This window comes from Alnus glutinosa, chromosome 7 (assembly GCF_958979055.1).
Source record: "Alnus glutinosa chromosome 7, dhAlnGlut1.1, whole genome shotgun sequence".
Taxonomy (NCBI): domain Eukaryota; kingdom Viridiplantae; phylum Streptophyta; class Magnoliopsida; order Fagales; family Betulaceae; genus Alnus; species Alnus glutinosa.
In genome coordinates this window covers 18,050,135-18,107,824 of record NC_084892.1, presented here as the reverse complement: position 1 = coordinate 18,107,824, position 57,690 = coordinate 18,050,135, and the positions used below count along the sequence as shown (strand labels likewise).

At 39.2% G+C, this 57,690-nt stretch overlaps 2 protein-coding genes across 4 annotated transcripts; both read right to left on the bottom strand.

The window, feature by feature from the left end:
• Window positions 1–14,900: 14,900 nt before the first annotated feature.
• On the bottom strand, window positions 14,901–16,565 carry LOC133873895 (uncharacterized). Its single transcript, XM_062311689.1, has 4 exons — window positions 16,427–16,565; window positions 16,074–16,314; window positions 15,904–15,959; window positions 14,901–15,143 (listed from the first exon to the last, which is right to left on the bottom strand). Exons 1-4 carry the CDS (start codon window positions 16,463–16,465, stop codon window positions 14,973–14,975), a joined length of 507 nt encoding a protein of 168 aa, XP_062167673.1. The 5' UTR covers window positions 16,466–16,565; the 3' UTR covers window positions 14,901–14,972.
• Window positions 16,566–33,101: 16,536 nt separating this feature from the next.
• LOC133874232 (replication factor C subunit 3) lies at window positions 33,102–56,267 on the bottom strand. Of its 3 annotated transcripts, none has more exons than XM_062312103.1 (11): window positions 56,080–56,266; window positions 55,854–55,964; window positions 55,463–55,495; window positions 55,054–55,222; window positions 52,081–52,262; window positions 51,279–51,415; window positions 51,034–51,132; window positions 48,598–48,667; window positions 48,432–48,506; window positions 48,183–48,228; window positions 33,102–33,425 (listed from the first exon to the last, which is right to left on the bottom strand). In XM_062312103.1, exons 1-11 carry the CDS (start codon window positions 56,161–56,163, stop codon window positions 33,367–33,369), a joined length of 1,065 nt encoding a protein of 354 aa, XP_062168087.1. In that variant the 5' UTR covers window positions 56,164–56,266; the 3' UTR covers window positions 33,102–33,366. The 3 variants fall into 3 exon arrangements, with proteins under 3 accessions (XP_062168087.1, XP_062168085.1, XP_062168088.1); XM_062312101.1 differs by lacking the exon at window positions 33,102–33,425 and adding an exon at window positions 47,168–47,453 and having other exon boundaries at window positions 56,080–56,267; XM_062312104.1 differs by lacking the exon at window positions 33,102–33,425 and adding an exon at window positions 47,457–47,544 and having other exon boundaries at window positions 56,080–56,267.
• Window positions 56,268–57,690: the final 1,423 nt, after the last annotated feature.

Genomic DNA, 57,690 nt, shown 5'->3' with positions numbered 1-57,690 from the left:
TAAACAGTATACTTAACTCATGCTATGCGTGTATGTGTGTGTGTCTGTGTGAAAGCTTTCTCAGTAAGGTATGATGTTTGCTGATATGATTTAAAACAACTGAATTTTTTAAACAAGAGAGAAAATCAATGTTAGATCACTCAAAAGTCAAACCCTATTTTACTAGGGCCTAGCCACCCTCATCTGATACACTCCTCCTAAGAAGAAGCACTTTTCTTTTACTTAGTCCTTTAGTGACCGTCTAATTCCGCAATGATTTGGTCACTGACTCTTTCTATAGGGACAAGTGCAAGAACAGATTTAACAGCACAATAAGCAGTGGATCTTTTTATTTATCCATATTTACTGAAATTTAAATGTTTTTTATCACTTGGTGCTGCAACCTAGAAGGAATGCCAGAATTTATGGGTTTTAGATTCAACTGGCGAGTTGGTCAATTTGACCATCTTTACAAAAACAAATCTCTCATCAGAATTTTCAGAAGTTAAATAACAGAGTTTAAAAAATGTACCTTAGGGGAGCTTTAGATACTGCACAATTTCATTGCATGAGAAAAGCAGACTATCTAGCATTAAGATGCAATAAGGAAACTTAGCAAATATCAAATATAAAATATAAAATTCTCAATCATATATAAGCAGATTTAATCAATGCATAATGAATTGAGATATCAGGCAAAAATACATGCAATATCTGAAAAGTTATCAAAAGAAAAAATAAAATTCTGCATATTCTCCCCAAATATATATATATTTTTTTTAATGTTGAAAAAAAATAAGATAGAAAAACAACAAAGACATGCTATGAAGAGACAATATCTAGTCCTAGCATGTGAGGTAAGATCAAACATGTCCTCAGGGAGAGAGGTTCAGAACTACCAAGAAAGAATAACATTAGTCCGACATGCTTTTTTTGTTATCCCCATAAAATATCTGTAGAAATTTTCTCAAGACAACAAAAGAAAATTTTGGGGATAAAACAAATATGGTTCCTAGAATGCAAGGCATATGTAAAAATATGATATGGAGAAACCAATGCAATGCAAGCAAACTTGATATGCTCTAGGATTAGGAACCAAAATCCTAGGCATGTGTAACCTCACCAACTAGATGAGTCCACTCCCCCTCAAGGGATGAATGACCTCATCCTTTCTGACCCATACCTGCCTTACCCGTGGTGGTTGTTGACAGGCCTTCAACTGGTTGTCCATCCATCTCAGCAAGCTCTGCATCAAAATAGGCAACCCCTCATAAAATTGATCGTTTTTAGGCTTTTGTGGCTTCTTCTTGTAGTGCCTTTATTTGTTCTTCTTAGGTTTGCCATTCTGATTGGCAGGAAATCGCTGCTAATGCTATGGGGCCTGATGCCCTGCCAGAGGTCTAGTGTCGGATGTAGCTTGTCTTGGCAGTTCCTTCTTGACCTTTGAGAAGAGAACACTTGGGTCGGATCTGACCACTTAAACCATAGTGGTGGCATATAGGAGGCCTTCTAATGGTAGGAGGCTTCTGAGTAGTCAGAACATCTCCCAAAATGAGAGCCTTTCCCTTATCCACACAAGTGGGTGGACGCTCGGGGACTGTGGGTTTGACAAACACAGTCTTGGAAGTAGAGGAGATATCAGAAGTAGATGCTACATACCTGAGTTCTGTCTTGTTTGTTAGGCTCTTCTGGATTGCTAGCATATGAGTAAGTTTCTCATCAGTAACTCTTTCCAACTGCAGCTATGTCTCCAACAACTTTTCTTCCAAATCTTGGATCTTGAGAAGTAAGGAACCCTTCTCAGTCTGCAAACTATTCAGTTCCTGCACATGTTGTTGGCGTGTCTCCCTTAGCTTTAAGAACTTCACATAAAGGACTTTGTTGGCCTCTTTTAGTTCTTTCTCGTCTTCATCACTTCTCTTTGAGTAGTAGGACTATGACCCCTCAAATTCTTCGTATGGTGCTACAAAGGCTAGAAACTTCTGATATTTGTTTGGGGTCTCCTCTTCTTCAGATTCATTGAGAGTAGCGTTGTAGGCCTTACCCTTGGCCTGCTTGAGATTCCCGCAATCAGCCCTCATGTGCCCAAAGCCGGAGCACTCAAAACACTGAGGAGTTCTTGGATCCTCAGTCTTTCAGAGAACTTCTTCTTAAATCTTGGATTTTTCATCAATCTTCCGAAGTTCTTTGTGAGCATAGCAATTTCATCCTCTTCTTCATTGTTGGAGTCTTCATCAGAGGAGACTCTGTTTTTCTTCCTAGATGCCTTGAGGGCAATTACCTTTGCCTTTACCTTTCTGACTGGGGGCAGGGAATACTCATAAGTTTGAAAAGATCCCACCAACTCTTCAATCTTCATCTCATCAAGATCCTTGCTTTCTTCAATGGTAGTCATTTATATTCTGAAACGCTCAGGCAAAGATCTTAGTATCTTTTTAATGAGTTTTACATCAGAGACGTTCTTCCCGAGACTCACCATCAAGTTTCTCAGGTCGCTAATCCTGGTGTAAAACTCATTGAATGTCTCATTTTCCAACATCTTAATTTCTTCAAATTTTGAAATCAACATTTAAAGCTTAGCGGATTTAACTATTTTTGTGCCGTCATATGTTGTTTCCAAAATTTTCCACGCTTCTGAGCGGATTCATAGTTTGAAATTCTTGCGAATTCAGACGGTGAAAGAGCTTGACATAGAGCATGGAAGGCTTTATCATTGGAAAGTCGTGCGTTTTTTTTGAACAACAGTTAGTTCGGCAGCTATAACCCCTGGTTTAGTCCGACCAGATTTTACAATCTACCAAACATCAATGAATTTTAAAAAGAGGCACATACGGGCTTTCCAATAGCTATAATTTGTGCCATCAAAGGCAGGAACGGAATTAAGAGTTTGAAACATGATCAAATAATTAGAAGTCAAAAATCACACTCAAGAAATTAATCTAAAAAGAGTGTACCAAGCTCTGATACCAATTGAAAAATATAATAGACTTCTAATTTATCATGTGTGTGTGATCAATTGTGTAACAAAATATCTAAATCCGGAATTTAAAGAAGGCAGATATTTTATTAACGAAGTAGAAACTCAATTTAGAAAAAAACCACTCCGCGGTAGCCAAACCCAGGATTTTCACTATTCAAAAGACAAGACTAGTAACAAAGCACTCGTTCTCATATTCCTGCTATGCAGTGGTCATGCAGTGCACTCTGACTATTCTGAAGACAAGACTAGTAACAAAGCACTCGCACTCACATACCTATTATGCGGTGGTCATACCGTGCACTCTGATGTGTACCTATACACGAACACCTCCCAACCAGGTCTCCTACCTGAAGGGGTCTTCAATGGAATCCTTTAACTTAGGGCTCCTCTCTAAGCTAGACTTCAAAGCTTGACCAAATCACACAAGAACCACCCTAAGAGAGCTGGCAAATATCTCTGATTCTGCCTAAACACCCTCTCTTAGTACAAATGAATTCAATATCGAATTCTTGAATGAAACAAGCCTAGAGATATCTATTTATAGGCTATATAAAACCTAATACAAGTCTGATTTGGAGTTCTTTAGGCAGCGTCCGGACTTAGATAATGAGCGTCCAGATGGCAAATAGCAACTGACTTCAAATTACGCGATTTCACGCGTTTCTTCATTAATCTTCAATCATCGAGTCCGGACGATATAGCCCTAGCGTCCATACGGTTACTTGCAATGTTCATTGTTCGCAGTCTTCAGTTTGCCGTTCGGACACCTGTGCAAATAGGTGCTCTCGGGAGTTGCTGTCCGCTAGGCTGTCCGGACATTTGTGCGAACATAAGTTCCCTGTGGTTGGTGTCTGCTGAGGTGTTCAAACACTTCTTCGAACACTGATGGGCGTTCGAATGCTTCCTCTGGGCCGTTCGGATGTTAAGTAGGAAACCGACTTTGCTGAGCTATAAACTGCGTAGAATCTTCCTGACACCCAGAAATTACCTTTTTTAAGCTGATGACACTAATACTTGTCATATTAAGGCTTTCCATGTTAAGGGAATTAACTCCTAAATATTATGAAGACTCTGATAAATACGATATCCCTGTTAAGGCAACCAACTTACATAATAGTGATTTTGTCAACAAAATGCAACCAATTAAAAACTAACATACGGCACAATTCGACGGAAGGGGGTGCATTGAAAATTTCTTGAACTTTATGAGCTGCAATTGACGAAATTGAAACATTGGTGGGTGAATTGCAAATTGCTATCAACTTCAAGGGGTAAAGTGTAATTTCCCCTTTTACATTTGTCCCACACTATGGTTTCACTTGACCATCCTTCACTATAGGCCATCCTTTATACCATGTGATAAAGCTTTTGTTTGAAGAAGACCAGCATCTCAATGTAACACTCGGGGAATTTAAGTATCTTAAAACTCATTATAGAACTTGATGATAATGTTGAGAAGACATTATGGTTAAGCTTTTATAATTATTTTACAAATTAAGAAACTTTTTGATTAACTTTTTAAGGTGTTTAAAAGATAAAGTGACTTTTGACCTTAAAATTTCAATCGGGTGAAAATTGAGTCAAATGAACTCAAAATGGGTAAAGAAAAAAAAAATTCCCATAATTCTTGTCTCGATACCTTCTATTAAGTGGTAGAATTTCAAAGAAATTTGTTTTTGACCAAAAAAAATAAATAAATAATTCAGTTTTTTATCGTGAGTTACTATTCATCTGCCATGTGGCGACTTTAACGGTTCCTTTATTTTCTAAATTTTGGGATTTGCATAGATGTTTTTGTCTTATATGGATCATATTTAGTACATAAATGACTACAATTTTAGTTAGACAAAGTCAGTAGTCAATTAGGGGAGTTTCAGATATTTAACAAATGAGATATGTTTGTTGCACTTCAATTGTACATCAGTTGTACACCAAATCTAACGTGGACCAATATTTTTTATTGTTTATTTTTTATTTTAAAAAAATCACTAAATCGCTGGAAGGGGGGAAATGGTTATGAAAACCATTTCCCCCCTTCCAGCGTACGTTTGACGCTCTCTCTCTCTCTCTCTCTCTCTCTCTCTCTCTCTCTCTCTCTCCGGCCGGCCGTTATTCACCGGCACCGACCAACCCCTCTCCCTTTCTCCGGCGATTTCTGCTCCCCCTTCAATCTCTCTCTCTCTCTCTCCCCTACATCTGGCTTTTTTCCCCATTTTTCGGCGTGCTCTCCCTTTCTCTGGCAATTCTTCTCGTTTTCCGGCGTGCTAGCTTTTCTCCGGCAAGCGGGATCCCAAGCAACCAACGCTTGAGAAAAAGAACGAACATAGGAAAGAGAAATCGGTAGCCGAATCTGCTTGGAGACGACCCCAAGGGGCCAGCGCTTGCTCTTCACCCCACCGTACTAGCAGTCCGCACGCTTGGCGGCCACACACATCGGTGCAACCCAAGTGGAAGCCGACCTTGGGTCGCCCGCACGCACCGTACGCCCCCGAGCCCCGAGCATTGTCCTCTCTCGGGACCCCTGCTGGGCCCCCAGGCGGGCACAGCGAGTTCACATGGTACGTCCAGATCGGGCGGGTTCACATGGTACGTCCAGATCGGTGAGTCTGAGCCCCACGGGCTTCGAGTTTGGGTTGTCTCTGAGTTCTTTGCTTGAATCGGTGAGTTCCATTATCTGAGTCTCCGCTCCGAGTTTTTCTGGATTTTGAATGTCATGTACATCCCCTTTTGAAGTTTGAACAAATAAATTACTAAGAATTTGATTTGCTTCAGTCAATTTTTAAATCTGTGTTTTTTTTTTTTTTTTTTCTAATGAAACCTGCCTGGCTGCCTTTGTGCTTTGGAAGGCAGGTTATGCTTTGGAAGACTGCTTTGTGGCTTTTTGTTGTTGAGTGTGATGCAGAAGAACATGTTGCAGCAGCTGAGAATTACGCAGGTCAAGATTAAATGCCTTATGAATTGGAATTGAAAATACAAATATAATGGAATCTTTGGAATATAATTGAATGTAGATGATGTACTTGAATTTGTAACTTGTAATTTCTATTTTGAACTCTTTACTTTGTTCCATAGTTTACAATTGTTTTTTTTTTTTTTTTTGAACAAGCATTTCAAACTTAGATTCATTCGCTGATGTTTATGTTGAGGAATGGTTGGACTGGTTGAATGGTACTTGGCTACTTGGTTTTTGGAGAAATAGATGGAATGGTTGAATGTTTAGGTTCTACTACTTGTTGCTTTGTTCCTCTTTTTTGTTCTAGCTGCTTGTTTTGTTTTGGGCAATTTGAAGAGGGTTTTGGTTTTTGTATCGGTTGGTTACTATGTTTTGTTCTAAAGTAGGGGATGTTGTTGCTGGGTTTCCAGTACAGATTTTGCTTGTGTTGTTTTCAGGTTGCTACTAGAGTGTATTTTTCTCTTTATTTTGGCCTAATATAAAATCTTTCATAAAAAAAAGAAGAGAAAAGAAACTGATGTGTTACTGACTATTATATTGGACAGATAAACCGATTGTGTTGTTCATGTTGTTCGTTTTGGGTATCAAATTTTCTGGGTTTGGAGAACTAAAATTATATAAAGCAGGGTAGAAACATTTGAAGTTTGCTGTGGCATTAACTTGGATTGTAACTTTTTTGGACCTCTTTAAGGATCTGGATCTCTTCACTTATAGCATTCTTTAAGAGAAATTGTGTATCTTTCGGCTTGCCGTTACACTACAAGTCTCTAAATAAACATAGCAAAGCACTCAATTTTTAGATATCCAAATAAACACTGCAAGTATCCAAATAAACATGTATGGATATGCTTTTCGAAACCTTGACACAAGATTGACTTTTTGTTTTATTTTTTTTACTTTTTATTTCAATAAGCTTCACAGCAGTAAAAATGTCCACACCATTCATGCATGTATAAGAATTTGAAGAAAATTTTGCCACAATACAATATACACCTAAAGACCCAAAATCATTTCAATCAGCCTACCAAAATTAACCACAAGAAATAAACTCCAATTTCATCCTTCCCTTCTCATTTTACGGTAACCCAAACAACAAAAACCCGATAATTTTGATTGACATTCCAACAATCCAGTTAAGAGAAGCTAGCAACCACCGAAAAATCACATAACCTTGTTTTTCCTCCCAATCGGCTACAAATGTTTTCTCCTAAAAATGGACGGACAAATTAATCAACACATATAGGGAGAAAACTCCATGAAACCCACAATTAAGACCCACCAAAATCCACAAAGAAAACCCAAGCTTCAATAAATTTCAAACTCAACAAAACCCAACAAATTTACTTCCAAAACTGAAAATCAACTCGAACGAAATATCCCAAAATTGTTCAACCTTCAATTTTGTCCAAAAACTAAGCAACTATTAAGTCTCAACATTCAATTTTGTCCAAAAGCTACGCAACTAATGCTTAAGGTAAAAACATAATTAAGAAAATAGATTGCCCAGAAAAAGATCTGCCATCCATCTTTAGGGGGCCCATGCAATCCCTACTCATATGACCCAGCTGTTGGCAATTCCTGCATACAATATCGCAGTAACCACTGCTGCGAACACCGCCACCACCACCTCATTCAAGACAAAACATTTCACTTTCATGGCTGCATTTGAGAGGAGAGAAGTCCTTAAAAATCAAACATACCAACACTTTCATGAGATAATGAACACAAGTCCCTAAAAATCAAACATACCATACGAGCACAAATCTGCTCCTCTCCCATTCCGGACATCACAGTCACAACCAGGTCCTTGCCATTACCAAAATTTGAACACACCCATAAGTGATGTTATAGTTATAATAAGTTATACAGATAACATAAGAGAAAGTAGATGCAACATAGTAGAATCATAAACAAATGTTCATCTTCCAGAGGCAATTTAATGCACATGAAATATGGTAGTTCCCCCATCGCTACTAATGAAAAGAAAAGATGGGAATATAAAGCAACAAAGCCAAAGAGAGCAAAGACTTATGACAAAGCAAAACTAGTGAAAACCATGCAACTCAACCTATCAACCCTCATCAACCATACCCAAAGAGAGCAAAGACTTCAAAAATACCATTAACTACTACATTCCTAACGTCGAACTAATGACTTGAATCAGAAGACAGATATTTGAGGCTCAGCAACGGTAATTTTGGGTAGGATAATTTGATGGTTGACCATATCATATACTTCATTGAAGATGGGCCGCACATGTAATGCAATCGTCGGGTCACTTGGGATTATGGCATTAGCAACGTTTGTCATCCAAGCAACAATTTGGGCTGAGTTGTAATTAATACAATAGGATAATTGCCGCAGCAGGTGGAGTAATACTACTTGGCTTAAAGGAAGAGGATCCACAGTCAAGACCCACCGTAAATCAACCTGAAAACATTAACCTTAATAAACATAGTTCTAAAAAAAAAAATGAATTTCAGTAACTAAGACAATATAGTCATGTCATTCTAAAAATTGTTAGATTAGACGACTTTACTTGGGAGCATAGCAAGTTCACAATTGAGACGTCACATCTTTGTAGGCTTGTAGTGAAAGCCTCTTCGTATTTGTGTTGGTGAACCAATATGGATAACCCATGTCTTAGATCAACCGGTAAATTCACCTAATGCACACATAAGAAAGGTTCCATGAAATTTCAACGTAGAAATCACATAAATGGAATGGAATGCCAACATAATGAAATAAAAAATACACGTAAACTATACTTGAGAAACAATAGAATCATGGTGACCACCCAATGTTTGAGGCACTGTCGATGCTGAAGCGATAGAAGCCTGCATACACACACGCTAAATAAGTACGAAAAATATCAAATAATTATCAACTATCAACTATCACCTATCACCTGAGTATGAATTATATGGTCGTGAGCTATAGAAGGCAGTGAAGTTTGACATGTATTGTCTTCATCTTCCGTTGCTTTGGAGGCCTACATGAGTAAAATGGTTGTCTATGAGAGGAAGTGCACATGTTTTTAAGAGAAAGGAAAAAAAAATGTAACAACATGATTCCTTTGTCTCTTCTGTTTGGCATTGTTGTTTGTTGGTGGCTTTGTTACTACTTTGGATTTCTTGGCTACTTTTTCTAGAACGGACACCTTTCTCCTTGTTTGTGGCTTCCCTTTATGTTTAACCTTAATAGGACTAAGCACCTGATTATTTTGCAACGCTACATCATCATTACTTTTAACGACTTCATTACAGCTAGAAGATGCAACAGCAACTGAAATGCGATGGGAAGAGTGACTTGGCGCAAGGTTTAATTCACGAAATTTCTCCTTTAACATTTCAATATTTTTCATCACATCCATGCAACGTTCCACTTTTCTTGCTGTGAGCGATAGTAATTCCTCCAAATTATTTCTAATTTTGTCATGCAGTTGAGCAATAGGATTATCACCAATAGCATCAAAACTACTCTTAATCATAGAATACTCTCGCTTTATATCCTTCCTCCATCTGTCAAGAACATATCTTGATGGCAACGCTGTCACTTTCTTTGTCATTAACACAGAAATAGAATGAGTGCATAAGATGCCTCTTAATTCGAACAATGCACATATGCACTTCAAATCCAATTCATCTTCATTCAAGTAAACAAGAAATGTTTTTTCTATCGTGCAGCTTCCAACAATGACACCGTAGTCAATAACTTCATAGGTAGAAATCGTACCTTCACATTTGAGATGAGAGTTATTACAAGTCATAACTTTCCCAAACTGCTCATGAACTTCTTTGAACTTTGCATTTGTGTAAACATCTTGAAACTGCTTCTCCAAAAGGAGTGGGCTTATACATGGGATCGTGTGATTAAAAGAATCGAAATCAGCACGTTTCTCATTCTCGACCATTCTTCTTAAAGCAATATCAAATTGATCAACAAATTCTTTCAATGTGGTTTGTGAGTGCACGTAACCATCAAAAAATGTATTTATACTTTCACTTCGCTGTGTGGTATTCATTCCCGCCCAAAATGTATCTTTCATGTATGCCGGCACCCAAAATGTTCTCTCACTATATAACCCACATAGCCATGCATTATCGTGAAGATCATAGCTCTCCAATAGATTTTTCCAATTTTTCTCATATTCTTCAATTGTTTGAGAATCATACAAACAAGATTGCAGGGCACTCTTAATGCCATCAAAATTAGCATGTGCTCCAAACTTTTCATGGAGTTTTCTCATAATGTGCCATAAACAATATCTATGTCGAGTTTCAGGGGAAACTATTGCGATTGCATTTTTCATAGCCCTATCCTAATCTGTTATAATTGCTCTTGGGGCTCGGCCGTTCATGCACCCCAACCAAGATTTAAACAACCACACAAATGTGTCTGTATCCTTGCTTGAGATTAGTCCTGCCCCTAAAAGTATCGACTGACCATGATGATTCACTCCTACAAAAGGAGCAAATGGCATGTCATATCTATTGGTCAAGTACATCGTGTCAAACATAATAACATCACCGAAGAATTCATACGCTGACCTACTCCGTGCATCGGCCCAAAAAACATTTCGCAACCTAAAATCATCATCCATCTCCATCGTATAAAAGAAGCCACTATTTTGCTTTTGCATTCTACTGAAATAATCACAAAGTGCTTGCCCATCTCCTTTACCAAGTCGAAGCTCTCTTGCCTTGTTAATATAATTTCAGCAATCTCTCTCTCCAAAGGGAAGGCTCTCAAACCCTCCACTTTCAACAACCAATGATTCAAAATTCTTACTTGTACGTATTCCTGCTCTATCATTTAGCTCAAGCCTTCTTTTCGCAACATCATTTATTTTCTTATTGCATTTAAAAAATCTTGCTTTGCCCGGGCTTAACGAATGATTATGCTTCAACTCAACTTTACTCAAAAACCACGTTCCATCATCACATAAAGTCGCACAAATCTTGGCACTACACCCTGTTCTTTTAGTTGCTGGAGTTGGCTTTGCAACATCACTTTTTCTAGTTCGTTCTGGGGCTCCACGAGTACATATAAGGATTGCATATGATTTTTTACCAGCCTTTTTTCTCAAGCTTCGTTGTATCACACCAAAACCAGCTAGCTTAGCATACGTCCTATAATATGAGCAAACTTCTTCTATTGAACTAAATGTCATTAATTCCTTCGGTTCTTCAACTTTTTCATCATCCCTTAACATCGTGTGTAGTACTACATTTTCTTCCTCATCATTCAACTCTTCATCCGAAATAAACATCACGGAGTCCTTCGGTTCTTCAACATTTTCATCATCCTTTAACATCGTGTGTAGTACTATATTTTCTTCTTCATTACTCAACTCTTCATCCGAAATAAATGTCGTTGAGTCCTTCGGTTCTTCAATTTTTTCACGATCATCTATGCAAAAAAGGATACAAAGTAACAAAATAAAAAAGTGAAAAGTTGCAATCTTAAGAGAGCCATCTTGTATCAATACCTTATTGTAACATCTTAGGCAAACTATATTGCGTACATCAATATTCTTATAACAATTAAAGAATTTAGATTTAAGATGCCGACATCTATTAACAGAAAAAAATGCATCAAATTTTCATGTTTTAGTCAAAATTTGATCAAATTAGGCATAATTTGGTTTTTCTTTTTCCATTTCTTGGTCCATTTTTTAGTCCACCAGCTACGGTAGACTGAAACTCAGAAAATACTACTTAGACATACCTGACAGAGTTGGCTTTTAAAATATCAATATGATCAATTAAACATCCATTTCCCTAAAATCTCAAGATAAGAAAGGAACAACATTGAAGTTTTTAATTTTCAATCTACTGCATGACATCAAAGATTCTAATAGTTGCACTTCCATTGGTTGAGCAATCTCTCACTCTCTCTAGTGGGTTCGTTGGGAATTTGTTTTGCTTGCTTTTTTCTTTTTTTTTTTGTTCCCCAGATTTTTCAATTTGTTGTGAAATCTTGGGTGCTTTTGATGCCAGCTCTTGATACATGTAATTTGTCTTTGATCATTGTGATTTGGGTTTTGTTTGGCTGGTAGGAAAATTGGGAAAGGGGAAAATAAAATTCCTAAAAATTTATGTCTTTTTTCGGTCACTATACTGTTCACGCTACTGTTTCGTGCAGATGTTTTGGTTGCATTTCATATACTGGTTTTATACCTTGTTTTGTACTTTATAGATTCCAGAACAACATAAACAAACCCAATAGCATTTAAACAACGGCATTTGTCTTGTTTTGTCCAGCTTTATTTATTTATTTATTGGTTGTTTTCTTCACATAGCGTACCTTGAGAATAAGAACTCATAGTTGAGAGAAGAGAGAGCACGCCAGAGAAGAGCTTGTACGCCGGGGAAGAGCTCGCACGCCGGAAAATGAGAAGAATCGCCAAAGAAAGGGAGAGGGGTTGGTCGGCGCCGGTGAATGACGGCCGGCCGAAGAGAGAGAGAGAGAGCGTCAAACGTACGCTGGAAGGGGGGAAATGAGTTTTCATTTCCCCCTTCCAGCGATTTATTGATTTTTTTTAAAAATAAAGAATAAACAATAAAAAATATGATAAATGATTAAAACACTCACACTATACAACAATGACACAACACCAAGGCACAATGGAGTGGGGCCCACACATGGACCCCACTCCATTGTGCCTTGGTGTTGTGCCATTGTTGTGTAGTGTGAGTGTAAGGATCACTCCCCAAAAAATATTGGTCCACGTCAGATTTGGTGTACAACTATGTACACTTGAAGTGCAACAAACATATCTCTTACTTAAAAGTAGGTGTCTTGAACTATTCAACTAATTGCAAAGAGTGTAAGTGTAAACTCGCTCTGTTTTCTGAGCTCCCCCTATCATTCCTACTTGGTTTGATCCTTCCATATTAGTATATACTAGTCTCCCCTTTCCTTCCTCCTGCCTGTCATATTTGCCATCTTCCTTAGCTTTCCTCTATGGACACTTCTCAACTTGATCTACTAGCCCTCATCGAAGAAATTGAAGCACCTGGCGGGGACTTTCCAGAACAACTAGAAGTGGTCGAAGAAGCTCCACCAAACCAGGAAAGCTTTGCTCTCATTGGCAAACTTCTCACCCTCAGGTCACTCCATTCACAGCTGGTTCGGGATACCATGGCGTCATCATGGAACTTTGCCTCTCCGTTGGCTGTTGAAACACTAGCTCCAAACAAGTTTCTATTTGCTAATCCACTTCAGAGCCATGTCGACCGCATTCTTCAACAAGGGCCTTGGAATATCCGGGGTTCACTCCTCCTTCTTCAACCCTGGTCACCTGACCTAGCTCTTGAGGAAGTAGAGCTACATCTCTGCCCTTTTTGGATCCAACTGCATGGTCTTCCTATGCCGAATATGACTCTTCGTAATGCCATATGAATTGGGAAAGCTCTTGGAAAACTTCTAGAGGCGGAGAACCCCGATGTCTCTGGTCTGATATGTCGTCTACATCTTCGCCTCCGGGTGGAACTGAATACATCACTTCCATTGAACCCTGGCTTCCATATTCCTCGCTCTAGTAAGGAACCCCTTTGGATAAGCTTCAAATATGAGCAGCTAGCTAATTATTGCAATTTGTGTGGCCAAAAAAAGTTCAGCTGCCATATTGCATCTTCTCCACTTTCGCTAGCAAACTTCAGAATTTCTCTGAAGCTTCTACCCATAGAGCTATGTCCGACGGGTCCTCTCCGGCTAGTCCTGCTACCTCCAATCCTAGCTACAGTGGCGGACTATCCAACCAGTTTGTTAGCTCGTCCTTTGCTCACCACGTGGCAACACCCAATCCAAGGATCTCTATTCCAACATGCTCCTGTCACCACGTTGCACTGATGCAACCTTCTCTTAATCTCGACAGCTCTCAGATAGACATGTCTGGACCCTCATGATTCCCTTCCACACTGAATCCGACACTGCCCTTATCTTGTGACAAAGGTAAGTCTCCTCTTTTACCCACGCAACCCACTATCCCAGCTAAGCCTTATCCTCTTATTAATGTAGTAGATTTTCGCTATCGGATTTTTGACACACCCAAATCGGCCATAACCCACTTCCAAGACGTTCCCGAACCTCTTGAAATCACCCCACCCAGTCCATTTCCAGGACTCCCTCTCTCAGTGGGCGTCAATTCTCCAAAGCCCAACTCCTATTATCTCCATATAAACCCAACTATGTCCAAATTGACAAGCCTCCCACTATGCTAATCTCACCCTTTCAACTAAGCTTAGCCCATCCTCAATCCTCTGCGCATCTGAAAACTACCCCGTAACTCCCCAACACTCTCCCGCTTCCATCCTTACTTCCCCAAACTTGTTTCACCTTTCTGCATTACATCAATAATTTTACATTTGTCCCACACTATGGTTTCACATGACCATCCTTCACCATAGGTGGTCCTTTATACCATGTGATAAAACATTTGTTTGAAGAAGACCAGAAATCACAATGTAACACTCGGAGAATTTAAGTATCTTAAAACTCTTTGTAGAACTTGATGATAATGTGGAGAAGACATTATGATTAAGCTTTTATAATTGTTTTAGAAATTAAGAAACTTTTTTATTAACTTTTTAAGGTGTTTAAAAGATAAAGTGACTTTTTACCTTAAAATTTCAATCAGATAAGAATTGAGTCAAACGAACTCAAAATGGGTCAAACAAAAGCCCTTAATGCTTGCCTCAAGACCTTCTACCAAGTTGTAGAGTATCAAAGAAATCTGTTTTTGACAAGAAAAAAAAAATCAAATTTTATCGTGAGTTACTATTCATCTACCATGTGGCGACTTTAACTCACTTTATTTTCTAAATTTAGGAAAGCGTTCTCACAATGTTAATTGCGATCACCCATCGCACTGATTATGTTGACTATCATTTTGATATCGCCCATAAATACATCAAAGTAATCTATACTTAACATTTGAGTACACAATCCTCTCAATATTTAAAATCAATATCATAAGGAATATTATTGGCATGGTGCAAAGAAGTGTACATTGGCAATATATTATTCCATATGTTCAAGAAATAACAACAGATATCACATGGCTGACTTAATATACAATATCAATCTGGGGAGATTCTCAAGAGCCAATGTGAATATTGCACCAAGCACAAAAATCAAAATGAAAGCTATTATTATTCTTCCAATGTACAAAAAACTGATTTCTGGTTTTGACACCCTCTTAGCAGGACGTGAGCCACCAGTGCTCTACAAAGAGTCAACAAATGAGAAGTATATCAGCTAAAATTGCGAAACATTCCAATCCCAATTGAAGGAGACACAATCTTAGACGAAACAATCAAGTTATAAAGCAAATTATGCAAAAGACTGTCAGATTTGGTCATAAATGGAAGTCTATAAAGAATGGAAAGAGATGTCTGGAATACATTCTTCTTCCCAGCCATTTCTGCAAGCACACATGAATGCCAATGAAGACGAAATGATAATCAGATAATTGGTAGCTTTTAGGTTATAGTGATCGAACAGAAGTGGCTATTGGAATATTAAAAGAAATGCAGTCAACCAAAAGAGCCAATCTTGAATGCATACTCATCATCTTATATCACCACATAAGCATCATCTTATAAACGAGAGAATTCATAACATCATCATTATGCTATGTCCACATGAAGTCATATACTCCAACCAACGACAAACAATTCTTCTCTATTCATCTCAATATCACAAATTAGTGAATAAGATCAGAAAGAGTCAAGAAAGGAGTACGACTTATTGCAGAAGTATTTTCAGGCACATGTGCACTTCCCGCACAAGGAAGCAAGGATAAAAGATCAGGGAGATGTTTTTTTTTATATATGAGTAAAAGATAACAGAGATGTGATGGAAGTAAGTTCATAAAAGTGTCTAACCAAATGCACAGTTGAAATCTCCTCATCACACAGCTCCATGGCTAAAATAGAAATCTCCTTAACCCAAACAGATAATGAAAAAAAAAAAAAACAGTTACCGTTACTGTAGAAACTCGGGTCGTCACTGGCCGGAACCCTTCCCCTTTTGGAACCCCTAAAAACAGTGTCAAATACATTTGACATCACCAAAAACAAAATGAATCCTCATTTCCAAACACATAATAGAAAAACAAATAAAATTATGTGAAACCCACAAAAACCCAATTACCAGCGTAATCAAAATCGAGTTCCATGACGGTCTGCAGCTTCCAACCATGGCCGTAGTCGACGAGAGCGGAATTGGGCCCAAAAGCAATGGGTTCCTCTCCTTCTTTGAAAGCTTCGATATGCAAAGCAAGGGGTTTGTCCGTTTCCAATCTTCGATTTATTAGTGATAAAGCAAATCCCGCGTCTGTACCAATGGCAAAGCGCCTTGTCTTGCCTGAACTTTTGCATTTAACCTCCAAAAACTGTTTCATAGAATTAAACAAAATAAAAGGAATATAAATTAAAAAAAAAAAAATTACCAGAGTTATGTATGTATAAAGCCCAAATTAACAAAAATAAAGAGTGACAGATTACAGTGGGAGGAGGATGTGGAGCAGATTCTGCTTCAGCCATTGTAGAGACGCAGAGAGAGAGAGAGAGAGAGAGAGAGAGAGAGAGAAGAGAAATTCAGTGTTGACTCTTTTCTTTGGTTTTTATATTGTTTTTGGTTTCTTCTAACAGTTATGAAGTTTTGTGTCAAGGCTAGGTTTGGTGATTTGAAGTATTTTTTTGGTTACGATTGAAAAAGAACTTTTTTGTAAACTTCATGGTAAATATTATCTTCAAAAAATGATATAACATTATTTTTTTAAAAACTTTTAATTACAACTTTTGGCTCCACTCAAATCAAATGCTAATGTGTGTCAAAAATTATAAAAGAATTGTATGCGTAGCATGAGCATTACTCTTGTCTTAATTGTGTTGATTATGAAAATTGAAATAGGATTTTTTTCTTGGATAAAAATTTCATCTAAACTAGGTTGGAGGAACCCAACCTCTCATTTTGTCGTATGTCCCTTACCATATGAGAAGAACATAATTTTTTAATAGAACTTAGAATGAAGCCATGTAGTCCCATGTTAACTTAATTTTCATTGGCCTACACAAGTAGTCTAAGGGAATAGAAAACTACTGGAATGGAGGCCTGCAGCCTCATTCCAATTGGCCAGTACACCACTGACCTAGGTTAGGCTCTCAAGGCCTCCAAGAAGGGGCCCCTCCGAGCCCAAGCCCATTAGCAAACTAGCCATTCAGCTAACTCCAGTGTGAGCAACAAATCAGCCCATTCAGTAAGATCCAGCATGAGGCACACGCATGCATCTCCAAAAATAAAACCCCTCACAAAGCAATAAATCCCGTAGGTTAATGGCATGGTAAGTCTATGCCCTTAGAAAAGGAAAGTCATCTCACCAAAGAAAACCACCCAAAAGAAAAAGGTCTGCTTAGAAGGAAAGGATGTGTTGGGTTCCAATGAATTCAAAAGTCAACCAGAATCCCAAAGGCGGCACAATCAAGGGCCATGTCAACGGCTAATTGGCTACATATGCCTAGGGGTGTGCAAAACCCGCACGATCCGACCTGCCCCGCAATCAAGAGAAAACCGCATATGAAATTTGGATCCCTTTTTTTATTATTAAACTGCACAATGCGGTGCGATTTGCAAGGTGGGATGTTGAAAAAAAATCGGGGACCCGACCCGCGCCGATCCACACCACATGATTAAAAGAAAAAAAAGGGAAAAAAAAAAAAAAAAAAAAAAAAAAAAAAAAAAAGAAAGAAAAGAAAAGAGAAGAAACCCCTCTTATTACCCTAGTGCCACACAAAACCCCCATCTGCCCTCTTATTTTTTCTTCTTTTCTTGCCGTTCTAGAGACTTCGCCGCCCAGCATCCCCTTCGGCCTTCTCTTCATTTTTCTCCTCTCTTCACACTGATCTTCGCCTCTTCATCTTCTTCAATCTTCTGGCTTCACCAAAGTCCAAAACCCTAACTCAGTAACACTGATCTTCGCCTCCTAAGTCCCTTCTTTCTTCATTTTGGTAATTTCTACGGTTTAGACTTTAGACTCTTCAATATTCGTTTTATTTTTTGGTGGTTTATTGTTTTGCTGGTGGTTCATTGTGTTTATTGTTTGGATTTGAAGGTATTTTCGGAGAATCAAAGGCAAAGCTTCATGGAATCACGTTCACAAGTCTCGTTCTAACTTCTAAGGTGCTGAAATCATCGGTTTGCAAATATTGTCTACATTTCATTGCTCTTTGTCTTCCTATTTCATGTTCGTTGGCTTTGATTTTCCTCTTCTTTTTTTATTATTAGTATTTTGTTTCTGGTTCAATGTGGGTGATTTTGGCGTTGGGACGAAACCTTTTAGGGTTGTGGTTTGAATTTTGTTTCATTTCAGATCTAGATGCTTTGTTTTTTGCATTTTAGATACCATGTACAAAATTTATGATGTTTTTTAGTTTGATGGCCTTTGAAATGTGCATAGTAGGAGAAAATTCTTTATGACGATTTGAATATGTTTGTGACTTTGGTGAGATTTGTGATTCTGTGATTGTTTTGATGTTTGGCGTATGTGGAAAATTTTGATTTTATTGTCATTGATTGATGTGCATGCTTATCAAAAAAAGGTTTTACCATATGAACTCCTCCATAAGCACAGATCTTCATGGGTTTAGTACTTATAGATTTAATAGCTTGGCACTTGAAGTAGTTTAGCTTGCTGTTTTTAATCTCTTAAATAAGATTATAAAAGTTCAGCTTAATTATGTTTAGCTTGCTGTTGATTATGTTTTTTTTTTCACTTAATGTAAACTCAAGTCATGGATGGTAATTCAACTAGTGGTAATAATACTATTGGTTCTAGTTCTGCGTCATCTGCACCTAGTCTTTTGGATAGTATCATGCCTCCCATGTTGAATGATAATGTTGAATGTGTGGGGTTGGGGTTGGATCTACATCAACTGTTGTCTCTCAAAATCCTAGTTCAGCTCTCCCACAAAAACCTAAGAAATTTGAGCAAACATCAAAGGTTTGGGAACATTTTACTAGGTTAGAGGAGAGTGATCCCAAGTATCCTAAATCAAAATGCAATTATTGTAAGAAATTATTTAGTTGTCACCCTAGAAGCCATGGTACTTCATCCATGTTATAACATATCAAGAAAAGCTGCAAAAATGTCCTAGTAGGTTTGATGAGTCACAAACAAAGTTGAGTTTTGAGGCTAAGAGGGAAGGACAAGGGGTAGTGGGCAAAGGAACATGTGGTAATCTTGTGATTACTAAATATAATCTGCAAAAATAAGGGAAGCAATTTCAAAGATGATAATTATGGATGAGTTGCCATTTAGGTTTGTGGAAGGTGAAGGGTTTCAAGACTTCATGAAGACAGTTGAACCTAGGTTTTCAATTCCTTACCGTTATACTGTGATGAGGGATTTTGTTAGGCTCTTTATGTCTAAGAAGGAAAAGTTGAGGGCAATGTTCTTGACAACCGATGTTCGGGTTTGTCTTACCATTGATAGTTGGACTTCGGTATAAAACCTTAATTACATGTGTATCACTGCTCATTTTATTGATAGTGATTGGAACTTACACAAGAGAATTTTAAACTTTTGTTTACTTCCTAATCAAAAAGGTAAGACCATTGGGCAGAAGATTGAGTCGTGTATACTTAAGTGGAGTATTGGTAACATTTTCACTATCACAGTTGACAATGCTTCTTCCAACGATACCGCTTTGGATTACTTGAGAAAGAGAACAGCTCATAAGACTGGCACCATATTAGAGAATCAATTTATGCGTGTGAGGTGTTGTGCACACATTTTAAATCTTATTGTGTCTAAGGGTTTGAAAGAGGTTGATGAATCCATTGTGAAGGTTAGAAGTGCGGTGAAATATGTGAAGTCTTCTCTCCAAAGATTTGAGAACTTTAAGTATTGTATAGAAAGAAAAAAACTTACTTTTAAGGGATTGTTGTGTCTTGATGTTCCAACTAGATGGTACTCTACATTTAAGATGTTGGAAGGTGCTGAAAAATGTCAGAGTGCTTTTGAACTTTTGGAAAAGTATGATGGGCATTATGTTTCTTTGTTGTTTGATGAAAAGAATGCTAAAAAAGGTTTGGGACCTCCTAATTATGATGATTGGGCTCGTATTAGGGTTTTTCTCAAGTTTCCCAAACTTTTTTATGATGCCATAATACGAATTTCAAGGTCTTTGTATGTGACTTCTAATATGTATTGGCAAGAAATTTGTGGTATTCAAATGCATATACAATTGTGTTAGTATTTTGGCCTCATTCTGTGTTTGGACAAAATCACTTATGTGTAAAGATGCTGTAAACAGGGATTCCACTTTCAGAGTGATGTCAAGATTAGAAGACAATTCAAGTTCCCTGTCAGCCGTCTGGACGATGTGTCATCCCGTCCGGACGCCCATCTGTCTACTGCTCCATCCGTCCGGACGATGTGTCATACCGTCCGGACGACGTGGTATCCCGTCCGGACACTTCACTGTATCGAGAAGTTTCTGTTCCAGCTTGATCCGTCCGGACGTCTCAGCAGCACGTCCGGACGCCTATCAGTTCTCGAATGGTTCACTGATTCTTTCCAAATTCAAGAAAGGGAAGATCAATCAACCGTCCGGACGATGTGGTATCCCGTTCGGACGCGTGTGTCCATAAGGCAAGAATCGCAGTAGTAATTTCACGGTCTGAACGCCTGACAGCTGTGGTCTAGACGCTTGTGCATCATATATGGTAACTAACGATTCGAATTCAACCGTCCGGACGTCTCCCCCTCATGGTCCGGACGCACACGCATCAGATATGGAAATTGCGTGCTGAAGTTTAACCGTCCGAACGCTCCTGCCCCTTGGTTCGGACGCGCAAAGCCTGTTATGGAAATTACTTGCAGCGGACGTGCGTCCGTCCGGACGATGTTCTAATACAGGAAAGATTTCTCAGCGAAAATTTCGGAAAATCCTGTCACACAGTTGTCCGTCTAGACGGTCATGGTCCACCGTCCGGACGGCTCACAGGCTTATTTTGCCTGACGCTCATTATGACCCCCAGACTATAAATAGGGGTCCTTGGGCACTTAGAGCTGCAAGAATTCGGTGTGAATTCCATTAGAGCTTAGAGACGTGTTATTTCCTCCAGAGCCGTTTTTCAAGTGTGCTACGCTATAAATCGAAGTCTATCTTAGAGGTCGACTCTAAGGTAAGGAGTTCCATTGAAGACCCCTTCAGATAGGTGAACCTGGTTGGGAAGCGTTCGTGTTGGGTTACACGTCAGAGATCAAAGTACGACCACTGCATCGGTACATGTGAGTGTTACTATCTTGTATCTAGCTTTGTCTTCTGAATAGTGGAATTCCTGGGATTGGTTGCCCCAGAGTGGTTTTTCTCTTAACCGAGTTTCCACTTCGTCAACAAAAATCTTTGTGTCATTTACTTTCCGCTGTGCCTTAATTTTGTTGACACTGATGCACACACTTTACTTTTAGAAGTCATTTCAATTTTTCAATTGATATCAGAGCTTGGTACACTCTGAGAAGATTAATTTCTTGAGTGTTTTTTATATTTGACTTCTATCTTTATTATGTCTCAAACTCTTAATTCTGTTCCTGCCTTTGATGGCTCGAACTATGGCTATTGGAAGGCACGTATGCGTTTCTTTTTTAAATCTATTGACTGTTGGGGTATTGTTGAGACTGGTTGGACTAAACCAGAGGAAACAACACTTGAACTAGTCCCTCAAAAGAACGCTCGTCTTTCAAATGACAAAGCCCTCCATGATCTATGCCAAGCACTTTCTCCATCTGAATTCGCCAAAATTTCAAATTACGAATCAGCCAAAGCAGCATGGCAAATTTTGGTAACAACATATGAAGGCACAAAACTTGTAAAATCTGCCAAACTTCAGATGTTGATGTCAAAATTTGAAGAAATTAAGATATTAGAGGAAGAGACATTTGAAGAGTTTTACTCCAAAATAAGTGACTAAGGAACTCCATGGTGAGTCTTGGGAAACCTATCTCGGATGTAAAACTCATCCGAAAAATTCTCAGATCTTTGCCCGAGCGTTTCAGGATTAAGGTAACGACTATTGAGGAAAGCAAAGATCTTGAAGAAATGAAGATTGAAGAGCTTGTTGGATCTCTTCAAACATACGAGCTGTCTCTGCCCCCGATCAAGAAATTAAAGACCATTGCTCTTAAGACTTCCAAGAAGAGGGTAGAAGCCTCCTCTGAAGAAGAATCTAAGGATGAAGAAAAGGCTGTGGCAATGCTTGCCAAAAATTTTAGAAGACTAATGAAAGATGATCGGTTCAAGAAGAAGTTTTCTGAAAAAGCCAAGAAACCTCTCAGAGAAGCTGAACCAGAGGATGAGAAAGATCCCAGAGGACCCCGATGTTTTGAATGCTCAGGCTATGGGCATATCCGGGCCCGATTGCGGGAATCTCAAGAAGGGCAAGGGGAAGGCTTACAATGTGACTCTCAGTGATGAGTCCGAAGAAGATGCTCAGAGTCTGACAAATTTCTAGCTTTTGTGGCCCCTTATGTTGAAGAAGAAGACTCATATTATTCGGAGTATAGTGAGAATGAGGTGGAGCTCAAGGAAGCATACAAAAATCTCTACAAAGAGTTTGAAACGCTGAGGGAAGGCCGAAAGCAGCAAGTTAATGATCTGAACAGTCTGCATACTGAGAAGAGCTCACTGCTGCTCAAGATACAGGAGCTCGAAGAAAAGCTACTTGAGACACAGCTCCAGCTAGAAAGAGTCACTGATGAGAAGTTGACTCGTATGCTGTCCATCCAGAAGAGCCCACATGACAAGACTGGTCTCGGGTATGTAGCTTCCTCTTCTGATATTCCTTCTTCCTCGAAGACTGTGTTTGTGCCTCCTACAGTCCCAGAGCTTCCTCCAGTTATTGAAGATAAACAGAAGGAAAAGGTCAATGATGATGTTCCAGGCACTCAGCAGCCTCATTCCATCAGAAGACCTCCTATTTGCCATCACTGCGGTCTCAGTGGGCATGTACGGCCTCAGTGCTCCCTCTTGAAAGCACAAAAGGCCAAAGCCAAGAAAGAAGTGCCTAGACAAGCTCAGTATGTCACTATACCTGCAGTTCAGCATCAGACTCCTTGGCATCAGGCACCATGGGGACAAGCACCAAGACATCAGTTCCAAGCCTCTTGGTCTCATGCTCCTCAGCATCAGCAGCCTCAACAGCGGTTTGTACCAGCCAATCAGAGTGGCACTTACAAGAGCAAACCCAGGCATTTGAGAAGGCCTCAAGAGCAATACATCGATGAGCCTCCTGTTTGGATGCAAAACATGATGGAGTGGATGATGCAGTCTTGTCAGCCACCACCCACTAGAAGGCAGACTTGGGCTGAGAAGGACAGTTACCCCAAGAGGGGGAATAGGCGCACCTAGCGGATTCAGGTGTTCATGCCTAGGATTTGGTTCCTAATCCTAAGGCATCAGGTTTGATTGCTAGCATATTTTCCTTGTCATATTTATGTGCTAGTTATCTAGGAACCAGTTGGTTGTGCCCCCTTGTGTTTTTCTTGAGAAAACTTTGCAGGTATTTTTGGGGAAGACAGAAAAAGCAAGTCGAGCGACTGTTTTTCTGTAGTGGCATCTTTAAGCACACACAGGTTTGATTGTACCTTAGCATATGATGTCTTTTTCCATATTGCTTGTTATATTGGTTTATTTCTTTTATTAAAAAAAATAATAATAAAAAAAATAAAAAATAAAAAATAATAATTTGGGGAGAATTTGCAGGATATTATTTCTCTTGGCTTATTAGATATTGCATGCATTCTTGCCTAATATCTCAATTCGGTATGCATTGATTAAATACGCTTAGATATAATTGAGAGTTTTGACTATGCTAGCCAAGTGTTTTTCCTGTTTATGCAAAAAGTAGGATAGCTTCTTTCCTCATGCGATGAAAAAGTGCACTATCGCGGGCTCCCCTAAAGGTACATCTTTCCTTCTCTGACTCTTTGCTTTTGGAAATTTTAGATAAGAGAAGAAGTCCTTGATTAGATGGCCAAATTGACCACAGGCTAGTTAAACCTAGCATCTATAAATTCTGGCACTCCCTTCAGTTTGCAGTACCATAAGATCCGAGCAGTAATTCATAAAAAGCTATGTGCTTTAAATTTGTTTAATCACTGTTTATGTGCTTAAATTTACCTTGCCCTCTATGAGCAAGTAAAAAATTATATGTGCTGTATCTTAGGGGGAGTGTATCAGATGAGGGTGTCTAGGCCCTAGTAAGCTATAAGATTTGACTTTTGGCTAATCTGTCTTGGATTTTCTCTCATGTCTAGAAAATCTAGTTGCATTTTGTCATGTCTTGGATAGTCTTACCTTGTGGGAAAAGAGTCTCCACACACACACACGAATTGCTTGAGTTGAGTTGCCTATTTGATTTTTATATGATCAGGAAAAATTATGTGTGCTAATTGAAATCTCAACTTCCTTTTATATCTCTGTGTATTTCTGAGATGCTCTCTGATTGTGTTATCAGTTGATTATGCATGCGTATTCTGACACTGACTTGAGAAAATTTGATCTCTGTAAATTCTTCTCAGCTTTTCTGGTGTTTCAGTGTGGAGCGTCCGGACGGACTAGTGGTCCGGACGGTTCTCCCTTGGAGTCCGAACGGAGATGGAGCCCACATGTCCGGACAGGATCTGACGGAGTCCGGACGCGCGCTGTCATCATCGTCCGAACGGTCTTTTTATATCGTCCGGACGCGCGCGACCTTTCTGCTCCTTTGCGAGGCAGCGAGCATCCGGACGTCATCAATCCACCGTCCGGACAGGGACCCCACAGCGGCTATAAAATGCCCAGATCGCCGATTTCTCTTCATACCCCACAAAATCAGAATTTTTGGCTGTTTGTGAGTAAGGTTGGCTTTAAGTTTTTGGCTTTTTGCATATATCTCTCATATTTCAGGTATTTTTCTAGTCTTTCTCTCTTCAGTTTTCTTTAAAGCTGTTAGAATGTTATTTATTTTTGGAATATGAGATGCATATATCTGCCATGTTGAAATTTCTTGGACTTAGTTGATATTATTTTCGAAGTCCTTTTACTACTGTTATTCTGCCAAATTTGTGTTATCCTAACAAAAATATTTTTTGGAATATTTTTCTTTGGAAATTCTTGTTGGATCTTGTGCAGAATCATGTCTGCCGGCAATCCACCCCGCAGGGTCCATCAGAGGCTTGTGGAAGATAGGGCTACAATTCAAGCCAAAATTATGGACCGCTCCGTCATTGCTGAGCGGAACGTGCTTCGGGCTGACATCATGGTGCCACCACTGGACAACATACTTGACATCATTCAGACGTACAACTGGGGATATCTCCACAACTGTGCTTGTGTGGTGTACACCAGATTGGTCAAGCTATTCTACGCCAACCTGGAGGTGGTGCAGGATGATGATCATGGAGTAGTACTTCAGTCCTCCGTTGTAGGCCATCTCATCACTGTTGATCCTCAGGTCATCAGTCACATCATCCGAGTCACAGTGCTCGAGATTTCAGCCAGCCCCTACAATGAGGTGGTGCTTCCTCCATCCCTGGATGATCTCAGGGAATTCTTTCGTGCCGTTCCCCAAGGTGAGGAGCGCTCTACTGCCATCAGGATTGGTGCCCTGTCATCCTCCCACCACATGTTGGCCAAGATCGTTCAGCAGAATATTTGGCCGGTTGCCCGGCGCAGTGATCTGATCCTGAAATGGGCCCAGTTTGTCTATGCTATCCACCTCCGCTTGCCTTTCTGCCTATGCAAGCACATTTTGGGGGTTATATTAGAAGCCCGTGATGAGAGCACTGCTGGTCTCCCTTTTGGCTGCCTCCTTACTCAGATTATTCTTCAGTCGGGCATCAATGTCAATCGCGAACCGAAGATGAAAATCCAGCAGCCCATCAGCAAGCAGACTTTGGTGAAGTCTAATGCGCAGCTGCGGAGAGATGACTCCGATGATGAGGCGCCTCCACCTGCTGCTATGCCAGTCAGCTTTCCAAATATGGCTTCATCCTCACATACTGTACCGCCATCTGAGCCAGAGGTCAATTATGCTTAGATTATGGAGGCTCTTGCTGCACTTTAGGGAGGGATGAGCAGCTTACAGGTGTCTATGTCCTCCATGCAGCAGTCTATGAGTTCCATGCAGCTTGCTATGCACTCCATCGACAGGTGCGTGGAGCAGAACCAGCTGGACCTTCAAGAGTGCCTAAAGTATCATCACCCTAGCAGCAGTGATGATGAGGATGGTGCAGATGGGATTTTACCCATGATTGAGGATATTTGATTCCCTCTTATGTTTTTTGTAGATTTTTTGTTATTTTTGAGACAATTTCTGTTTTTGGTTAAAACACTTTGGATATATATTACTCTGTTTCCTGGGTCCTTCTGAGACCGTTAGGGGGAGTAATTTTTATGACAGTTAGTTTTTATTACTCTGTTTACCCTTTGTCCCTTTGTGACAAAAAGGGGGGAGTAATTTTTATTTTGGACCGGGAATGTATTTCCAAACCGGTCAAGTGATTCTTGTCCCAGAATGGCCAAATGGGGAGTTTGTTAGTATTTTGGCCTTATTCTTTGTTTGGACAAAATCACTTATGTGTAAAGATGCTGTAAACAGGGATTCAACTTTCAGAGTGATGTCAAGATTAGAAGACAATTCAAGTTCCCTGTCAGCCGTCCGGACGATGTGTCATCCTGTCCGGACACCCATCTGTCTACTGCTCCATCCGTCCAGACGATGTGTCATACCGTCCGGACGCCAGACAGTCCAGCATCATCCGTCCGGACGACGTGGTATCCTGTCCGGACACTTCACTGTATCGAGAAGTTTCTGTTCCAGCTTGATCCGTCCGGACGTCTCAGTAGCACGTCCGGACGCCAATCAGTTCTTGAACGGTTCACTGATTCTTTCCAAATTCAAGAAAGGGAAGATCAATTAACCGTCTGGACGATGTGGTATCCCGTCCGGACGCATGTGTCCATAAGGCAAGAATCGCAGTAGTAATTTCACCTTCCGAACGCCTGACAGCTGTGGTCCGGACGCTGGTGCATCGTATATGGTAACTGACGATTCGACTTCAACCGTCCGGACGTCTCCCCCTCATGGTCCGGACGCACACGCATCAGATATGGAAATTGCGTGCTGAAGTTCAGCCGTCCGGACGCTCCTGCCCCTTGGTCCGGACACGCGAAACCTATTATGGAAATTACTTGCAGCGGACGTGCGTCCGTTCGGACGATCGAGCCATCCCGTCCGGACGATGTTCTAATACAGGAAAGATTTCTCCGCGAAAATTTTGGAAAATCCTGTCGCACAGTTGTTCGTCCGGAAGGTCATGATCCACCGTCCGGACGGCTCACAGGTATATTTTGCCTGACACTCATTCTGACCCCCAGACTATAAATAGGGTTCCTTGGGCACTTAGAGCTGCAAGAATTCGGTGTGAATTCCATTAGAGCTTAGAGACGTGTTATTTCCTCTAGAGCTGTTTTTCAAGTGTGCTGCGCTATAAATCGAAGTCTATCTTAGAGGTCGCCTCTAAGGTAAGGAGTTCCATTGAAGACCCCTTCAGGTAGGTGAACCTGGTTGGGAAGCGTTCGTATTGGGTTACACGTCAGAGATCAAGGTACGACCACTGCATCGGTACATGTGAGTATTACTATCTTGTATCTAGCTTTGTCTTCTGAATAGTGGAATTCCTGGGTTTGGTTGCCCCGGAGTGGTTTTTCTCTTAACCGAGTTTCCACTTCGTCAACAAAAATCTTTGTGTCATTTACTTTTCACTGTGCCTTAATTTTTGTTGACACTTATGCACACACTTTACTTTTAGAAGTCATTTCAATTTTTCAAATTGTATTGTGATAGTAGTAATTATGTATTGAGTTCTATGGCGGAGAAAATGATGATGAAGTATAATAAGTATTAGGGGGATTTTGATAAGGTTAACGTGTTGATGTTTGTTGCTGTCATACTTGATCTACGAACCAAATTGGAGTCATTGGAATTTTGGTTAAAGGATGTTCTTAATGAGGAGCAATGTACTAATATGATGAAAAAATTGAAGCACTACCTTCAGAAATTATATGATCACTTCGACGTTGGCGAGAGTTCATCTCAAGTTGAACATGATAGTGCATGTCCTCAAAGTTCCTCAATGACAGAAGAAACTGAGAACCTTTCACTTCACTTTATGAATAAGTTTCATTTAACTTCTAAAAGTGATGTTCAAAGTAAATCGGAGATAAATCGGTATTTAATGGAAAAGGTTGAAAAACCTAATGTGACTTTTGGTATTTTAAGTTGGTGGACGGTGAACTCAACCAAATTCTCAGTACTTGACCAAATAGCACGTATTTTGTCAGCCTTTCTCATTACTACAGTTGCTTCGGAGTCGCCGTTTAGCACTGCAGAGCGTATGTTGGATCCTTTTCAAAGTTCATTAGCCTCAAAAACGGTTGAAGCATTGGTATGTGCACAAAATTGGTTAAGATCAAAATCCCTGAGCAATAGCAATGGTTATGACACAAAGATGGTTGATGATCTAGAAAGTTATGAGCTCGATTCAAGTAAGCTTTCTATTATACACTTCTTAATTTATTTTGCTATTTAGTATTTACAAATTCTAATTATTAGTTTCAATTGAGAATGTAATTCTTTTCCCTTTTTTTTTTTGTAGAAATAACTTTGAAGAACATCAATATTTTGTTTGAGGAGGATCAGTGACGTGAAGACTGAAGTTTCCTTTTGGCATTCTGCTATTATCTTTTATTTTATTTTTTAACTTAAGTTTTTATGTGTGCTACTAGCTTGGTTTGTTTGTGTTTTATTGCTAGATTTGTTTGTTTGTCCTTTGTATCGTACTATTGTTTAGCCTGGTTTTATGTGTGCTGATGCCTGCTAGATTTGTTTGTATATATATATATATATATATCAGGATTCAGTTTTCATTAGTTTGGATGATCTTCAGTGAAGTAGATGCTAAAGATTTTATGTTAGAATTATTGATCGGTAATTTGTTGATTTCGTGGATGCTGAAGTTTTCATGTTAGAATTATTGATATTTCTTGTAGTGATATATATATATATATATATCAGTTTTCATTAGTTTGGATGACCTTCGGTGAAGTGGATGCAGAAGATTTTATGTTAGAATTATTGATTTGTTGATTAAATTATTAAATCTGGCTACCTTACACTGTTGAATGCTGATTTATTAAAAAAAAAAAAAAATTGTTTACTTTATAAATTAAACTACTGAATGCTGATTTATTAAAAATAATTCTTTAATTGTTGAAATTGGCTTTTAGTTTAGTTTACACGGTTAATCAGGTTTATATTTACAAAAAGAATAAATTTAATTTTTTTATAACATAAAAAACCAGTATTTTTTTAATTTTTATTTTTTACAAATTAATACAAAAAATTACGTAATTGCTACTCAATTTAACTCGCCCCGCACGTCCCCGCCCTGCCCATACCCGCATCGCACGGATACCACGTATAAAATGAGGGTCATGGTTCCAATTTACCCAACCCACAGGGGTGCGGGGTGGGGCCAAAAAGGGTAGAAACCCGCCCCGTGCCCACCCCTACATATGCCTTGGGTCTAGGCAATCAGGTATTGCATGAGTCCATGACTGATGGGTAGTTGCATAAATTAGGGAAGTGAATGCTCAGAGTTATGGTTTGATGGCTAGGATTTGAAAGGTTGAATCAAAGGGTAAAAAATTGGGCACAAAAGGGATGAGTAGAGGAGAAGGGATTTAAATTTTTTTTCTCCTCTGCACGTATGTAGCTGAAATCAACTCCACTTATGATCCTGGCTATTTATTATAAGCACTAATTTGATGATTCAATTTAAGTTGTTAAATAAAATCTAAAAGAGTGTGCTCATGGAAATTTGAAACACCATATAATATTTAGTGGTATTCATGTGTTACACGTCTAACCCATATTCCAAAAATGAATGGCTAGAATTGAAGAAGAAAAAAATGATTGCACGGTAAGGATTAAGCCTCGGTACGCATGGGCTGTCAGCAGCCTCGGTCCATGTACGCTCCACTACCTCAGTTAATAAGTTTTGGACAACTTATTCCCTCCAAGCGAACATTGGTAACATTGTCTCCACGCCACCCAATAAAATGATCTTGACCATAGATTAAAATTGGCTATTGGATGATTCAATCCTAGTCGTTAAATAAGGTAAATAAGCTTGCATGCAAAACAACATATAACTGCGAGTCTAGGAATTGCGTTACAAATGTAAGCCACTATCCCAAATGAATGACTACGATTTAATCAGACAATCGACTGTCTATAATTACCCTAAAAAATGCGTATAAAAAATAATAATAAAATGAATAATCCTTAATTAATAAATAAAATGGTAATCAGCCAAATTCAAGACCAAACTAGCCCCCCCCCCCCCCCCCCCCCCAAAAAAAAAAAAAAAAAAGGAACTAGAGTTTTTAGCATTAATTTTTAAAAAAATAAATCAATAAATAAATAAAAGAAAAAAAATACCTACATTAACTATTAATTTATGGGCACTATTATTATTATTATTATTATTATTATTATTATTATTATTATTATCTCCATCTAAGTGCCTGTATCAGTATGAATTTGTATATTTAATGATATTATGTGACTATTATTTATTCTTGTGCTTAATTTGTGTATATATATATATATATAATATTTATGAATTATGAATCATATCATATCATATGATTTATGAGATTATTTATGATAAGTATAATCATCACAGATCATAATTATCCTAATTCCTACATATATAATGACAATACTTAGATCCTATGATTACAAGATCTAAGTATTATCATATGATCAAATGATCTAATAACTCATATGTTCTTAGATCTTGAATCACGTGATTTAATGACTCCTAAGTATTTAATGATAATACTTAGATCATATGATCATATTTATAGTGATTATTGATTATATGAATATATAACTCTATGGTACAATGTTAGATCATATGATCATATGATATAAATTATAATAGTAATACATATAACCATATGATCTAAATTCTAATGATAATACTTAATTTGTAATTATAATTAACACATTAGTGATTATAATCCTAATTACTTAATTTGAAATTATATGGATCACATTATCATTATATATGAATAATATGATTATGTTTCAGAATTGTCATTATATCATATTATTAATGTGAATTCATACTTACATATGTAAATATGTAATCTATATATCTAATTATTGTATATAAGTATGATTAATAATTGTTAGATACTCAAGTCATGTTTGGGTGTGCATTTTTTTTGTATTATATTTTACTATTCTTTACTATATTCAAAATTGCAAATACCAAGAAAATTTATTTTTTGAAATTATGTTTTGATGGTTTAAAAAACCTAAGACAAAATTGAAAAAAGTTGAATAAAACTTTAATAGAATTCAAATTTAGCAAACCAGCCCAAACATGTATTTCAAAAATAATAAAATATAATAAAAAAAATGTGTGACCCAAACATACCCTTAGAATCGTAAATAATACTTAACCATTATATATAAGTATCTAGATACTAAATCATTGTATTAGAATAAATTTTTATACTTATATGGCATTATGTGACTATGATTTATACTTGTGCTTAATTTGTGTATGTATATATATATATATAAATTATAAATTATGTATCATATCATATCATATTATATCGAGTAATTCTACATATACATCAAGTGTCTATTAAGTATCCATAACAAAATGAGGTGGCTTTTAAAATCACTATTTGATCAAAATCATCACTTGATCAATCGCACGCCCAATGGTGATTTTAAAAGCCACCTCATTTTTTGATGGACACTTAATGTACATGTAGAATTACTCTATTATACCGTATGACTTATGAGATTATTTATGATAAGTACGATTATTATGAATCATAATTATCTTAATTCTTAACTATTTACTGAAAATACGTATATCATATAATTATACGATTTAAGTATTATTATATGATTATATAATCTGACAATTCATATGATCTTAGATCTTGGATCAAGTGGTTTAATGATTCTTAAGTATCCAACAATAATACTTAGAACATATAATCATATTCACATGATATAGTGATTATATGTTATATGATACAATGTTATATTACTATATGATTATATAGTCATATTATATTACATGAGTAATATGATTGATATATTAAGTTTCTGAATTGTCATTAGATCATATGATTAACAAATTAAGTATTGCTTTTTATTCACTTACTATTTAATATACATATAACCAATTATTTATTGTTACTTAATATATACTGATCATATATATATATATATATATATACGAGTTGATCTTTATATGAGTCGAGTTTATACGAGTTGTATCAATTAATAATCAAGCCTAGTTTTGTGTTTATGAACGGCTCATTTAATAATCAACTCGAGCACGAGTCGAGTTTTTGTTGAGCCAATCACGAGTAAGCTCACGGGTAGTTCAGCTCATTTACACCTCTAGTGGAGAATGAGACTGGACATAGGTTTTAAAAAAAAAAAAGTGAATACTTTTATTATTATTATTATTAGATTATCGGATGTACCTTCTCTCCTCTTTATTCTCTCTTCCTCTAATACCAGGAAACTGGAAGCAAAGTTACCACATGTTCAATGGCAAAGGAAGGGTAGCAAGCATGGATCTGACTCGCATTGTGTTAGAACATTTTCTATTAAGCCTATTTGGTATGTAAAAGGACTGTTTAAAGTATTTGTGGACCTAAGTGGGGTTGTAATGATGTTATGGTATAAATGGCGTTATGATGCTATGATATTGTGATCTTATGATTTTATAATGCTATGATTTCCTAAAGAAAATGATATAGTACCAAAAGAAAAAAAAGAAAAAAGAAATAAAAATGTCCCTCCTAAACTACCAAAAAATGAAATAATACAAGTTCTTTCATATTGATACTTTTACAAAGGATGTTTTATTTTGTTATACCCAAATAAATAACATAACAAACAAAGCATCCTTTGTAAATATCAAGATGAAAGAACTTGAACATAAATGCAAGAAAAGGATTTCTCAGGCTTAAATGATAGAAAGTGGTGTAAATTATCGCTTAAATTCTTATCAAAATAAGAGTCTAATAAGAAACAACTTCTCTTACTCTTAGGATTATATTACCTTCTCTTAAATCCAATAAAAAAGCAGATCACGTGTCCCATTAATATTCTTACAGGAATTTCTTTTCTCAGTACAAGTACTGCACAAATCCTCAACATTTTATGCAGCAGAACCACCCTCTATGGATTGGAGGACTGAAAGCTTTAGCACAGAAGGATGGCGTGAAACATCTTCCCATAACATCATCCAGTGACATGATAAATGCAAAAGCTAGCATGGCGGTCTTTATCCAAACGTTGAAATGAGAAAAGACTTATAAATGCTCATGAACTTCGCCACAAATGCTGCAAAACCAATCAAAACAAAACAAAACACTAGTGAAATAGCTTAAAAGGCAATACATACCCATACTGCAGGTAATTTTACTTCTCTGCTTGTGTGGACTGTAGATTAAAGAGGAATTTATATAACATAATTCTGAAGAAAAGAAGGCATGCTACTGATGAACAGTAACTTTGAGATCACATAACATTGAATAAAAAGGACAAAGTTTGCATATGAGCTAGTAAAATAACGTGTAGGTGGGGGAAACAATAAGGTCCAAGGCCACTTCTAGGTGTTGCATTCATTTAACGACACGGATTCCTCAGAATTGGAAAATTTGATGAACATTCCTCTGTATATCCCATATAAACAAAAAAATGTGTCCCTGTGAAGTAATTCTAACATGAGTTTCTCCCTCTGAAATATCAATGCACAAGAGAAACAAGTTAAATTATATTAGAAAACAAGTTGAATTACATCAATCCCTCCTATTGGAAACACCTTTTTGCGAGTATGACAGGTAAAGATGTACCACTAAACTCAACTAAGCCCTAATCTTAATTATATGTCATGTCGGCTTTATAGTTTCTTTTCCTGACAATCGGGATCAGCCAAAAGTATCATTTTCTGCCATTATCATCCCTATTATCATAATAACTTTCATCTTCTTATTTATCATATACTTCATTATCTCTTCCATATGGTTTTAGGCACCTCTCTATCTCTTCTCGCTCTTAACTTGAAATTAAATCATTCTTTCTCATTAGCACATTAATCAGTTTCCTTTGCACACATCTAAACAAATTTAAATTATTCTCATTTTTCCCTCGATACAAACCACCCATATTTTAAAAAAATGAATTTATTTCTCATCTTGTGTTCCTTAGCATTAACACTAACCCATTTTAACATTCTCATTTCAACTGCGCTCCCATTAGACAGACAAAAAGCGTATACCATATGACTGCCATCACATCACATAAGGAAACTATATTTGTCAAGAAAGACAATGCCGAGTGCCCCATATGATGCAATCACATAATAATAAAAAGAATAAAAAAAAAGGATATGGGCTACTTCGAGAGAGCCGTGATCTCCAATGGCTACTTCGAGAGAGCCGTGACCTCCAAGATACCAACAAAAGTTCTACGTTTTTATAATATTCAACATGTTATTTTATTGATTAGGGTTACACTTATATAGAAGATGACTAGGTCATAAGATAATTATTAGGTCTAGCCATCATTACATCATGCAGGAAAATAATTAAGAAAGAAATAAACTAATAGAAAATATATTTCTTATTAGCTAAAACACTTAAGAAAATAATATATAGAGATTATACTCCTTATTCTCTACCGACTTGGGCTTTAGGATTGCCACGTGTGCTGCCACATAAACCCTGAAAATCTGAACATACCATCATACATATGTGACCCAAAGGCAACAATAAAAAAAAAAAAAAAAAAAGGCGAATGGAGAAACCAATATTCAAACCTCCTTTTTTCGAAGGTAAAGTTTACTCAAAAAAAAAAAAAAAAAAAAATTATGAGTAAGAACCAATCTCAATAAAAAAGCATAAAGTGTCCTTTAGTACACTGAGAGTATACAAGGAAACACCTAATTAGAAAGATAAAAGCAAGCGAGAAAATCAATAAAAGTAGAAGACAAAGGGTGGATATAAGCTGTAGTCCAAAAGTACAAAGTAAGGTAGAACAATGATAGAATCACTTCTAAGATCCTTCCCAAATTCTCAAAGCTCCTATTGTTTTTTTCCCTCCATAAGCACCAAAAGAGGCAAATAGACGCCATTTTCCAAACCCTAGCGCTCATTGGCCTTCCAAAGGACCACCAACAAGCAAGCAAGTCGACAACCCGTCTGGGCATAACCCAAGACATCCCAAAACGACTGAAGAGAGAACTCTACAGAGTAGAAGCCACATCGCAGTGGAGAAGAAGATGATCCACGGACTCTCTAGTCTTCTTACATATATATCATCTGTTTATCACGATAACATGCCGCTTCCTAAGGTTGTCTAGGGTAAGGATCTTGTCAAGAGCCATGGACCTCACAAAAAAGGCATCACTTGAGGGAGCTTGAGTGCGCCAAACGCTTCTCCAGGGAAAGCGACTACTCCCAGTGCAAGCTAGGGAGTAAAAGGACTTGACCTTGAACAAACCTTTTTTGGAGACCCACCACAACTTGTCTTCACTGCCTCTGCTCACTTTGACCGAGTGTAACACCTAGAAGAAAGAAACAAAATCATCCACATCCCAATCGTGAGCCTCCCTAATGAAGCTCACGTTCCACTAGTTGGAATCGCCAAAGAACTCCAAATTATCCACAACAGAGGCGTCCTTTACACGGGCAATAACAAATAACATTGGAAAAGCTACTTTAAGAGCCGTGAGAGCGCATCAAACTAGGGAACTCCAAATTATTCTCGCTCTCTCCTCTCTGCCCTAGCGTCGACGCATGAGAACGCGTCAAGCTAGGGACTCGTCTCCTTTCCGCCACCTCTTTCTCTTCCAGCCTTTCGCTGCTTGTTTCGGATCTCGGGCTTCATTTTGCCAATTCTTCGAGGCACGCTTCTCGTAGGGGTGTTAGCCGGTGGTTTCTCTGCTGGGGTTGATCTCTCCTCCGCCAATGTGAAGCTTTCAATTTCACCATTAGAGACTTGGGTGTGTCATGAGATGGATTAGAGTTTTTCAGTAGAGTCAAAGTCTTTTGCCTTCTCGGTTCTGTGCTCGGAGGCGGGAACAAAGCTGGCCGTTTCTTAGAGGCAACAACTTTCGGGTTGGATGGTCGAAAAGGGTTCATCCAAATCCTTGAGGGCCGTGGAGGGTGGGCTTGGCTCAAATTCTCCTGCGAGCTAAGAAAGGCCGTAGATTTCCTCTCTGTCACAGCGAGTCGCAGGTTTGGTTCCTCGTCTTCATCGAATAAGATGGATGGGAAGGAAGAAGGGTTGAGTTTGGGTTTGGCTTCTAAGTGGTTGGGGCCTTCTTTTACCGAGGTGTTGAGGTCGGGTTTGGTCACTGCCGTGATGGAGTCACCCACAGTGGGGGGTTGTCATTCCAGGGTGAGGGCTTCGCCGGCAGAGCCATGTGCTCTAGATCTTCTTCCGATAGTGAGGATTGCTCCATTTTGGAGTTTTCTCTGCTTGATCTGCTGGACAATATCCAGCCTCATCGTCCGCTAGGTAAGAAGCTTCTCCCACTCTCGATTTCGAAATTCAAATTTATGCACGTGGAGCAAGTTGGTCATCGATTTCAAATTGGCCTTGGGCCGAGCTGTGAGGAAACTTCTGGGTCGGTTAGCTGGGTCTAGCCTGGGCCAGAAACGCTCAGGTTTTCGCTTGGCCCGTCTACTGCCGAAACCTCTAGCTTCCTACCCGTCGAGAATCCTGCCGGAGATGACACTGGAGATTTCTTCTAGGGTGTTCCTGGGTCTGCCACCTCCTGGGGGTGAGTCGTCTTGCAGTTTGAAGCTTGCCTCTGCAACTTCTTCAATGAAGTCAACTTCCCTTTTCGTCTTTCCCCCCTTTGCCGATGCCGAAGCTGCCGCCTCCGGTGACCCTAGTTGCTCATCCGGCTCCAACTAGATTGTTCATAAGCTTCGGTTTTTCAGGTAGCTCATGTGGTGCAGAGACTCCTGCTTTTGCTCCTCCTCCCCTCTTAAGGGCTTTCAAGTTGGGGGAGAAGATTCATTCTTCTATCCCCGTGCTAATTAATCCCAAACCCTTTCGGTATTACTACCAAAGGGCTAGGGCGTTTAGGGCTGGCCACTCTGTGAAGTGGAATGATGGGTTACTCTCGGATTCCCTGGAAGCCTCAAAGACGACTGCTGGCTTCGTTATTGAGAATACGATTGCAGAGCTTCCATTGAAGAAGGTCGCAGAGCTGCCAGTGAAGGACCTTCTTAGGAAGGGATTTCTCAACTCTTGTCAGAGTAATTCATCTCGGGAGGTCGGAAATGGCTTCTCCCAAACCCAGGCTTCGCCTTATGTTTTTTTATCACAATGGGGAGATAGATGTTTGGGAGAAGGCTACTGAGTTTTGGGAGAGGTTGACCGTGGAGTGGGAGATGGACGGGGGTCACGACGAGGAGTTCATGGCTGTCGTGGACGAGAAGATTAAGCGCCAGAAGTCCAAAGGCAAGAGGTAGCTTCTGAATCTGCAAAGCTCCGTCAATTATGGCGACTTTAAAGCTTCTTCTAGGTGTAGGAAAGGCAAGGCCCAAATGATGTAAGGTTGCATACCTTGGTGGTTTTTGTGGGTTGTATCTCGGGTACTTGGGTGTTTTTCCTTTTGTTCTTGTTTGGGTTTTTTGGTGGGTGCTTTGTTTGGGTGCTTTTGTAGGTTGTTTTTTGGTGTTCTTTTGGTTTCTAGGGTTTTTTTTTTTTTGTGGCTTTTGTTGTGTTTCCTCAGGTTTAGCTTTGGTTTCTCCTGTGTATACTTCATGTGTACTTAGGGGCACCTTACACTTTTTTTCAATAATAATTTTGCTTGCTTAACCCAAAAAAAGAAAAAAGGAGCCATATTCCCCACACCACAAATCATGCCAAAAAATTGATATTGGAACCACCCCCCACAACAAATCCAGTGAATTTTGAGAAAGAATCCCAACCTTTTCTGATGTTCTTCCACACCTCCACCCCAAAGGCGCATGTCAGCTCCAGAAAGCACCACCCGCCCCATAGGCTGCCGTATTTAGAATCCACCACGACTATCCACCATGCATCTCTCTCAGACCCAAAGTGACATAGCCATTTGCCTAGCAAGGCGCGATTGAAAGCCCTCAAAATTTCTAATCCCCAGCTCTTCCTCAGAAATCAGAGAGCAAACCTTGTCCCAGCTAACTAAGTGATATTCGAATTCATTACCTATCCCACCCCATAAAAAGTCTCTTTGGAGCTTCTCAATGCGATTGGCCACACAAGCAAGAATGGGAAAGAGAGACAAGTACATAGGAAGGTTGGAGAGAGTACTCTTGATAAGGGTAACCCTGCCACCCTTAGACAAATACAACTTTTTCCAACTGGCCAAGCGACGCTCCATCTTAACCACGAAACCATCCCAGATAGACTTAGCCTTGTAACACACCCCAAACGGCATACCAAGGTATGTTAGTCAGATACAATACAGCTAGCATATATTTGATTCCGCATATATTTAGCCTTATTTATAACTATAGATATTTTGTAATTATAGGTTGATTATAGTTGCCTTTTTTGGTTTCCTAGAATCATGTAATTGCTGATATTTAGCATTGTAATGACCGATTTAATTTTCTGTATAATACAAGAACCCTCACAAAGAGAGGTATTCAATCCAATTGATATGGTATCAGAGCCCTCATCTAAATTAGGGTTGTTCTAAGTTTTTATTTTTTCGGTGATTTTATGGGTAGTCGACAGTTTCTAGTGTTTGATGATTGTTGGTAGTTTCTATTGGGTTTCCAGTGGGTTTCTAGTGGGTGCTAGATTTTCGGTATTTTTTTTTTTTTTTTTTTTTTGATAAGTAATATAAAATTCAATAAAAAGCGCAGAGGGGCGCAACCCTAATACACGGGAAGTATACAAGAGAGCCCCTAAACGGGAGGAACAACTAATAAATTAAGAAAGTCCACAAAAGTAGAAACACCTAGGTGGCAAAGATGGGGTGCTATCCATAGATATAGCGTGTTAAGAAGACGCTTCCTTAATACTACCATTACAGTCTCGGCATCTTCAAAAAGCCTCGCATTCCGCTCCCTCCAAATGCTCCACAAAACACAATGAGGAACTAAACGCCAAACATTCTTTGCTAGGCCATGCCCTCGAGAAGCACCCCAAGTAGTCAACAAACCCAGCACCGATTGTGGCATGACCCATTCAATTCCAAATAAAGAAAACATAAAACTCCAAAGCTCACGGGCGGTGTCGCAATGAAGTAACAGATGATCAATAGACTCCCCCTTCTTTTTACACATACAACACCACTCAATAACCACAATATTCCTCTTTCGCAGATTGTCATGAGTCAAAATTTTACCTAAAGCTGCAGACCATACAAAGAACGCCACCCTTGTCGGAGCCTTAGCACACCAAATATTCTTCCACGGGAATGATGGACCTTCTTTCCTACTAAGTGCTTCATAATATGACCTTACTTCAAAATAGCTCCTTGTAGAGAGGTTCCAAACTAACTTGTCACCCTCTCCTTGTCGAATCGGAGTGGAGTACAACCGCTCGAAGAAAGAAAGCACCATCTCCAACTCCCAGTCCTGGAATTGCCGCGTAAAGAGAACATTCCAATGAATATTACCATTATGAAAAGCCATATTATCTACCACCATTGCCGCTTTGTTCCTCACAAGACTATACAGAACTAGAAAACAAAGCTTCAAAGATCTCTCCCCAGACCACCGATCATGCCAGAAACTGATATATGACCCATCCCCTACCACAAACCGAACATAATTGCAAAACTTCTCCCACCCTTTCCTGATATATTTCCAAACCCCTACTCCATAGGAACCCGACACCTCAATAGAGCACCACCCACCCTTTAGGCTCCCAAATTTGGCGTCAATCACCAAACGCCATAAAGCCTGTCTCTCCCTACCATATCTCCACAACCATTTACCCAAAAGAGCTTGGTTAAACTGGGTGAGGTTGTGAACTCCCAACCCACCTGAATGCAACGGAGTACAAATCCTGTTCCATTTCACTAAATGAAATTTGGCCTCATCCCCAATGCCACCCCATAGGAAATCCCTCTGGATTTTTTCAAAACGATTAGCCACCCTCAAAGAAATAGGGAACAGCGACAAGAGATACGTGGGGAGATTGGACAGCGTGCTCTTAATAAGAGTCAACCGTCCGCCCTTTGACAAATACATACGTTTCCAACCAGCCAGCTTCCTTTCCATTTTCTCAACCACCCCTTTCCAAGTAAGAACGGACTTGTAAGAAGCACCCAATGGCATACCCAAATACGTCATAGGCAAAGATCCAACCCGACAACCCATAAGTTGGGCCAACCCTTCAACATCCTCCACCTCACCAATAGGAACAATTTCTGATTTTCCTAAATTGATCCTTAATCCCGAAACTGCCTCAAAACAAAGAAAAATGCACCTCAGATGTCGAATTTGTTCTTCTTGCGCTCCACAAAAAATCAACGTATCATCAGCAAACAATAAATGATTCACTACTATTGCCTCTGACTCTCTATGTCCCACAGTAAAGCCTGTCATCGAACCCTGCTCCACCGCAGCAGCCAGCATCCGGCTCAAAGCCTCCATAACCACCACAAATAATAAAGGCGATAGAGGATCACCTTCTTTGTGGGTAACGACAATTTTCTAGGTTTTTCAGTAATATTATGTGGGTAGCGACAGTTTCGTTGGTTGCTGACTGTCGGCAAATTCTTTTGAGGTGGTTTTCATTTCTTGGTGGCTATCGGCAGGTTCTGTGCCGATTTTTTGGAATGTCTCCGGCAATCTGTGGTGGACGAGCATTTCCGGCCGGTTTTGTGCTGTTTTTTTTTTAAGTATCTTCAGCGATCTGTGGTGGACAGGAGCGTTTCTGGCGGTTTTGTGCAGTCTTGGAGTGTTTCCGACAGTGTCTCCAAAAATTTGTGGTGGACAGGAGCATTTTCAGCGATCTGTGCAATCTTTGAGTGCTTTCCGGTAGTGTTTTCAGCAGTCTGGTGAGGTTATTTTCTGGTTTTGGTTCGGTTCTGTGAGCGTGGAGAGTTTCTGGTGATATTTCTGGAAGTTGCACAGAAGGTAGTTGACACGTGCATCAGGTTTTATTTTTCTAATTCACTTTTGTTGGGTTTCATCATGACTTCTAGTGATTCTTTCGAGGTACGTTTTACTGGGAAAAATTACTCTACTTGGGAATTCCAGTTTCGCTTATTTGTTATGGGGAAAGAATTGTGGGGCCAGATTGATGGTAGTGATCCAGCTCCTACAGAACCTAAGGAGTTGGCCAAGTGGAAGGTCAAGGATGCACGTGTGATGTCCTAGATTTTAGGGTTTGTTGATCCTCTTATTGTGCTCAATTTAAGGGTCTATAAGGCTGCGTAGACTATGTGAAAGTACTTGCTAAATGTTTAGGGTTAAATACAAAATTGCCCCTTGTAGTTTAAAACTTTATTTTTTTTTGATAAGTAAATGAAATTTTATAAAAGCGTAAGGCGCCCCTCTAAGTACACTGGAAGTATACACACGGAAACGCCTAAGAAGGCAAAGAAAAACGAACAAGAAAATCAGAAAAGCTAATACACACGGGAGACAAAAAAGCCTCCGTCCAAAGATACAACGTATGAAAAAACGAAGCAACAAAATTCTCCATGAAATTCTTCAAGTCTTCAAAACACCTAAAATTTCTCTCCTTCCAAACACACCAAAGAATGCAAATAGGCACCATCTTCCAAACTGCAGCACTCCTTGACCTACCCGCCTTCCACCAACATGTGAATAAATCGACAACTCTCCTAGGCATAACCCAAGACATATCAAACCTAGAAAAGACATGATTCCATAAAGTAGTAGCCACATCACAATGAAGAAGAAGATGGTCTACAGTTATCCCATCTCTTTTGCACAAGTAGCATCTATCCACAATGATGATCTTTCGCTTCCCGAGATTATCCGCCGTAAGAATCTTTCCAAGGACTGCCGACCACACGAAGAACGCCGCCCTCGAAGGAGCCTGAGTCCTCCACACACTCTTCCAAGGGAAATGACTGCCCTCACAGCCGGCCAAGGAGCTGAAATAGGACTTAACCTTGAACACCCCTTTCTTGGAAGGGACCCACCTAAGCCTATCAGCACGATCTCTACTCACCCTGGCTAAATGCAACACATGAAAGAAGGATGCAAAGACACCCACTTCCCAGTCATGTGCCTCTCTAACAAAGCTCACATTCCACTGTATAGAGCCGCCCAAAACCTCCATATTATCCGCAACGGAAGCATCCTTCATCCGAGCTATACCAAAATGAATAGGAAATGCTTCCTCAACACCCTATCCCCGCACCACAGATCATGCCAAAATTTTGTCCTAACCCCATCCCCTACCTCCAATCTAGAGAGACCAGAGAAAATCTCCCACCTTTTCCTGATATTCTTCCACAGCCCCACCCCATGAGCACCAACCGGCTCGCGAGAACACCACCCACCCCACAAACTACCAAACTTGGCATCCACCGCAACTCTCCACCAAGCTTCTCTCTCTATCCCATACCGCCACAACCATTGACCTAACAAAGCATGGTTGAACAACAACAAATTCCGAATACCCAACCCTCCATTTGAAATTGGGGAACAGACTTTCGACCACCTCACCAAGTGAATTTTAGATTCTTCACCCAATCCACCCCAAAGAAAATCCCGTTGAAGCTTCTCTAAACGAGCAGCAACACTCCTCAGGAGATGGAACAGAGAGGAGGAAGAGACTCCGTAGATTACGCAACTGAGAAGAATGAACACTACAAAAAATCAAAGTATCATCTGCAAACAGAAGATGCGAAAAATCTATGTCACCTATTTTAAATCCATCCAACAAACCCCCCTTAATTGCAGCTGAGATCATACGGCTCAAAGCTTCCATCACAAAAACAAACAAAAGGGGTGACAAAGGATCCCCTTGTCTCAGTCCTTAGGAGCTACTAAAAAAACCAAAAGGGGAGCCATTGATTAACACCGAAAACCACACAGTTGAGATACAATGAGCGATCCACCTACACCACTTTTCCCCAAAGTCACACCTCCTCAACATATACAAAAGAAAATCCCAGTTAACATGATCGTATGCTTTCTCCAAGTCCATCTTGCAAATGATGCCTGGCACCCCCGATCTAAGCCTACTATCAATGCATTCATTAGCAATAAGAATCGGATCAAGAATCTGCTTCCCGTTGATAAAAGCGCTCTGAGATTTGGAGATGACCTTCTCCAAGACTGACTTCAATCTGTTTGCTAGAACTTTAGCAATAATCTTGTAGATACCTCCCACCAAACTAATAGGCCGGAAATCTTTGATGGAGTTGGCCCCTGGAACCATAGGAATAAGAGAAATAAACGAAGCATTCAAGCTCTTCTCAAACAAACCTCTGGCATGAAACTCATCAAAAACCTTCATAATGTCCACTCTCACGACCTCCCAGCACGCTTGGAAGAAGGCCATAGAAAAGCCATCGGGACCCGGTGCCCTATCACCATTCATAGCTGACACTACCTTCTTGACCTCCTCTTTGAACGCTCTCTCCAACCAGCTAGCATCAGAATCTGAAATAGTATCAAAAGAAATACCATCCACCCTAGGCCTCCACCTACTCGGCTCATGAAAGAGCTTTTGGTAGAACTCAACCACGTGATCGCCAATATCTGACTTATTAGAAGTAAGAGTATCTCCAATCCATAACGAGTCAATAGAGTTGGCCACCCCATGTGGCCCTCAGCCACCCCTACATTTTTTTTTTTTTGAAAAAAAAGTCTTAAAATTAAAAATAAATAAATAAATAGTATAGCTACATGTATTTTGAATGGTATCACGTAGTGCTGTCATGAATTTCCGTCAGTTTTGGATGGAAAAATAGACGGAGGTACCATTTCCATCTTTTCCTATACCACAAGTACCACCTATGATAAAAATGAAAACTCAGAGGGCAAAAGATAAAGTTTGCAAACCACAGGGGGCAAGTAGGTATTTAACCCGAAGGTTTATCACCAGGATAATACTGCACATCGATTTCAATTGGAATATGAGATTGCTAGTTACATTCAGGCAATCTCTCCATTTAGGAGTATTTTTCTGGTTTTCATAATTCATGGGGAGAATTTTCTGATGTGGTTCCTCTTAGATGCCTTTCTTGTATACTTCATGTGTACTTGATTGCGCTCTGTGCTTTTTAATGATATTTCTCTTACTTATAATAAAAAAAACAAAAAAAAATCTGATGTGGTTTATGCGAAGGTACCTGCTGAATCTATCTCTGCTGTTCAGGCTGTTCATGAGCAGAGCAAGAGAGATCAATTTCTAATGAAATTTCGTCCTGAATTTGAGGCTACCCGCTCAAATTTAATGAACTGGGATCCTTCACCATCTATGGTTGTTTGTTTTAGAGAATTACTTCGTGAGGTGCAGCATCTTCTCACACAGGCTGCGTTCTAGCAGGATGCCAACCCGAATCTCATTGCCTATGCAACCTACGGGAGAGGGAATGGTAAGGATAAGCGCGAGGTCCAGTGTTTCGGCTGCAAGAAGTATGGTCATATTGCCGCCAACTGTGCAAAGAAAGTTTGCAACTACAGTAAGAAATAAGGCCACTTTATCAAAGAATGTCCCACTCGGCCTCCAAATCATCACGCTACCGCTTATCAGGCTACAGTGAACACTTCTGCTCCAGGGATGTCCTCAGCTTCTTCGGCTGCAGCCGGATCCTCTAGTCTTCCCCTAAGATGGTCTAGCAGATGATTATGTCAGCATTTTTCGCCTTAGGACTTCAAGTTAATACTTCGCATAAGTCTTGGCTTATTGATTTTGTTGCATCCAATCATATGATCAAATCATCGGATACGTTGTGCAATGTTCGTCCATATCATGGTTCATCCCAAATTCAGGTAGCTAATGGGAGTCAGTTAGCTATTAATGAAATATGAGATATCAATCCTTCATTCAAAAATGTTTATGTATCTCTTGGACTATTTAATAATTTTGTTTCGGTTGGCCAGTTAGTTGAGAAAAACTATGATGTCCATTTTTCTCGTGATGGTTGTCTTATGCAGGATCAGGTGTCAGGGAAGATACTCGCGAAGGGGCCTAAAGTTGGCAGACTCTTTCCACTGCAATTCTCTATTCCTCGTAGTTTATCTTTGGCTTGTATGACAGTTAATACTTCGGGTGAAGTATGGCACAAATGTTTGGGCCATCCAAACTTTGTAGTTCTGTCTCGTATGTTAAATTCTGGTTTATTAGGCAATAAAGAACATGTTTCTAAACACTTGTCATTTGATTGTTCTATATGCAAACTTGGTAAGAGCAAGACTCTTTCGTTTCCTTTTCATAGTAGTGCTGCAAAATGATTTGATATTGTGCATAGTGATGTGTGGGGCATTTCTCCTGTAATTTCTCATGCTCGATATAAATATTTTGTGACATTCATAGATGATTTCAATTGGTATCCTTGGGAGCTTGAACTATTTGACTATTACTCGGCCTGATATTTCCTTCACTGTCCAGTAGGTTAGCCAGTTTATACAAACTCCACCCACCTTCATTTAACTGCTGTTCGCCGTATTATTCAATATCTTCGGGTGTCACCTGGCCGTGGGTAGTTCTTTCTGACAGGCTCTCCGTTTCGCCTTGTCGCTTATAATGATGCGGATTGGGCCGGATGTCCTGATACTCGGCGGTCCGTCACGGATTGGTGCATGTTTCTTGGTGATTCTTTGATCTCATGGAAAAGTAAGAAACAAGCTCACATTTCTAAATCCTCCACTGAATCCGAATACCGGGCAATGTCTACTGCTTGTTCAGAGATTGTCTGGCTTCGTGGGCTTCTGGCTAAGCTTGGTTTTTCTCAATCTGGCTCTGCTCCCCTTCATGCTGATTATACTAGTGCCATTCAAATAGCTGCTAATCATGTTTACCATGAGCGTACCAAGCATATTGAAGTAGACTGTCATTCTATTCGAGAAGCTGTGGACACTCGTGTCATATCTCTTCCTCATGTTTCTACTAATCTCCAGATCGTTGACGTCTTCACGAAGGCCATGACATGACAGCGCCATCAGTTTCTTGTGGGTAAATTGATACTTTTGATCGACCCGCATCAATTTGAGGGGGGATGTTAGTCAGATACAATACAACTAGTATATATTTGATTCCACATATATTTAGCCTTATTTATAAATGTAGATATTTTGTAATTATAGGTTGATTATAGTTGCTTTATTTGGTTTCCTAGAATCATGTAATTGCTGATATTCAGCATTGTAATGACCGATTTAATTTTCTATATAATACGAGAACCCTGACAAAGAGAGGTATTCAATCCAATTGACACTTCAGGGGTAGAGAGAAAGTCCCGTAGCCCAAGATGATAGGCAACTCAACAGCATTATCCACATTGCCAACATGGACCAATAGGGATTTGGCCAGATTAACCTTTAAGCCAGAGACAGCTTCGAAACATAATAAGAGAACACGCAGGTAGTGGAGGTGGCTAGGGTTAGCCTCACAAAAGACCAAGGTTCATCCGCGAACAACAAGTGTGAGATGTTAAGCACGGGAAGGTATCTCCTTAAATAACCCAAAGTGCATGTCTCCAAACACTTAAAATATCTTTGTCCTAAACTTTCACCGACCAATATGGAATTAAATCATTTGTTAGTTAAGCCAAACCCTTCAAACTCCAAAAACAGAACACAAAAGCACAAAGCATCAAAGTGCATATATGAGGCAAATATACATGATGGAACAACTTTGCCAAAACCTTAAAACATAATGTTCATTTCCATTAATTAAGAGATCCACAATTAGTGTCATACATATTGTAATGACCCAATAAAAGCGTTAACCACAAATGTGCTATCACTCCAAATGGACAAGAGAAATTGCAATTAGAACTCCCAAGAATCACTTATAAGGCTCAGTCTCACCTAATAAGCAACCAATATAAAACTTAACACCCATAAGCAACTTTATAATCCACCCACTCAATGTGGACAATCCATCTTCCCAATGTGATATTAACTTTCTGGGGTATGATACATAATTAAGCTTTCAATGGGCTTTTAGATAAATGATATTTGTACATTATGATCGGTTTTTTCCACACCACCCCTTCTCACAAGATGACACTGTCATGGGATCCACCTCGTGAGATAGGCTGGTGTTAAAGCAACGACCCATGGTGTGAAAATAAGGCTGCCTTAGTTGTTATATCACACATCATAATCCAGGGTCCAAAAATTGGTTAGGCATCGTCAAAATGGCCCCTACATACCACCTCCTTGCATGCACCTGCTACTAGTAGAACCCTTGCATCATCTACAATTGCACAAAAGAGTTTGCCCACCATAACTTATTGCTTAAATTACTGTTGCATGTCATACACTTCATAAGCATCTTGTCCATTGATCTGCTAGTACAAACTATATATATAAGGTTTCAATTCAAAAGAACCTCTCATCAGTGAAATGTTGGCATTTCATACATACCCAAATTGTGTCAATCAACAAACTAATTTTATCACCCCACAACACTTGCATGTAGAGTATACAATTCCTAGCTCTTCACACAAACTAAAGGCCTCTTAGATGCTTATTATGTCATCTTCTCCAATAAATCAATCGAATAAATATGAACAGAAGTGAAAACATATCGAAGTAGACTGATGACAAAAAAGAGGGACCCATTTATCTGAATACAACTATTTTCTATAGCATTATTCAATCAACATGAACATGCTTTCAAGCTGTTATGCAATAGTTACGTTTCTATTAGACAAAACATTCATCCTTCAGAAAGCAAAATGCTGCATAACCAAGATATGCCACGCTACAAGTTTAGGAAATAGTAAACAAGACTTTGAACTACGTCTAAAAATAGAAAATGAGACCTACAAGTAAGAAATTGATGCATAAATTTTAGCCACAAATCATCTGCATACAGCATTAAAGAAGTCGGAACCCAAGAATAAAAGTGGAACAAGCAACAAAGCATTGTCTATGCTCATGTGGCTCATTATGTCAAACAGTTACAAGAATGGTCAAGTACCTTCAATGTGAAATATGGCTTTCTGTCCAAGACACATCCTATGCTCCTGTAGATAAATAAACAGATACATTAAAAAGTCTCTGGTTTCACTAAGTATCTAGTTGAAATCAGAGTGATTGTAGTTCTATATAATAATGTTGCAACTTGGCACAAACTAGAGAGGCAAATACGGAGCCTTTTTCAACCACTTTATACAAAAGGAACTAGTATGGAACAATATAACCTGAAATGGAAAATATATTAACTTACATAATATGCAGCCCAATGGCAAACCTCATGTTTTAGTTCTGCGTCCAATTTCTTTAATAATTCATAAAGCAGCCTCTGAGCCAACCCAGGAAAAAAAACTAATAATTAAATTCAAAGTGGAAAAGAAAAAATATCAACAACAATATAAAAGGGAGGCAGTCTTTACCTTCAAGATAATCTCTGGTGGAATACAATTAACAAGTAGCTCATACAACTTCCCTCGAACCTGAAACAGCCTAAAGAATATGGAGAAAGGCTCAACTAAATGGTTTGAAGCAGGGTGCATAGCTAAGGAACTGCAGGCCACTTACATAAGTATTATTAGATCAATTGATTGAGAATGAAAAGCAAGAAATCATCCATCATAGCTATTGTTATATTCCAAAAGGTCAAAAGCTATTAATTAGCATCATAACAGTGTAAAGGGCTTTGATTCAGTACAAGTGTAAAGGGAGGAAGCCGAAGTCGGTGGTGGGTCAAGGAAAACACGAAGATGTGGGTTGTTCTAAACGAGCTTGCCCTCTCAAGTCTGTGGGAGGTTTCCAGACTATCTCTCCTTTGGAGTTGTCTTTGTTTTGCTCTTCATTTGGGTTCGGGGATGAGGGGCAAGAGGATAAAACTGTGGCTTTCCTCTCTACCCTTGATAAGGATCATAGGCGGTGGGATAAGCTTGAGGATTGTGAGCTTTAGGGGCATAGGGTTGGGTTGTTTTGTGGGTTGTTCCTTGTTGGGTCAGTGGTGAGGCTTATGCTTCTTGTATACTTCGTGTGTACTAGGGGAGCCTTACGCTGTTTTTTCTAATAAAATTGCACTTATCAAAAAAAGCATCATAACAGTGTATAAATTAAATAAAAAAATTGCTGAAAAGAACAACCAGATGAATGTGTCAAATGCTTCCATGATCTACACAGCAAATACATGACTGGTCCTATCCTCTTCATGCAATCACTTATCTCCCTCCAAGGAAATATGGGTATCATAGAAGAATAATATGATAAACCACAAATTCAAGACATATTAACTCAAATTTTAGTGGTAAAGAAATGAGAAATTTTGATCATAAATTGAAAAAAATAAAAATTAACACCATTTTCTTGTGTATGCAAATCTTAGTTTACAAACAATGCTAACAACGCATTTCTGTTTTGTGTATGTGTAGAAATGCAGGGCTTGGTCATCTTTTTGCTTTAAAAAGATCTTTACCTGTGTACTTTTTACGCAAATATACATAAAATCTTTCAAGACTTGATAAATTAGGTTAAAAATACTTTCCTTAAAAACAAATATATGACATCTTGATCATAAATGGTCACTTCAAAGATGAGTATTGTAAACTTTCTCAAACTTCCCTACTTTCCTATAAAACTTGTTCTTTTTTTTTTTTAATAAGTAATCACAAATTCATTAAAAAGCGCAAAGGCACAACCCCAAGTACACAGGGAATATACAAGAGAGAAGCCTAGCTAATAATAGCGGAGAAGAAATCTAAGAAAACATGGAAGTTCAAAATACCTAAATCTGAGGCAGCAGCCCATCCACTAAAGCTGAAATCATATTACTTAATGCCTCCATAACAATAACAAAAAGAAGGGGAGACAAAGGATCTTCCTGTCTTAGGCCACAGGAGCTACTAAAGAAACCTGACGGAGTCCCATTCACCAAGATTGAAAAAGCGCACAAAGGAAATACAGTAAGCCACCCATTTACACCATCTTTCCCCAAATGTTGAAGTATTTCACTTCTGAGACTGACCAAATGTCGGAGTATTTTAACCTATGTAGGTGGCAAGAGAGAAACAAACCCCTTCATTTCTTGTTTCCAGGTTTGATCGGAACAGTTTCAACTTTCATGATTTACTAATATGTAGGTTTAGAGCAGAAAGAAAGATAAGAATGGTAGATGGTTCTAGTCCCGCCAAATACAATGAACCAAACACAATTCTAGGGGCCAGGGGTTGCAGCCAACAATTCAATGGGCTACCACAATCATGAGGGTTGGACTCCAAAACCTCCAAGTATGAAAGAATGAGAAGTATCACTACACCATAAGCCATTGGCATGATGAGGTGCATTAGGCTGCAAGCCAGCGTTGAGGCTAAAAACCTAATTTCAAATCCACAAATTTAGCATCTGATGATGATTGTTAAGAAAGACTAGCTAATAAAGAGAGAATAGGAGAGATTGGGAAAATCATTCATCAAAGAATTACAATGATAATGATGGATGCAAAATGTGATGAGCAGTAACTTATACAACCATGGGACTGAATCTGATGCAATTTAATGGTTACACGTGACATCTAGACACAACTGACCATGTGAACAATAAAGAGCAACTCCATCACCGTGTGAAAAACAAAATGGAATGATAAAATGCAATTTACTCAATAATTAGCAACACAAATCATACTCCACAATCAGCACCAAATGAAATTGTGTAAACATTAAAACAAAATTATGGACCATTATTTAGGGATAATTTTGAAGGAACACAATATCATCATGATGATGATGATGACACTAACAAGGAAAACGATAGGAATAACATCTAAATGTTCACTATATTATAACATTACTCTACAATAAGATGCATAAAAGTCAAACCTTTTAGGACTCTGCTCCTTCATTATGTCAGATGCTATTTCAGCAATATACTCCTCCCAATCCATTGGGGGTATTACTTGTTTGCTTGTAAAAGGATACCTATATCAAAATTATATTACAGAGAAAGAACATAGCTATCAGGAACTGTGTGGTGCCATATTTCTAAGCTGTGCGTTTGAGAGAAAAGGTGATGAAGAACAGCATTACAGCACTATTGATCAATGAGTGGCATTAAGGAGCTTAACTGTTGGACACGGCAAGTCTCAAATGCCAGTATGGCTCTCCTTAAACTCCGATTTGACTTTTCTGCTATACGAGCAGCAAATCCAGATGGAAGTTGCAGTCCTTCTTTGTTTCCAATGAATTCCAATACCTCAACAATCTGGCAAAAATAAAGGTCATGTAAAACCATTACATGATACATAATAAGAGCGCAAATTGCATTCAGTAACAATTTATTGCCAGAGAAAAAGATAAAACAAAGTAAGGGATTTTAACAATAATAATATTGACAATTTCTTTTATGATAAATTATAATATTGACAAATATAATTATAATGCTTCAATACAATAGGCGTTAATATGGAATAAATAACATCAGATAAGAACTTTTTCTGTGAAATGGTGTGAATCAAACACTAGAAGCAAATTGCATAAAATTCCCTTACGACATAGGTATTCTTGATATGTAATAACTTAGTTAATCAAAAAAAAAATACATGGCAGGTGTAGATCTTTTCAATTGAAAAACATTATTAACCATGTAAACAATAGTAGCTAAACATTCTTCAAAGGCTATTATTGTAGGAAGAATCATTTGTCATACCTCCAGGCAAAAAAGAAAAGAAGAGAAAATCATGAAAAAAATCTCCTCAACCCAATTCCATTCTATCAGAAGAGGAATGTGTTCGTTTGTATTTGTTAGGAATGTCAAATGTTTTACAATTTTATTGCTATTGCAGAGTACAGTCATTTCAAATTTATAAGATAGATCCAGAATAATTATTGCTTTCAGAAATATTAAGGCAAATAAAAATCTTCTCCAACCTCTTCTTCTGTTGGTGCATTTATTCGCACATTCAAGCAGCGGGACCGGATTGCTTCAGTAACCTTTGAAGAACTGTTGCAGCATAGTATCAGCCTACAATAAGCACTATATTTCTCCATAGTTCTTCGGAGAGAATGCTGGGCTTCTCTTGAAAGTTTGTCTACCTCATTGAGCACTAATACTGACAATGCACAATAAGATAAATCATCAGTAAATGAAAATTACAAACAGAGTTGTGAGACTAGAATTCCAGCATCTCATCACTACTATCTCAATTCCTCTGTTAATCTAATCAACCTGGATCTTCTCATGCCCATTCAACAAAAAAATAAAAAATTAATAAGTAATAAAGTTTTATTGAAAAAACGTAAGGCGCCACTAAGTACACAGAAGCAGCCGAAGCAACCCACAAAAAGATACCCAACAAACCCTCAAAAACCAAAAGCCCTCAAACTCGAACCCTCGAGAAGCACACCCTTCAAAAACCCAAAAGACCTAAGACCCACGCACTCAACACTACATCAAGTGAGCTTTGCTTTTCCGATGCCAGGAGGTTGCATAATCATCACCATAAGTAATGGAACTTTGCAAATTCAACACCTCCATCCTACCTTTAGTCTTTTAGCATGCAAACATAGATTCCTGATGAAACTCCTCTTCGCTAACGCTGGCATCCAAGATAGCCAAAAGTGGAACCTCATCCTCTTCACCATCCCCCACCCAATCCAAAACATATCGGGCGAATAGACACCCAAAGGGAAAGGCAAAACTCCATTCTCCCCATCCCAGACCTCATCACCTTGATCCCACACAACAACCTTTCCCAGATGGACCAAAACCAACCGGCCACTTCTGAGACTCGATCAGACCGTTCACCCTAAGGTCCTCACCTTATACGCTGGTGGAGAGACGCAACGACCTAGATGAGAGGGAGCCCCTACCACCTCATCTTCCTTAACAACTAGGGTCGATGGCAACACGAACGATACTTTAGGTGAAACTAGGCTTGCCATACTCAAGTTGAGAAAACCCCACCATAAGAAACCCCTCGCCGGAGGGTTTTGCTTAATAACATCATTCACAAAAGCTGCCTCTCCAAAGGGAGCTTTGACTTAGGAGTGGCACCCGAGAGAGGATAAGGAAACCCACCAGCAAAATCTAACCTCATCGCCGCCATAGAATCTAAAAATAAACGCAAATCCATTTTCACTGCTCGACCTTCCCCACCCTTCTTATAATAATTCTGGAACGGCTTAGAGACTGACGCCATTGGACGAGAAAGACGTAGCCTCTCTCCCACCTCAGCAGCCCCTGAGGAGAAATCACCGAAGAAGAGGTGAACCGGAGCCGAAGAAGATCCCTCAGGCTTGAGAGACGCTTCCAAAGACGCCGAAGCTGAATCTTGTGCAAGCAAAGATGCCGAAAGAGAAGGACCAGAGCTCACAGGGACAAGCCCATCTCGAGCAATGGAAACCAAAACCACGTTACCCAACTGGTGATCCTTCGAGAACATCTCAAACCCAACTTCCGACAACCCTAGCTCCGAGCCTGACACCGAGTCAGACCCAACCTTCCTCTATCAAGATCTCCAGTGAAGAGATCTCATCGGAAGCTCCGCGAGTTCCTGCCAGAACCAAAGGGCCACACCCAGTGACTTTGGACTGAAGAGAAGCCTTGAAAAAGAGACCCGAAGACTTGCATACCGGTTTGAGGTGGATAATGGGCTTCTTGCTAACAGTCTTAGGCCTAAAACCATTGGGCTTAAAACCCGACATAACTAAACGACCCAGGTAACCTCTGACCCAAACCATCACTAAGCGAGAAAGCCCTATAAACATCTTCAACCAGTAAATGATGGAACTGCCATTCATCTCTTTCATCCTCTTTGCTGGGACGCTGGAAAGAACCGCCAACAACCCAGAGACCCTTACATCAAACTCGAAGCAGTTCACCGTTGTTCAGCCCTCCTCACCGCCATTTACCAACACCAATGGAAGCTGATCGAGAGGAGTCACGGGCACCGGCTTCATCCCCACAGTCTTCTCATCATCTCTGTCCACCGAGCGTGGCACTGCCGTGTAAGATCAACCGGATAAAATACCGCCCTTCTCTTTCCCCTCCGAGGAAGGCACCTCAGATAGTAGCGGCCAATACTTTGCTTCAAGGAAAGCTAGCAACTACTGCAACTCACCCACAACCCGAGACCAACCCCAACCTTCACGACCTTCAGGGAGCCAAATAGCCCCTTTTCGACCACCCTTAGCGTAGGCTACCACCTCTAGGTAGCGGCCGGCCTTGTTACCACCCCCTCAGATCATCAAGGCTTTCACATCCTCACAAAAATACTTGACAAAGTCCTCCTTCACTGAAGTCTTCAATGCCTCCTCAACAGTGGCCATCAACCACGTTGAACCTTGGAGACCCAAAAAAATGCACCCACAAAACCCCTTCCTCCTCTCCTCCAAGCGACGTTTAGACGCTTCTGCCTTCGTCGAAAAGGAGAAACCTTTAGCTTCAACAGAGAAGCAGCGCTCCATTTCTGCCTAGTCTAAAGAGCTACAAGAAAAAATATCATGGAGACATACCCACGAAACAGCCCCTCAGCACCCCCAGCCAAAAACCAGCACCAAACGAGCTTGGAAAAGGAGAAATCAGAGAAACCAATCAGTCGCACCCAGCAAAAATGAACCCGAAACAAGCTCTAGCAGGACGCGCCTACACGTGCCACTGCTAGCAGGGGGAGGAAAAAGAGAGCGGGGGAGATGAGGAGATAGAAAGGAGAAAAAAGTGACTCACAAGCTTCAAAGACATTGTTAAAATCTTCCCTAAGGCATTCAACAAAAATTAAGAGGCAAATAGGAGAAAAGCTTGGCTGGTGGTTATAATCCTTGAAAAAATTACTTTATTGAGTATCAATTGGCATAAATCAGAGAATGAAAAGGAAAAAATTATATATATTCGTTCAGCATTACCTTTAAATCCTCTTTTTCCTTTTGTGTCAATAGGTCTATTTTTAGCTATTTCTTTAATTATTTCTTGAACAACATATCTGTCCTGAAACCCTGCATCACTGGGACTCAGTTCCACATGGTTGGTGCTTGACAATGTGGTAAGCTCTATATCAAGAGTTCTACTTCCAGCCTGAAACAAAATCATCGAAAAATCATTCAAAGCTCTATATTCAACAAATGATGAATCTCATGTTTCACCATGTACTATCGCTTTACTAGGATTAGAGAGAGAGAGAGAGAGAGAGAGAGAGAGAGAGAGAGAGAGAGAGAGAGAGAGAGAGAGAGAGAATCTCACACAGAAACCACATTCAGTAGGAAATTGTAAATAATTTCACCAAATTCACAATTCACTAAGAAAGGAAAAGCTTACATCGACTTTCCATGTCTTATTCTCCACCTTCACCTGCATTACATCCACCACAAGTTACCAAACAACAGCCCTCAGGTCAGATAACTGAGAAAACCAAGAAAGATTAAAGAACAAATAAATTCATGAACCTTTCCTTTAACGCTGTTTTAATTACCAGGGGAAAAGAATCTGGAGAAAGCATTATATTTGTGTTAGAATAATAGGCTCAATTAGGTGAGAAATTATGCTTTACTAGTTTTTCCCCCAAATTTTCTCGGCAACCAAAAATAACCAAGACACCCCATTTGGCTGGCATTCAAAAAAAGAAAATGCTAGGGCCAATCTTTTTCTCTTCTTTATATTCCCAGTAACACAAGAAAGATGAAGAAATAAATAAATAAATAAATAAGACCTTCTCAGCGCTAGGGCCGAACATCTGACGAATGAGGGCCATGATTAGGGTTTTCTTTCCGGAGCCCGGAGGACCATAGAAGAGCAGATGCGGGCAGTCCTGCTCCGTGACCTGTGTGCGAGGAAAAGCGATTGGGACATACAGTCAGATATATATAATATAACACACCAAAAAAAAAAAAGAACCCTAGAAATATTACAAAGAAAGGAGAAATCGATTAGGGTACCAGTTTCTTGAGGTTTTGGGCGATGTCTTGGTGGACCAGGACCTGGTCTAAGCTTTTGGGTCTGTACTTGTCTACCCACAACATCTTTGCTTCAGCTCCTTCAACGCTGTCCAGAGAGTGAGAGCGAGAGCGAGCGGGTAAGATTGTATTGGAGAGGGCGAAAGTGGCGGGAAAGGTAAGAGGACCTTGCACGGTTGCACCTGGACACGTGGCTCGTATTTGGCATTGTCGGTTTTGTTTTTTGTTTTTTTTTTTTTTTTCGATATAATACGTTTGCAACTTCTATATAACTCTGATTTCTCTTATCATACTCTTTTGTTTTTTTATCCATTATTCAATGAGCATAACAATCAAGCAACCAAAACAAAAATTACAAATCCAATATAAAAATAAAAATATTATTACAAATTCATAACATAAAAACACAAATTGTCTAAATATTATACATTCATAAGTAGAACATATAAAAATATATATTAGGCATAAAGGTATGTGGATGTGGTTATGCATACGCACTTGCGGGTTGTGATTTATACTATCCGCATGTGCAGATAAATGCAAATAGTAGATGTTGACTGTCAATATCCGCCCACATGTACGCTCAACAGTTTGGCGCCGTCTGTGGAAACAATTATTTGTTTCTCATACAAAAAGAAAACCTAGCATGGTGATGAACATACGTTCCGGAAGCCAGATCAACTGAGAGCCCAGAGCCCTACTGGAGTTGATTATTCAAAATAATCCATAGCCTCCACCACCCGATGGAGACTAGGATCGCATAGTAGCGATGGAAGCTCATATTGAAGCCATGATGCGACAAAATGCAGAATTGTTGCTCAGAAATATGGAATAGCCCCATCTCGAGGTGAACCAAGGTGGACACGAGGAAGAAAATCGCAACAGCAACACTAAAGCTAGGAGGGAGGACGACCACCAAGGAGATCGTTCCCGGAAAGATAATTACCTAGAACAAAGGAATAGAAGGCCCGACCCTAATGGAGGTCGACAGGAGGATGCAGGAGATCTATGCAGAGTTATTGTCGAGACTAAGGCCCCGTTTACTAACTCCCTCCCCTTCCCCTTCCCTTCCCTCCCCTTACTTTTACCTTTCCTCAAAAACATCAAATTCAAAACATTCTTTCTTTTTTACTTTTTATATCACATCAATAATTTTTTATTATTATTTAATTAAAAAAATCCACTACAATACAAATTTTTTCCACTTTTCCATATAAATTCTTTCTACTTTATATCACATCAATCACTTTCTATTTTCACACAATAAAAATATTCTCACAAAGGGAAGGGGAGGGGAAGGGGAGGGGATTACTAAACGGGGCCTAAGAAGGAAGCCTCTTGGATCAGTCCTTGCAGAGAGCAAGAAGGAAGTCTCTCGGATAATGGTTGAAGATTCGACTGAGGATATGGTCTTTGCTGCCATCTATCATGAGCCTTTGATGAAGAAGTTGGTCTGAAAGCAACCGAGTACCTTGCAAGGCTTGATAGATAAGGTAGATGAATTCATCAATTAGGAAGAGACGCTGAAGTCTATGGCCAATTCTAGGCTATCCCGAGAAACAGCCCCAGAAAAGAAAAGGAAAGAATTCAAAA

What these genes read in the sequence shown, in the direction of transcription:
- LOC133873895 (XM_062311689.1), bottom strand. Translation starts at nt 16,465, where the DNA reads ATGGCTGAAGCAGAATCTGCTCCACATCCTCCTCCCACT. An exon ending in ACTCGATTTTGATTACGCTG is followed by an intron (nt 15,960 to 16,073) that starts GTAATTGGGTTT and finishes CACTGTTTTTAG; the next exon opens with GGGTTCCAAAAGGGGAAGGG. An exon ending in CCCGAGTTTCTACAGTAACG is followed by an intron (nt 15,144 to 15,903) that starts GTAACTGTTTTT and finishes GACTCTTTGTAG; the next exon opens with AGCACTGGTGGCTCACGTCC.
- LOC133874232 (XM_062312101.1), bottom strand. Translation starts at nt 56,163, where the DNA reads ATGTTGTGGGTAGACAAGTACAGACCCAAAAGCTTAGACCAGGTCCTG. An exon ending in TCGGCCCTAGCGCTGAGAAG is followed by an intron (nt 55,496 to 55,853) that starts GTCTTATTTATT and finishes GATGTAATGCAG; the next exon opens with GTGAAGGTGGAGAATAAGAC. An exon ending in ATGCACCAACAGAAGAAGAG is followed by an intron (nt 51,416 to 52,080) that starts GTTGGAGAAGAT and finishes TATTTTTGCCAG; the next exon opens with ATTGTTGAGGTATTGGAATT.